Source organism: Dasypus novemcinctus, chromosome 6, assembly GCF_030445035.2.
Source record: "Dasypus novemcinctus isolate mDasNov1 chromosome 6, mDasNov1.1.hap2, whole genome shotgun sequence".
NCBI classification, from domain to species: Eukaryota; Metazoa; Chordata; class Mammalia; order Cingulata; family Dasypodidae; genus Dasypus; species Dasypus novemcinctus.
Window position 1 is genome coordinate 105,087,934 of NC_080678.1, and position 72,089 is coordinate 105,160,022.

General features: G+C 46.0%; 1 protein-coding gene and 1 pseudogene across 1 annotated transcript; one reads left to right on the forward strand and one right to left on the reverse strand.

Annotated features, from left to right (window-relative positions):
• Positions 1–21,640: 21,640 nt before the first annotated feature.
• LOC101417061 (protein S100-B) lies at positions 21,641–28,109 on the reverse strand. Its single transcript, XM_004483611.5, has 3 exons — positions 27,995–28,109; positions 25,245–25,383; positions 21,641–22,913 (listed from the first exon to the last, which is right to left on the reverse strand). The coding sequence occupies exons 2-3, from the start codon at positions 25,380–25,382 to the stop codon at positions 22,773–22,775; spliced, it is 279 nt and encodes a 92-aa protein (XP_004483668.2). The 5' UTR covers position 25,383; positions 27,995–28,109; the 3' UTR covers positions 21,641–22,772.
• A 26,535-nt stretch (positions 28,110–54,644) lies between these two features.
• LOC131278778 (protein arginine N-methyltransferase 2-like) overlaps positions 54,645–72,089 on the forward strand; it is a 77,940-nt pseudogene continuing 60,495 nt past the window's right edge.

Below are 72,089 nucleotides of genomic sequence, written 5' to 3' on the forward strand. Positions count from 1 at the left end.
GATATACCCCCATGTCCCCTTGAGCACGTTCAGAGCTCTGCCCCCAGCTCGGTCCACTTGGGGTCACCAGCCTCACAGCAGGTTTTGGAGCATCAGGACTTCAGAACAGCAAGTCGGGGTTCTGAAGTGAAGTCTCATGGGGGAACTAGAATTTTCTTTACTGTGTACTCAAGGGCAACTTCCATATTGTATTTCAGCTGCGTGGAAACTGGAATAATAGGAGTTCCTTCTGCCATTGTACCTTATGCGAATGGAAGGACCTGTTCATGTTATTCATTAGCCAACTTCATTTTACAAATCTATTTTATTTTGTAGAATCAAAATATGCATCAGTTTCATGATTTCTGTAGCAGAAATCTCATTCAGAAGACCAAGATCGAGGACGAGATTCGTTTCAGGCTACTCCCAGAAGAGCGGCACCCATTGCTGCAGAGGAACAAGTCCACCCGCGGGAGGTTCCCCTTGGCCCCTCAGTGTCTCCCGGAGGCTCGTCGGCACTGCCACTGCAGGGATCTGGCAACTTCTGGCTGAGAACAACTTGGATCATCGAGTTCATGAACCTCAGCATTAGCGTAGCCAAGCTTGACTGTAGTATTTCTTTCTAGTTATTTTTGTTTAAAGATTTATTTATTTACCCCCCACCCCCCGTTGTTTGGGCTCACTGTCTGCTCTCGGTGTCTGCTCATCTTCTCTTTAGGAGGCACTGGGAACCAAACCCAGGACCTCCCACGTGGAAGAGAGGCGCTCAGCCACTTCAGCCACCTCAGCTTCCTGGTTTGTTGTGTCTCTCATTGTCTTTCCTCTTTGTGTCACTTTTGTTGTGTCATCTTGCTGCATCAGCTCGCCTTCTCCAGAAGGCACCGGGAACCAAACCCAGGACCTCCCATGTGGTAGGCAGAAGCCCAATTGCTTGAGCCACATCCACTTCCCCTAATTCATTTTAATATATATTTTTTGTTAGAAGACTTGTTATGCATAATAAGCAGAATTCTCATACATCACTCCTCCACCAACACCTTACATTGTTGTGGAACATTTGTTACAGATCAGGAAAGAACATCATCAGGCTATTACCACTAACTATGGTCCATAGTGTACATTGGGTGTATTTTTCCTTACACCCCCTATTATTGACACTGTGTAGTAGTGTTGTAATTTGTTACAGTTCATGAGAGAACACTCATATTTGTACATTTAACGACAGTCCATTTTCCCCCATACGTGGGCCACTCAGTGACTCTCACCTTCATCACAGAGCTGTGCCTCAATAAATTTTTTAATGTTTTCTTAATCCAGAAGAAAAAATTCCATACCCCCTGTTATTGACCCTTAGTGTTGAGATAGTACCTTATTTGACATTGATGCAAGAATATTACAGTATTGCTGCTAACTATAGTCCATCGTAAGTTGCATTAATTATATTTTCCCATGCATCACCATGTTCTTACCACCTTGTATTAGTAACATACATTTGTTCTAGTTCACAGGAGAAATTCTTGTATTGTACTATTAACCACAATCCGCATCCACCTCCAGGGTTACTGTTGTTCAGTTCCTAGATTATTCTGTAGCTTTCTTTCAATTGACATTTTCATCCCTAGAGTACACCTTTCAGCCACAATCCCATTTTTAAATCAGCTGTGTTAGTTCTACTCACTAGGAAATTATGGCCCATCCAAAGGAAGAAGATGAAAATTCAGAAAACACCAATGAAGAAGATAAGAATGTGGACACACCAAACAAAGCCTTTTTAAAAAATGACCTTAAAAATGCTTAAGGAGATATAGGGAAGTACAGAGAAAGAACTACAGGATATCAGGAAAACAATGACTAATATGAGGGTTTAAATAAATTTTTTTAAACAACCCAAACAGAACTACTGGAGTTGAAGACCACAGTAATTGAAATGGAAAATGCCCAGGAGGGTTTCAGGAGCAGATTGGAGTTGACAGAAGAACAAATCAGTTACTTTGAAGACAAGACACTTGAAGTGAGACAGGCTGAGGAGCAAAAAGGAGAAAGAAATACTAAAGGTGAAAAGAGCCGAAGAAGCTAGGGACAGCGTCCAGTGCACTGATATCCACATTATGGGAGTCCCAGAAGGAGAAGCAGCAGAGAGGGGCAGAAGGAATATTCAGAGAAATAATGACAGAGAACTTCTCAAACTTAGCAAAAGGTGTGAATATGCACATCCAAGAAGCTCAACGAATACCAAGCAGGATGAACATGAAGAAAAATATACCCAGTCATGTATTGATTAGAAAAGACAAGGAGAGAATTTTGAAGGCTACAAGAAAAGAAATGTGTTACATGCAAGGGAATCCCAGTAAGACTGAATGCTGATTTCTCATCAGAAACCATGGGACCAAGACAGAGGGTACTTAAAGTGCTGAAGGAAAACAGCTGCCAGCCAAGAATTTTCTATCCAGCAAGACTGTCTTTCAAAAATGAGAGGACTAAGACATTCTCAGGTAAACAAAAGCAGAGGGAGTTCATCACCGCTAGACCTGCCCTACAAGCAGTGCTGAAGGGAGTTCTTCAGACAGAAAGGAAAGGACACTAGACAGTGGTTCAAAAACACAAAAAGACTCAAGACCAGTGGTAAACGTTATCATTTGAATAATTGTAAATGCCAGTATTATTATATTGTTTGGTATGTAACTCCACTTCTTCCCACAGGTGGTAAAATACAAATGCATAAGAAGGAATGATAAACTAGATTTTTGGAAATACAATGTACAAAGGTATAAGTGGGAACAAGTACAAAAAATGGTGGGGGCACAGAGGGGTATAGGAAAAGTGTATGTACATGTTATTGAAGTTAAGTTGGTTTCAAACCAAATATTATTGTTAAATAATTAGGATGTTAAAATTTAACCCTATGACAAGGAAAACAGACATAAAATAGATCCAGATAGGATCATTCAATATAGTACAACACAAGAAAGCAAAGAAATATAAAAGTAGGTTTTAATGGAAGTAAGGGATAAAAAGTTATAAGAGTTAGAAAGGTTAAATAACAAAAAGGCAGAAGAAAGACTTGTATTATCAGTAGTGACTTTAAATATAAAAGTCAAAAGGCAGGGATTGGCAGAATGTATAAAGGAAACATGACCCAACTATATGCTGTCTGCAAAGTCAAAGATCTGGCAGTGAAAGGATGAGAAAAAGTATACTATGCAAGTAGTAGCCAAAGGAAAACTGAGGTGGCTATAATAATATCAGATAAAATAGACTTAAACTCAAAAACAGTTACAAGGGACAAAGATGGTCCTTTCAAAATGATTAAGGGGACAACTCAACAGAAGATGTAAAAACTATAAATATATACCCACCTAACAGCAAAGCCCCAAAATATGAAGAAAATACAGATTTGAAGGGAGAAATTGATGGTTCTACATTAATTATGGAAAACTCTCACTAATGGAAAGATCATCTAGTCAGAAGATCAATAAGGAAGTATAAGACATGAATGATACAATAAATCAGTTAGACCTAAGGAAATGTGGTATATACTTACAATAGAATATTATTCAGTTGTACAAAGGAATGAAGTCCTGATGCATGTGACAACATGGATGGACTTTGGGGACATTACGTTGAATGAAAAGAGCTAAACACAAAAGGAAAAATATTGTATCATTTTAGTTATGAACAAATTTTAATAGACAAACTCACGGAGTTGAAGTCTAGAATATAGGTTACCAGGAGATAGACTGGGGTTAGGGAATTGGGAATTGATGCTTAATTTGTGCAGATTTTCTATATAGGCTGATGGTAAAAGTTTGGACATGGATGGTAGTGATGGTAGCATTTTATTGTACTTACAGTCAACAGCACTGAACCATATAGGTGAATGTGGCTAAAAGGGAAAACTTTAGGATGTATACGTTACTAGATCAAGATTTAAAGGGTAAAAACATAGGACTGCACAACATAGTGAACCCTATTTTAGACAAAGGACTATCGTTAATAGTACTATTCTTTCATGAATCTTCATGAATTGTAACAAATGTTATCCTAATAAATTGTTAATAATAGGATGGTATATGGAGGGAATATACCTAGTGTAAACTATGGACAATAGTTAATAGTACTATTTTTTTTTTTACTTAAAATTCTTTTATTTATTTATTTATTTATTTATTTTTTAATTACATTATGAATAATATGAGGTCCCATTCAACCCCACCGCCCCCGCCCCCCACTCCCCCCACAGCAACACTCTCTCCCATCATCATGACACATCCATTGCACCTGGTAAGTTCATCTCTGAGCATCACTGCACCCCATAGTCAATGGTCCACATCATAGCCCAGACTCTCTCACGTTCCATCCAGTGGGCCCTGGGGGGCTCTATAATGTCCCGTAATTGTCCGTGAAGCACTATCCAGGACAACTCCACGTCCCGAAAACGCCTCCACATCTCATCTCTTCCTCCCGTTCCCCACACCCAGCAGCCACCCTGGCTACCGTTCCCGCACCCATTCCACATTTTCTCTGTGGAATAGTACTATTTTAATAATCTTTCATCCATGTTCACAAATGTAACTACTGTTAAAAAATAGTATAATTATTTTTTAAAGTGCTATCATAAATTGTAACAAATGTTCCACACCAAACGCGAGGTGTTGGTGGTGAGGTGGGTGTGGAAATCATGTAGTTTTTTTGTTTTGTTTTTTTGTAATATGTTTTTTTTTATTGATTTTGTAAAAATATTACATTAAAAAAATATGAGGTACCATTCAACCCCACCACCCCCACCGCACCCCTCCCCCCCCAGCAACACTCACTCCCATCATCATGAACATCCATTGCATCTGGTAAGTACATCTCTGGGTATCTCTGCACTTCATGGTCATTGGTCCACATCATGGCCCACACTCTCCCTCATTCCATCCAGTGGGCCCTGGGAGGATTTACAATGTCTGGTGATTGCCCCTGAAGCACCATCCAGGGCAAGTCCAAGTCCCAAAGGCGCCTCCACATCTCATCTCTTCCTGCCATTCCCCATACCCATCAGCCACCATGTCCACTTTTCCCACTCCAATGCCACCTTTTCTCTGTGGACCTTGGATTGGTTGTGTCCGTTGCACCTCTATGTCAAGAGGAGGCTCAGATTCCACATGGTTACTGGATGCAATCCTCCTGCTTTCAGTTGTAGGCACTCTAGGCTCCATGGTGTGGTGATTGTCCTTTTTCAACTCCATCTTAGCTGAGTGAGGTGAGTCCAATAAATCAGATTGTAGGAGCTGGAGTCTGTTGAGGCTCAGGGCCTGGGTATCATATTGTCAGTAAAAAGATTCAATCCCCTAAATATATCTTAAACCCCAATACCAACTACAATTCCAGTAAAGTAGCATGATAGTCTTATGAAAAGAGATCCCCTCTGGGTCCAGTTTCATCACGCAGAAACACCAGCTCCAAAGAAGGGCCATCTGACATAGCAGTGAACCCTATCTGCCATGACCATAGAACCCGTGGGTCCCTTTAGCCCTCAGAGGAACCAATACCTGGGGATTGTATCTACTTTATCTGTCTCTTAGACTCTGCTCAGTTGTGCATAAGGGCAATCCTTCTGACAGCCTCCAGACTCTTTTTTTAGAGACTCATAGCCATATAAACTCATTTCTCCTTTCTATTTCCCCCTTACATTAGGTCAAACAGCATTTTAAAGTCATATTATTCTATGTAGACAGGGATATTCTACTGATCTGCATCAAACCTTTAATTCAAGGTCATTTTCCAGTTGCATTATCAGTTGTTAGTTGATAGTGATCCCTCGGTGCCAGGGAGGCTCATCCCCGGGTGTCATGTCCCACACTGGGGGGAAGGCATTGCATTTAGATGCTGAGTTAGGCTTCGAGACTGGCCACATTTGAGTAACATGAAGGCTGTCAGGAGGAAATTCCCAGGCACAGTGCTGCTCTAGGCCTTGTTCTTATTTCAGGCATATAGGCTCACAAGCATAGTCATTAGTATCAGGGGCTCACTGTTGGACCCTCATTCCTTCTTGGTCCTTGCCGCTGCACTTGGGGGATTGCCTCTGCTCCCCTAGGGAAATCATGTAGTTTTAAATTTAAATTTTAAGTTTAAAAAGTATTTTAAAAAAGAATCAACTAAACCAAAAGTTAGTCCTTTGAAAAGGTCAACAAAATTGACAAGTCTTTAACTAGACTGACCAAAAAAAAAAAAAAAAGAAGGACTCAAGGAAAATCAGAAATGAAGAGGCGACCATTACTACCAACTACACTGAACTAAAAAGGTCTATAAAGGGATACTATGAACAACACTATGCCAATAAATTAGGTTAACCTAGATGAAATATACAAATTATTAGAAACACACAAGCTACATTGATTCAAGAAGGAATAGATGATCTCAACAAACCAATTACTAGTAAAGAGATTGAATCAGTAATAAAAAATCTCCTAACAAGGGGGTGTATGGAAAAAATATATGAAGTGTATGCTGTGGACCATAGTTGTAATAGTCTGATGATGTTCTTTCATAATTCATAACAAATATACCACAACAATGTAGGGTGTTGGAGGGGTGATGTATGGGAATTCTGCACATATTGTGTATTAGTCAGCCAAAGGAGTGCTGATGCAACATACCAGAAATTGGTTGGTTTTTATAAAGGGTATTTATTTGGGGTAGGCACTTACAGATACCAGGCCATAAAGCATAAGTTACTTCTTCACCAAAGTCTTTTGCCACGTGTTGGAGCAAGATGGCTGCCAACATCTGAGAGGGTTCAGGCTTCCTGGGTTCCTCTCTTCTAGGGTCTTGCTTCTCTCTGGGTTCAGGGTTCCTCTCTTCCCAGGGCTTGCTTCTTCCTGGTCTCAGTGTTCCTCTCTTCCTGGGGCTGGCTTCTTTCCTCTGTGAGCTTACTTCCCAGGGCTTCAGCTTAAAACTTGAGCATCAAACTCCAACATCAAAACTCCAACATCAGAAAACCTACAACTCTGTCCTTTGCCATGCCTTTTTCTGTGAGTCAACACCCTAATGACGTGGCCCAATCAAAGCCCTAATCATAACTTAATCACGCCCAGGTACAGACTGATTACAAACATAATCCAATATCTATTTTTGGAATTCATAACCATATCAAACTGCTATATTATGCATGATTGTTCTGTAAGCTCACAACTTCTCTAATAAAAATTAATTTTAAAAATCTCCCAAAAAAGAAAAGCCCATGACCTGATGGCTTCACAGGGGAATTCTACCAAACATTCCAAGAGTTAACTCCAATTCTGCTCAAACTCTTCCAAAAAATTGAAGAGGAAATACTCCCTAATTTATTTTACAAGGCTAACGTCACCCTTATACCAGAGCCAGATAAAGATACCACAGGAAAAGAAAATTACAGACAATATATCTTATCAATAGAGATGCAAAAATCCTCAACAAAATACTAGCAAACAGAATCCAACAGCATATTAAAAGAGTTATATGCGATGATCAAATGGGACTTATGCCTAGTATTCAAGGGTAGCGCAGCATAAGAAAATAAATGAACGTAATACACCACCTAACAGAATAAAAGAAAAACCCATCATCTCAATTGATGCAGAAGAGGCATTTGACAAAATGCAGCACCCTTTTTTGATTAAAAAAAAAATCAGAATGCTAGGAATAGAAGGAAATTTCCTCAACATGATAAAAAGACATATATGAAAATGTCTCAGCTACACGCGCACTTGCCATGTCATATGCAAAGGCTCAGTTTTAAGTTGATGCTGCCAAACTGTTAGTTTTCCAGAAAGACTGTAAGGATTTCTCTCCCATCAGTTTGCTTAATTGTAGCCATTCTAGGCAGCGGGTGGCTTGAATTTGCCCTTCCCTGTGGAGAGGAGATGCCAAGCGCCTCGTCACCTGCTCCAAGAACCTCGAGTCTCTCAGGACCCCCAGACCACCTCTGCGAGCCCTCTGCCCATCACCTGCCCGTCCGTCTCCCCTTCTCTTTCTGCAGAGGTCCTTTTTATATTCTGGACACCTGCCTTGTGCCAGGGATGCAGGCAGCAGATACCCCCTTCCTCTCTGGGCCCTGCTCTTCACTCTCTTGAGTGGCGTCTTTTGATGAACAAACACTGTAGTGTTTGAAAGTGACCCCAGCAGCCGAATCGCCAGGGAACCTTGTCACGCTTCCAGAAAGCTCAGGGTTTCTGGGCATGCAGGGAAGTGGGCGCGGGCCCTGCAGCCAGGGGAGGCTCTGTGCAGCCCCTCCTGGCTCACAGCGTGGCTGGGCTCAGACGGGGCCATGCTGCGGGCTGAGCTGGAAGCTGTTCCCCAAGGCCGTGAAATGTCCGAGTCGAGGCACCGTCAGGTGCTTTCTCACCCAAGCCAGCCACTGGTGAGCCCAGCATCCTGCCAGGCGGTGAAGACGGCGGCCTCCGCCAGGCCCTGCCTCCCCCCCACAGCCTCCACCCCCCTGAGCTCGGCTGTGGGTGGCCAGGCCCAGGGCCTGTCTCCTGCTGGGCCTCCTCTCGGGCTCTTGAGGCTTCTCCGCCTTTCTGCAGCTTCAGGTGAATCCAGAGTCCCCGCTCTCCGGGGGCTGGGTCACAGTGGCAGAACCCCTTTTCCTGTGTGGGTTTCCGTTTGTATCAGACCCAGCGAGAGGACAGAGACTCAAGCTGAGTCACACCCACTGAGGGTCTCACACCTACGGGAATGGATTAGCTCAAAACATAACCTTCCTCTTCTTGGGATTCATAAAAATCTTCAAACCATCACAGAGGGCCTCGTTGACTTTATTCCTAATCTCACAGCTAAATTTGAAGCTGGCTGCTGGTTTCCCTCAAGTTACCAGGTTAAGATCAATGATTTTTATAAGGACTTAAAAAACCAACAACTGATTTTATCAAATGTCATTGTAACTCTTTCATGATATTAAACTGTAAACCTCTGATTCACTGTAAATATTCAGCATGCAATATTCAATATCCAACAGTTAAAGATTAAGTCACTTGGATTTGACTATAAATAACAGAACAAGTAACAGCTGCCTAAACGAAACAATATATATATAAAGACAAATACATAAAAGTGGAGGGAGCAGGCAAAAAGGAGGTTCCAATATTTTCTGGAACCATGGGTCCTATCAGGAAAAATGCAATTGAAACACTCAGGGTCAGAATGTTGGTGTTCTCCAGGACAGCCCAGTGCTGCCTGCCTGATGATAAAAACTGATGGACTCCAAGAATTCTGTACCACCAGATCACTGGACAGATTCCCATACATCCAGAGTAACTGGATAAAATCTAAATAAAGGCTCCTAACCAGGAGGTGCTGCTGAAGGCAAAAGAAAACAGATGAAGAGTGGAGGAAATCTATGTATCGTAAAAAATAATAATTTAAAAAATAAAAATAGAGTGGAGGAAGTTAAGGATACATGACCCACTGGCTCCAGATTTATGGGAAGATACTGGAGAGCTAGTGGTGGAGCGGGTGGCAGCCCCGCGTAGTTCTCACCTGTGGAAGGTGCGGCTGGGTAGTACCAGGGGTGCCTCCTGGAAGCAGCGCTGAGGCATCCTTTCGGACACTGTTCTCAAAGACAACATCCTTCAAGCATGGTTCACCTGGAAGAGTCCAAGAACCCTGACTGATATACTTCCTAAGTACTTATTTGAACACCACAGAAAATGATGCTATACACAAGCTCTATCTTAAAGTTAAATTACACCATCCTGGACTGGAAGTACATATTCCAAATTCCTAGGGGACAGAAAAAATTTCAACTTCATCTCTAATGTTTTTCTTTTATTATAAAATGATGACACAAAGATGAGAAAATGTTAATATTTGTCAATTCTGGATGGTGGGGTGCACCTAGAACACACTGGCATGAAGCAGGCACTCATTAAGTAGTTAATGAGGGGAGGATAGATGAGTGAAGACAAGTGTGAGGGGAAATAAGAGGCCCCCCACCCTCGATGATGAATGTTCCAGCTGTGTCCAGGTTTCTGCTCATGGTTTCCTGGGAACCTTGACCCCACTCCTGCTTGCCTTTCCAGAACCCAGGTTTCCTTATTCAAAGAGAGAGGGTCTATCTGGGTTCATCCTGTTTTAAAGCATCTCATTTCTTGGGTCAGTTGTGTTGACACAAGGGCAGTGTGTTGAAGCTGGCCATTTCCACCCTAGTATAACTGACCCTCCACATGCTGCCCTGCCCCAGTATAATGTCCCTTTGCTCACAGTGCCCATCTGGCATGTCCCAGGGGCAGATGGAATTTTCTCCATCACTTTTCTGCACATACTAGGTACCTAGATAATGCTTGCTGGATAGCCATGAGGAGGTGGACCCTGAGCCTAATGTCACACAAGGCCCACTATGTCCAGTCACTTTGTCTAGGCCAATCATATGGCAACCACAGAGCTTGTGCATTTTCTTTTCCTTCCAAATTGCATTTTAAATGACACCCAGTGACTGTTGAATAGCTCTTTGCTGTAAAATGCAGACACATTTTCATCTGCCTGGCAGTTTGTCTTGGACCAACTTTCTGTCCTGTGAAATTGAGGGAATAGATATAGTCCCTCTTGGAATTCACATTTTGTCCAAGCTGCAGAATACTTCCATCTAAAACACTGTCCACCTTCTGCCCACTAACCACTTGGGTGGTATCCCTTCTCCCCATGACCACCTGTCAAAACCCACCCATCCTCAAAGTTTGATCAAGTGCTGTGTGCTTTCTGAACTCTGGGCCAGAATTAAATTCCCTCCTAAAATTTTAGAGCCGGCTCTGCAGGTGACCTGGCCCAGCCTATGTTACTGAGACAGAATGAGCAGGGAGATGGGCGTCAGGTCAGAGAGGCAACTCATGCCGGGTGTGGTCACCTCATCCTTTCTCCCCCAACCGCCCCCCAGCCTCCTCCTAAGTTGTCCTGCTCCCCACCCCAGGTCAGCTCCATCTTGATATGGCCACGGGCCTGGAGGACCCCATCTGTGAAACTGATCAAGCCACAGCAACATGCAAGGCAGGGCGACCTCTTCTCCTGTGCACCTACCCCAGTGCCTGGGTCTGGCTAGTCGTCTGCAGAGCCTCTTGTTCAAAGTTTACAAAGAGTGTCCACTCATAGGGAGTCCTCCTGAGTGGCTCTCACATCAGCCCTCCTCTCTCCACTCCCTTCCCAGAGGTGTTCCTGCCTCTGCTTCTGCCCCTTCCATCCCCACCGCACCCTATTCCAGAGCTCTTCCAGAAGTTTCTGTCAGGGGTTGACCTCCCTACTAGAAACCCTTCTAGCACCACCCCTCTCCCAGGGCCTGACACCCAAGTTCCCCAGCTGCATGCTGGGCTGTCGCTCAGCAGCTCAGGCTTTCAGACGCCTCTTGCACCCCCTCCCCACCATTGGGGCTAAGTCTTGCAGCACTTTGGGACGTCAGCCTGGTCTTCCCTGGGTCACCTCCCAAGGAGCCTCACCTTGCAGAGGTGACTTCTGGCTTTTCTCCCTGGGATGTTCAATGTCAGACATACTTGGTGTCCTGGCCTGAGGCTGCCTGGTGAGATCAGTCCCACTCGGCTGTGACCACCATGCATGGAGAAGGGGCCGGAAGGACCAGTCTCTCAGGAGTAAGGGCACAGGTGCTTCCACCAGGTGGGCCTATCGTCTCACTGGAGGAGGCCAGGGCCCTCACATCCTTCCACCAGGGTCCCAGAGCTGACCCAGGTGGACACTAGGGGGTGGCGTGCAGCAAAATCTGCAGAAGGACTCAAACGAAGGGGGCCTGTGCTGGAATTTGAATTTTGGTCCCATTCAAACATGTGGGCAACATTTCCCTAAAGGACTTCTAACACAATCACCAGGCTGCCTTTTCTACAGGAAGGGCATTTGCAGTCAGAGACCTAGTTCAAGTGGGAGCCCCAGTCGTGTGGGAGGATCACTGAAGCTGGAGCCAACCAATGGCACAGACATGGCCCAGAAGACAGGCAAGTGAGGCAGGCTAGATGAGGAAGTGAAGAGACAGATCTGGGACCTAGCAGGAAACCAGGGTCGTGAAACGTGGCCATGGAGACCCCACAAGACGGCTGCTGGAAGAACCCTGCAAAACCCCCATTCAGAACAGGATTTCATCTGGGATCAAGGAAAAGTCCCAGATACTCTCAAGGGGACTTGTCATTGGGCCCTCCAGGGGGATTGACAGGTGGGATAACCAATCAAAACTGCAAACTACTGGGATTTCTCCCCCAACATTAGCAAAGGGGTGGAGTAATTAATGGTTTAAAGAGAAAGTTCAGAGACCAAATTGCCTGTTTTGCCCTTTCTTTCCCTGCCATGATTAGCACTCAAGTGGACCTGGGGACTTGTAATCTGTAAATCAGCCCTTTTTACCCTTTTTTTCCCCCTTTTCCTCTCTCTGCCTGGACCAACCCATAAGTATACCTGGACCCATAATCTGTTATTTTCTCCCATTTCTCTTCTCTTATTTTCTTAATAAACCACTGGCCTAACTAAACCAGCAAGTACTTAAAATTCTTTTTTTGTAACATAACCAAGAACCTAGAGAAAATCCAGCAACATACTTTGGTGAGCCAGCCAGGAGGAAGAGGTACTAGTGAGTCTAAACTATGAATTACAGCCTGTTCAGTGCCTTCTTTTGGTTATCTATTTTAGGCGGGTTCCCCTATGGGCCCCCACAGGATGTAAGTCCAGGCTGAGGGAGGGGGTCATGGGGTTGGACCTCTTGACCTGACCCTGGCCAGGAGGCAGGGGCACAGTGGCAGTGCCGTGGCAGAGGACTGAGGGCTTGCATCTCCCCACACATCTGAGCCTCACTGGCCCACCTTCCGACCCACCATACTGGCTCCCTGGTCTGATATGCAGTGGGAAGGTGGTGGCAGGCAGGGCCAAGGTGGGTGCCATGGGGTGGCCTGTGATCCCTTTCCCGGGGGGGGGGGGTCATGCACCAGGGGCTGTCCCTAACACCACAATTCCACACTTAATCTTCCCACTTCCTACTACTGAATTTCTCATTTTAGGTTTGTAAAATGCTTTGTAATGTCTTAGAACCTAAAAATACATTTGCTAGGGAAGTTTTGCTCCCAGTCTCAGGCTGCTTCAGGGCCCCAAGGCCTGTTAGCTGGAACAGTGGATCTCCAATCTTTTAAAGGCCTTTGATGGCTGGTTTAACTGGGAAACTCCCAGGCAGTAGAGGCATAAAGTAAGACTACTTCTTATGACCTCTCTAAGAAGAGGTGGAAAAAGAGGTTTCTTAGCCCCTTTTACAGGAGGAATCCCGTGCACATCCTGGTAGCCTCAGTTCAGAATCTAGTCTGGGCATCTCCCAAGGGCTCCATAATTCCCAGTGTGGTGGGAACCAGAGCAGCCAAATGTCCCTAAAGATTAGATCCTGGAATGCCAGGGGTGCTGGGAATTGGGGCAGTAACTCTGGATGTCCCCCAAGACTTAAGTGCTTGATCACTTTAGTTTGGAGAGCAGCCAAACATCCCCCAAGACTTAAATGGATCGAGTGCTTCAGTTTGGGTAGCTGTTTCTAATGTCTCCCACAAATTCAGCTTCAGTGATTTGGCCTGAATTTGGGATTCAGGCATCTCCCAAGACCTAGGTTGGCCATGGGGTGCCTGTGGACAGGGCTCTGGATTAAATTCTCAGGATGTTGAGACCAGAGAAGCAGCTCCAAATGATTTGGAGTCGTAAAAATTTTTAATCAGATTTAGACTCTGGGACACCAGGTCAGTCAGCTAAAAGGTGCTTCTTCATTCTTCCTAGAATAATAGGCATGGTCGCTAACCTACCAGCAGGCTCCCCATAGGGCTGTCTTCTCAGAGACTGGGAAAACTTGCTACTGCTGGTCTACTTGGCCACTGTATAGCCAAAAGCAGCCTCTGAATAGGACCCTGAATTCCAGTAAAACCTGTTGTATCAGTCAGCCAAAGGGGTACTGATGCAAAATACCAGAAATTGGTTGTTTTTTATATAGGGTATTTATTTGGGATAAAAGCTTACAGTTACCAAGCCATAAAGTATAATTTACTTCCCTCACCAAAGTCTTTGCCACGTGTTGGAGCAAGATGGCTGCTGAAGTCTGCCAGGGTTCAGGCTTCCTGGGTTCCTCTCTTCCTGGGGTTCATTTCTCTCCAGGCTCATCTCCTCTGTTTTCTGCACTAGACCAGCTGCAGACTCTCAGGCAACCAGTTCTGTCTTTCTCCCCAAGGCTTGATTTTCTCTGGGCTCAGCTGCACTGCACCTCTGTGTGTTTACTTCCCAGGCTCCAGCTCAAAACTCCAGCATCAAAACTCCAACTAACTTCTCTGCTCTGCTATATAGTTCTATCTGTGATCTTACCCCCCAAGGAAGTGGGGATTCAGTGTCCTACTGATGTGCCCCAATCAAAGCCCTAATCATAATTTAATCATGCGCAGATACAGACCAGTTTACAAACATGATCCAATATCTATTTTTGGAATTCATAAACCATATCAAAGTGCTACACCTGTTAAAAGAGAAGAGAGAGATCTGAGGGCCAGAAGCCACGTGACCATGTCTCCTTAAAGAAAATGAGAAAATGCACCTCAAACTTTCATTGATTCCCTTTTAGAATCAGCCTTCTCAGTTTTAAACTCAGTTGTGCCTAATAAGGGATGTGAATGGGGATCAAGAGCTAAGCCATTTACTAAACTCCTCATCTGTCATCAATTAAGATTAAAAAGTTCCTAGAAAATGCTGAGGGTATAAAATTCTGTTTTAATCTGTGCTTAACTTTGTGTTTAACTTTTAAATCTGTGTTTATCAGTCTGCTTGTGCCTAGAAAACAAAATTTTTGATTCACCAGTTACAAATTGGATAACGGTGAATGTTAACCTAAAAATGAATCTTTAAATGTCAATATTGTATTGCAATTGGATTTGATGTATAAATCACAGTGAAACTGGTCTAACTGCTAGAAAAGCAGAAAAACTTAGCAAAGCTGTTACTAATAAAATTCTTATGACTTAGTTAATAAAAGTACCCAATTTCCTTTAAAGTAAAAACTTATTAGAAACTGTAACTAAGAGTTAAGATCATTATATAAATGCCTTTTTTAAAAAGATTTATTTATTTACAACCCCTCCCATATCCATTTGCTGTGCATTCTTCCGTGTCTCCTTGTCTTCTCTATAGGTGGCACCAGAAACCAATCCTGCAACCTTCCAGAGTGGGAGAGAGGTGCTCAAACTCCTGTGCCACCTCAGCTCCCTGGTCTGCAGCATCTCTCATTTTTTTTTCCTCTGTGTCTCTTTTTGTTGCATCATCTTGATGGGGCAGCACTCCTGTGCAGGCCAGCTCACTGCATGGGCCAGCTTGCCTACACAAGGAGGCCCCAGGAATTGAACACTGGACCTCCCATATGGTAGACAGGAGCCCAATCACTTGAGCCATATCTGCTTCCCCTAGATGCCTTTATGTTACAAAGAAGGATAATACCTGAAATTTCTATAACTGGGTGGATGTAGCCTAGACTTCAGCTATTGTCATGGCAATCTTAAACTAAACTTACCTTTGATTATGGTTATTTTGTAACTAGTTTCACCTAGCCCTTAGACTTCAGCTTTTGTGATAATTATAAACTGAGTTTGCCTTTGTTTATGGTTACTCCAGGTCTAGCCTCACCCCTTGCCTTTGCTTATTGTTATTTCATGACAACTTCTGTCCCCTATGGCTCAGGAGAAAGCAAACCTAAGACATTCCTAGTGACCCTTCTTTCTCCAATGGCTCCAAGTGTGGACTAAATTGCTGCCTGAGAGAATTCTTGACCCTCAGAGTCGAATGTCCACTCTTCCAGTCTAGCAGCCACCAGAGTCCTGTTATCTCCAAGGACTGCGAAGTTGGGGAAGCCTCCCACATCTAGTGTTGGGATTCCTAAAAACAGCAAGTCATGAGAAAAACGAGGCTTCCCTGAGACTACAATGACCTCGGAGAGCATATACTGGAAGTAGTGTTCTTCATCTAAGGTCTACCAAAGTCAAAGTGGGAAATAAGCAAAGTTCCGAAGTAAAGGAAAAGTGTACCTTAAAACATTGGGATATTTTTGGTTATAAGCCAATAATTAAAGAACAAAACCTGTGCAAAACTGCATAGTTACAATGCAAATTAATTAGAAATAGCCTTCAAGAGATCTTTTAAGTGTTATTTTACAGTTAAACTTACTTTGTAAGAAAATGAAAATCATAACAATGAGTTGTGTGTTTCTATGTCAAATTCTATTCATGTCTGCCTAATTGATCAGTATATATCTTCATACACTGAGATAGTAATATTAAGTTAACAAATGAAAATTCTTAAAAAAGCTCTATTCAAAGTATAAAATCAAATATGCTGTTATACATGTGAATAAGTATTCCTGGAGCCCAAATTAGGCTGAGAAGGATGGGAGGGTCACATAGAAATCTAAATATAGAAACTATTTGGAAAGGAAAAAGTTTTTCCTAAACTCTAACTTGCCTGACCCACAGGGCCCTCTCTTTGCAAGAACTGTGGTGGAAGGATGAGGTGGGACAGATTAAAACTCTATCTTCTAGACTGGGGAATTAAGAATGAGTTTTCCTGTAATTCCCAATTTAAACCTTTTAATGCCTTAAAATAACTGTGGTTAATAATCCTATTACCAAATTTCAATAAGTAAAGTCTTTGAAAGCTATAGAAAGATCTTTAAAAGTAAACAATCATAATTATTCCAGAACCTAGCAATCAGTATGCTTTTAAGATTTTTCACAGTTTCAAGTTTATTTAGCTTAGGTGTTATCTCCCTAGGTTTATAAAATACCAAGTAAATAAATTAGCATTTATGTATTAATTTTTAAGGTGCTCAATGTCATTACGTTCATGTCTAATGAAATTTAAAAATGTAGATCTGCTCTCTTTTAAATGGATGAATTAAATTTCATTCATTGCTAATTGTAATTTAATAAGCTTATTTTAAGGTAAAGTAACTAGTCTATGTGGTTATGGTTAATTATAAGGAGTTTTCCTCTAAACTAAAGCATTGAAATGGCTAATTCCAGGAAGCCAGTACTTTTTTTTTTTTCAGAGCTATATGATGCTTATTTAACTTCATCAGGCTTACATCTAATATAAATGCCAAAGATTTCAGCTTCAATTACCATCTTAATTACTCCTATTTGGTTTATCCCACAATACAACATTGCCACCAACAAATTGGTTACTGAAAACAGTTTGATTTTTAAAGTAACTCTTTCAGTCCTGAGAATACATCCTTAATGGTTTATTATGCTTTAAAGTCACCTGGGATAGTTCCGCTGTATGATTAGCCACCAAGTGGATAGCATTTGGGCTCATTTGTTTCATTTTTACTTTCAACTAAGGATTGCTTTTTTAAAATTTTAAATTTTTTGTCTTTATTTTTTTAATGTTACATTAAAAAAATATGAGGTCCCCATATACCCCCACCCCTCTCACCCCCCAGGAAGCCATTACTAATTAGAAACCTAAATTGATATTAATGACAAAAGTAACTTCATAGGAGGAAACCTGTCAGAGGCCACCTCAATCTGCATATTCAACTGGTGGTAAGCAAAGATGATCTTGATTTCATTGGGAATCAGTTTTCATAAAATAATGAAGTAGTTTTCCTGTACTGTTAAAGTAAAATACCTGTTAATTGATGCCATCATGGTAAAGGTATAGAAGTAAAAAGCAAAGTACTAAAAAGTTAAGTTCATCTGGTATATTTAAACTGCATTGTAAGTGTTTAGAAAGTGTATGAAAATTAAGAGATAGACTTCAGTATTGTCAAATTCTCTTGTACATTCAAACCAGACTTTCAGTACACTGCATGGTTCCTCTCCATTTGAGTTATTGGCCAGGTTGGTCACTGACCCCTAAAACAATAAAGGTATCTACTACATCTCTGGTTGTGCTCCTGAAGTGGATGGATGCAGTTCTGGGCTCTTGCAACAGCCAACAATGGCTGGATAAGGCCAGATGTATAATGGACATTGCCTCCAGGCTGGCTTTGTTTCATAGTGCCAAAGACCAGTGCACCAGGCCAGTGGAGTACTGGAACCTACCTTCCTAGCTTCTCTCTAGGGTCAATGATGCTGCAGCATGCTGGCTGTGTGAAGGACATAACAAGTGGAGCAGTGAGCACCAGAATACTGCAAGGAGAACTTAAACACAATTGGCTTTATGGCCTGCTCCCATGGAGAGATAATGTGTATGGTATTGTAAACCTGGAGCTTAGATTTATTAAATGGCAACTCAAAGAGGAACTTGGTCCCTTGATTAGTATTAAGTACTGTACCTATATCATGATGATTATGATTCTTTCCTATTCTAGATCATATGCAGAGGGATATTGAACATGTTCAAGGTCCTGGTAAACTTCATTTCCTAAGTAGTTAATGAACATGCTTAGCCCAGGTCTCCCTCCTGGCCTTTATTCCAGAATCTGTCGCACTCGTACCCTGGGGAGGACTGGTAGACCCCCATGCCATCCTGCCAGGGCAAAGCACCTTCCACCAGAAGGGAAACAGCAAACGAGGTGGCTAAGACTCAGCTTAGCCCCCTGTCTGAGTCAGCTAAAGGAGTGCTGAAGCAAAACACAAGAAATCAGTTGATTTTTATAAAGGGTATTTATTTGGGGTAGAAGCTTACAATTACCAGTTCATAAAGTATAAGTTACTTCCCTCATTAAAGTCTGTTGCCATGTGTTGGGGCAAGATGTCTGCTGATGTCTGCCAGGATTCAGGTCTCCTGGTTCCTCTCTTCCCAGGCTCAGCTGCTGTGCTCACTCCACAAGGCCAGCTGCAGACTATCTGGCAAATGGCTCTGTCTCTCTCCTTGGGGCTTCTGCCATGTATGAAGAGTCACCTCTATTCCTTTGTGTTCTCCTGCGTGTTCACTTCCTGGGCTCCAGCTCAAAACTCCAGCATTAAAACTCCAACATCAAAACCTCCACCTCTGTCCTTTGTCATGCCTTTTATCTGTGAGTACCCACCCACCAAGGGGTGGGGACACAACACCCTACTGACCTAGCCCAATCAAAGCCCTAATAATATAATCATGCTCAAGTACAAGACCAGTTTACAAACATAATCCAATATCTATTTTTGGAATTCAATGAACCATATCAAACTGCTTCACCCCTCAAGATGGTCCATGGGCAACCTTTCCTCACCCAGGACCTAGAAAGCAGGTTCTAATCAAAACCTGTCAAGGAAACAAGCCTCCCTTCTCAATTAGAGCCAAAGCGGAAGGAACCTTACTCTGTAGTTCTGATCATTCCCACATTATTAAAGGAATTGCCAGCTGTGTGCACTTATCTCAAGTGAAGCCAGCTACCCAAGGGAAGTGCCAGCTCACCAGAAGCACCTCATGGGACGTTAAGAGTACCAGTAACTGGGAAGCGGACTTGGCCCAGTGGTGAGGGTGTCTGTCTACCACATGGAAGGTCCGCGGTTCAAACCCCGGGCCTCCTTGACCCGTGTGGAGCTCGCCCATGCGTAGTGCTGATGTGCGCAAGAAGTGCCCTGCCACGCAGGGGTGTCCCCCGCCTAGGGGAGCCCCATGCGCAAGGAGTGTGCATGTAAGGAGAGCTGCCCAGTGTGAAAGAAAATGCAGCCTGCCCAGGAATGGCGCCGCCCACACTTCCTGTGCCAGTGACGACAACAGAAGCGGACAAAGAAACAAGACGCAGACAATAGACACAGAGAACAGACAACTGGGGGAGGGGGGGAGTTAAATAAATAAATATTTAAAAAAAAAAAAAAGAGTACCAGTAACTGGACAGCCTGAAATACCTCAAGAGACAAAGCTAAGCAGTGTCTGTGCCAAGGCCATATGTTCCCTCTAACTCTAGCCCAAACACCTATTGCCAGGGGGAGTACAAGCCACGCACCCCTTACGAAATCTTGTCTGTTTTCATATCCTACAATTTCACTATATACAATAACTTAAAGGGCAATGCCTCTTCTCATCCCCCTCTTAGCTCTCAGGCATAACCACCACCATGGAAAACAGGATTGGCAATTTATATCAAACCCCACTGTCTATTACAGTCACTCTCTACAGCTAATTAACAGCATAAAACAAGCTAGGCAGGCTTAGAAGCTCTACAACAGCAGACTTGCTTATGCTGTGGTGCTGCAAAACCACAGGACACTTGGCATGCTAACAGCAGCACAGGAAGGAGCACGTCTGCTCCTTAAGGAGGAGTGCTGTCTCTATGTAAATCATTCTGGAATAGTCCTAGACAGCATTCGAAACCTGTAAGGTAAAACCCACCAACTGTGGGAGGATGCAGCCTTTGCAGGCACCTGGTCTTTTCTACTCTTGTGGTCCAGGAGCCTTTTAATGGGACCTAGATCCTCAAAATTCTGTTTGTATCTTGCAAAATCAACACCTTGTTAGCCACATGGGAATTTCATCCAGCTCCACCCACGGTGCCAGACTCGTCTTCCCCCAACCACGACAGAATAGCAGGAAGGGTTTGCACCTTGTCAGGCAGGCCCTACTGCCCCTCCCCAGCAGGATGCAGTTACAGGAGAAAGATGACCTCCTTCAGCACCCCTTAAGAGTAAAGGTGTAAACCCTGAGGGGGAGTTGAGGCAGGCTAGTTTAGGGAATGAAAAGACAAACCTGGGGCCTGGCAGGAAACCACGGCCGTGAAACGTGGCCATGGAGACCCCACAAGACGGCTGCTGGAAGAACCCCATGAGAACCCCCCATTCAGAGCGGGATTTCATCCGGGGTCAAGGAAAAGCCCTAGATATTAGCAAGGGGCCTTGTCATTGGGCCCCCGGGGGATTGGCAGGCGGGGTAACCAATCAAAACTGCAAGCAACGGAGGCTCCTCCCCTGGCATTAGCAAAGAGGCAGAATAATTAATGCTTGAAAGGGCAGTGCAGAGACTAAACGGCCTGTTTTGCCCTTTCTCTCCCTGCCCGAATTAGCTCTCAAGTGGACCTGGGGACTTGTAACCTGCAACAGGGACTTGTAGTCTATAAACCAGCCCTTTTCACCCCTTTTTAGCTCTGCCTGGGGCCCATAATCTGTTGTTTTCTCCCATTTCTCGTCTCTCATTTTCTTAACATAACCAAGAATCTATAGGAAATCAGCAACAGGGGGTGTCAGACCTCAGGGGCAGCCTTGCGGCCTCACACGAGCAAATACACACCTGGGGGATGCGCCCCCATCCAGTGTCAGATTCCGCATGTGGCCGTGGACTGAGCACGTGACTCAGTGGGGAGGGGGTCTAGGGGTGGGGGAGGGGGTTGGGTTAATAGGGAGGGCGTTTGGGGGAGCAGGAGGGGGGCTTGAGGAAGGGGGAGGGCGTTTGGGGGAGGGGGTCTGGGGAGCAGAGGAAGGGGTTTGGGGGAAGGAGGAGGGTGTTTGGGGGAGCAGGAGGAGGGGGTTGGGGAAGGGGGAGGGTGTTTGGGGGAGCAGGGGGAGGGGCTTGGGGAAGGGGGAGGGCGTTTGGGGTTTGGGGGCTTGGAGCTGGAGCTGCGCCACAGGGTCGGGGCTCCCCTGGTCCATGTAGGGGCCGTCTCTTGCTCCTTGCCTTGAGGAGGGCCTGGTAAGTTGCGGGGCCAGCGCCACGTCTCACTCCTGGGACTGTCACTCGTCTTCACGGTTGAGCAGGGCGATGGCTTTTATTTAGTGTTTAAGAGCTGCAGAGACTTGTTCAGTGCTATTTTTATTTAATGCAAATGCAAGCAATCAATGGAATTTTGAAGTTTATGCCTTTAGAAAATTAAACAATAACAGGAAAAGGGATGGGTGAAATTAATTAGAACCTTCCAGGAAGTGATTTTTATTATTTGTAACTTGATTTTTAAATTATTTGAAGCTTGGTTTAATTGAATTTATGACTACTAGGTGTAAAGTTAAGCTTTCCATGTACCTTGATTCCACAGCAGCGTGAGTAGACCCTGCCTCGGTGAGGTCAAGTCAGGAGGGACATTTGCCGACATCCGGCCGCCTCCAGACACAATCGAGCCAACAGCAACCGGCTGATGGACTTTGCAGTTCATTCACACACAGGAGACCAGGCCAGGGAGATGATGTTTCTTGCCACACAACTGCTTTCTCCAGATTGGCAGAGACTAAACCCCAGCTGTGAGCAGGGGCCGCACTGCTTCCAGTGCCCCTGCAGATCCGCCCAAGGGCTGGACTGCAGAGAATTCTGAATGAACAATTTCAATTCTCAGTTTTCAGTGTCAAGATACCTGTACTTGGTTTATGAAGCATATTTTCCACTTAGAACCATTTGAGTTAGATATTTACCCAGTAATCATAACTCACTAGGGAAAGAAACACACGTGAGCATACTGTTCACAGGTGGACGGGATGGTCAGACCTACTGTAGGTTTCAGTGGCACTAATGATGGACAAACGTAAGGAAGGGCAGCCTTTCAGGTGATGGTGGACAAGGCTTTGGGAAACCACAAATGCTGCAGAATTCTTTTTGGGGGTCATTTTTGTTCTTTCTGGGTTAGGATTCTATGCAGCTTTACAGGCTGTACAGAACATGCTGTATAAATGGACCTTGGCTTTCCCAAACGATTATTTCCAAAAGTTGTTGGGACCAGTCAGCTTAAGCATATGCCTAACAATACAGCAGAAATAATGATGTGAACCAGTAAAAACAGCCCTCACAAAGAGGTTTTCATTTTTTCATTCACAAAGCAAATCAAGTTTCCTAATCAGCTACAGTGTGCCCGGAAAGCTCAGCTCCTCCTAGCCTGCAAGCCCTTGCCCTCTGCTGTCTCCTCCATCTGTTATAGGAACCGTTTGACTGCTTTGTCTATTTCACTCATGTTCAAATAACTCATGGCAGGCACTGGTAACCACGGCAATGAAAGCCATAAATTCCTGGAAGTCACATTCGCCGTCTCCATCACTGTCCAGCGTTTCCATGACTTTATCCACAACCTCCTGCTCTTTGATTTCCTAAAAGAGATCAGAAAAATGTCTAGCTTCATTTAAATGGGATTTGGGCTATCAAAACGTGATTAAAAGTACACTGGCTCCAACAATGTTTCTCAGAATAACCTAAGATATAAAATGCAAAATACCAGGAAAGATTTCTTCTGTGACTTGCTAGCCAGGCAGAAGTCTCTGGGTTCTTTGCTCCTCTCTACCACCATACTTTAGGGCCAGTGGGACCTAGGCAACCAAGAAAGGAAAAGCTTCAAGGTATTGTAATTATGCTTAAAACAAACCACCTGAAGAAAGGAATACAGGCTAGATCAGCCTGAGCATGTTACATGCCAATGTCTTGAAAGAAAAACTAGAATTCTATGCCTAAGTTTTTCATGTATTTCTGTGAGAAGGTCCATATAATGAAGACTTCCAGTGGATCTTAACATTGGGAAGTTTTCTTTGTCCAAATTTGTTAACTCCTTGTGTTCTTTCTTGTGTTGCTTTCTAGTCCTCAAGACTTTCCCTGACAGTCCTGCCTGACGCCAAGCGAGTTATTAAATGATGTACAAAATCTCAAGGGCTGGGCTAGAAGTGAGATGTGGGAAGAATGTGGGCACTGGACACTGAAGAGGAGCATAATGCAAGTTGCTCAAAAGAGCAAACCTCCAGGACAAGAGAGTTGGGCCTGAAGAAGTCAAGTCTGAAGTGCAGTGGCTGCCTTGAATAAAAACACAGAAAACTGATTCCCGTGGGAGCTGGGTGGGGCCTGTGAGTATCTGCTAAAAAATGGATGGAGGATTGTGTTAATTTCAATTACATGATTGATTTGACTCCAAACTGAATTTTCTTTGAGAAAGCCGGGTCAAGAAATGTTCATGATACCTGATGCACTTACCATGAATTGTGGTTCCCATAGGCTACTCTTTCATATGTTTTTAAATCCCTAATAATAGAGGCTACCACCTATTGAGCACTTGAGAAACACTGTCTGATTTCATCCCCACAATAGTCCTATTTACCCAAGAAGAAACTGGGACTTTTTAGTTGTGACATCAGCAGACAGAAATGGTGGAACTAGATGACATGGTCGGCACTGGCGCAGCTGCCATGCTCTGAACTTGAGAACCTGAGAAGGCCAGTCCCAGAGCCAGGCTTGGGCCCAGCAGGCCTGCAGGCCCTGCCCCTCCACCCTGGCAGTGCCACTCAGGGATGGAGTATCTCGTGGGGGCGAGGACGGGCTGCCACAGCCCCCGAGCAACCCATAGACCTTGCCCCTGGCTCGTCTGCGCTGAGAGGTCGGGCTCCGGGAGCTGGGAGGGCGGCATGGCTGTGGAACAGGGCCCTGCCCTGGGATGCTGGGGGCTTCCCAGAATTAGGGCTTGTGCAGACCCCCGTGCACTGACCCCGTCCACTGTGTCTCCTGTGTGCACGGCTCTCTAGAGGGACCCATTGGCAGGAGTCACAGCTCAGGCCTGTGATACCGTCACTTCAGTCCGGCTCAAGTCACGAGTGAGGCAGCCTTGGCTTGGGCCCTCGGGGGCCGCCAGCTGCTGGTGGATGACTGTCCATGGCAAGGGTTCGAGGCTGGAGGGCAGCAGACACTGGGCGGGGGCTCATGGACCAGCGTGGAGGCAGTCTGGGTTGGGGTAAGTCCGTCAAATTGGGTGTCTGGACGTGCTCTCACTGCATGCCAGAGGGCGAAATGTCCGGGGAAAGGGCAGGGCTCCTTGGGAGCTTCCTAAGTCGGGGACAAAACTCCAAGTTCCCTTCTCCAGTGTCACCTCTTGCAAGGCCCCAGCGCCTGAGGGACACCCATGGACCGCCCTGGTGCCCTGGGACGGTGTCGCCATCATTCACTGACATGCGCAAAGGCAGAGGGCCCGGGCCCTGGTGGTGCCCGACGTAATGCTGGGAAACGTTTGCCAAGTGCGCCCAGTGTCTCGTCACCACGGCGCCTGTTGAACTTCAACTAAAACCAAAATATATCCTAGACCCATGGACAAAAGCTTATTTCTTAACTGATTTCTCATGTTCACTATGACTCATAAATTATTTTTCCATCCCATTCTGCCATTGTCACTGTAAAACCTTAGATTTTCAGAAAAAGGTCAGCATTATTTGAACCTGTATTTTTGCTTTTGAGAGCAATTTTCCCTTGACACACTTACTATATACAAGTCAGAGGACAACAAAGTGAAAACTGTGGTGTTCCTCTAGTCCAGCCTCCAAAGGAGTGCTCGTTTCCACAAGTTTTCAGAAGGAACCGGCATCACCTTCAGGGCAGCTCAGATGAGAACGTCTACGAGGCTTTATAAATAGAAGAATGGATAAATTGTCCATTTAAAAAACCGGACTCACCTCTAAAAAGTGGGAAAGCTCGTTGTTGATGAGCTCCTTGAGTTCAGACTTCTTCAGCTTGTGCTTGTCGCCCTCCTTCCCGGAATACTGATGGAAAACATCGATGAGGGCCACCACTGCCTTCTCCAGCTCAGACATCCTAGGGGGCCCAAAGGAAAGACGCCGTCCCTCACGCATTCTGCTTGTTCGTGCCCAGACCATCTCGCGTGTGGCCTGCACAGGCGAAGGCACAGGCGGCTGACCTCAGCTCCGCTTAGAGCTGGTGGGAGCGCCCGAGAGCGTCTGGGCCCTGTGGGGCTCCGCTCCCCTGTCCCAGCCCCTTCCTTCTCTGCCACAGGCCACATCAGTAAGTCCCTGCTCGCTGGCTGCAGGCTAGGCTGGGCCTTTGGGAAACGAGTGGAAACTCAGAGGAGAGCAGCAGGGAAGGTCGGGTGGAAGCCCTCCTGGCAGGCCCGGCCCTCTGGCCTCGCAGGGCCCCAGGGTGAAGGGACAGCACAGAGGAGCAGAGCGTCAGCTGCCAGCTGTTAGAATTAATAAGAAAACCGTAAGGTGACCAGTGACAGAATTAGGGCACAAAAATCAACAGCATTCCTATATTCCATAATTAATCGGAAAATATAAGAGAAGCCTATTCATAGAGCAATGCTCACGTGTGTTGTCTAAGAATAAATTTAGCAAGAAAAATTCAAGTCCTTCCATAAGATAAGGAACATAAAATATAGGAACTTGCTTTTCCTGAGTTAAAATATACATTTAAATCATCTTTAATAAAAATCTCAGTGGGGCATTTTTTGATGGGTGAGGAATATGATCAAAAACAACTGTAAAACTCATCTGGAAAGAAATCTGGTACCTGGTAGAATTGCCTCAAATTTTTTGCAAAAGAATAATAAGGGGTGCCTCAACCTACTAGAAATGAAAATGTCATATGTAGTAAGATTAAACTGCTGTGGTCCTCACACAGGAATAGATAGAATGCAGTAGGAGGCCGAGAGCAGCCCGAGGATTTAGTTTTCATCAAAGTGCCGTTTCAAGTGATTGGGGAAATGGTGGGTTATTCACAAATGTGACTTGGATAAGTGCGGGGATAAGTATTCTCCACAAATATCAAAGTTAGAAATGTCCCACTTTACTAACACTGTATGCTTCATTCTGTGCAGACTGTGCAGACGGAGGAAATATCTGTACAATCCTGGGAATGTGGCACATTTTACAAAGGACACTTGTTTCCCAAATCTGAAAAACTCAGGCAGAGAAATTCACCAACTTCTGAGCCTGCATTCTAGTTATGAAATCACACATGAACCTTTTCACTGTCATGATTACAACAAAATTAAATCTCATTTTTAGAAAAATCACTCCTGTGTTGAATATATCACTTCTAACCTAAAAATAAGTTACAATAAAATGCTTTAAGTCTTATTTACTTCTGATGCCTCAGAGGAAACAGCTAATTTGTCTTGGTTTGATCTTGCTATAAAAATTAGGACTCCAATCTAGGAATGCTGTTGATTTTGTGTCCTTGTTTCACCCCTACCTGCCTTTTGGCTTTCTCATTAATCCTAAGAGCTTGGGGCGCCCTGCCCCCTGCGCCCCAGTCTCCACCCTGGAGCCTGCAAGGCGGGGGCTGCTGGGGAGGAAGAAAATTGACCCACGGGCCACAGGCAGAGGTCGTTCCGTCATGGCCTGATCACCAACGCCACTCTATTGATGTCGCTCTGCTCTGTTTTGCTCTAAATCGCTAAAAATCAGATACATCACCTATACAAAAAACAATTCAGATGGATTAAAATATTTAACATTTCATACTTACCCATCCAATAGAAGACTTAGATTTTCAATTACTGATCTTTCAAAGAAACAAATTAAAAAAACAAAAAACAGAAAACATTTGCATTATCCTGATGTTTTTAAATTTCACTATGATTGGGAAGGGGATAAATTGTTCTTTTTAAATGCAGTTTCCTTCTTTAACACTGAAAATTGATTTTCCCTATTTACTTCCTGCTTAATTCTTCCCTTTGACTTAAGAAACAACTGGTTTAAAGAGTACCTTTAAAAGGAATGGAAATCCTGTATCCCAGGTTTCCTTCTCACTCCATTTTGTGAATGCTCTGCATTGACCTTGTCATATGAAAAATGAGAAGTTTTTGGCTTGACTCCTCGTGTGTTCCACAGAATATGAGGGTCCACTCTGCAGCAGGGCTCTGCGCCCTGCGGAAAGTCAAAGCCGCCTAGCCTGACTTCTTTGACGCAGTTCACAGTTGTAACGGGTTTCTCACCCGCCGTGTAACTTCTGAGTTCTGTCCAAGGGGGCGTAGGGACCCTGGCATGTCAAACAGGGAAACTGGAAACCAAGAAGCAATTCTGTACCAGGCCCGGGGCAGTGGTGACCAGGAGGAGGGAGAGAGCGTTTAAGGCACCGGGCTCCGCCCTTCCAGCCCCCTGGCCGAGCCCCTCTCCTGGGGCCTTAGAGACGCAGCAGAGCACTCGCCTGAGTCCTCACACCGGGGTCTCTGGTCTGTGGGCCTCAGACGCACAGGCGACAAGCGCTTCCAGCAGCCGGGCCGATGTGGCCAGTGCCCACCAGCGGGAAGCAAGCTCAGCCGCGACAGTGTTAGAGCGGAATGCCAGCGACACCCTGTGCTCTGCCGGGAGTCCTAAGGGGCCCTCCAGCCACCACCCCTCCCCAGCTCCCCCGTCCCTTCACCGCACCCGAGAAACGGGTGCTCCCCTCCGGCCTCGCTCACCTCCTGCTGCGGCCCCTGCAGGTTCTGAGGCAGGAGCCCCGGAGAAGGCAGCTCTTATTGCTCCTCCCGGGGAGGGGACTGCGGACACTGGCGCAGTCCCACTGCAGAGGCGGCAGCCAATGGGGGCCCGGGGCGGGGAGCTGGCTGGCGCAGCCGGGCTGCAGCCAGGCTCCCTGGAAGTGCTCCCTGGGAGCCAGGGCTGCACGCTGGGGCAGGAAGAGGGGCGTCAGCTTTCTGTGCGACGTTTTATTTATCACCTGGTGTTGATTGCTCCTCTCAAGCCAGGCGGGAGTGGAAAGAGAGAAGGATCAATTGATTCAAACAAAACAAACGCACAGGTCCGGGCAGGAGGCTTCCGAGCACTGGCTGGATGCAGGGGAGGAGGCGGCCAGGGCTGCTCCAGCGGAGAGGCCCACGGAGGCCTCCATCTGCCACCGTGCCCGCCTGCTTGTCTGGCCGCCGCTGGCCAGCGTGAGGCCCCGTGGACCTCAGGCCTCGGCAGGGGCTGGGCAGGGCTGCCTCAGAGGAGTTAACGAGCCCAGTGTCCACAGGAGGCCTGCTAAGAGTGGTGAAAAGGATACTCAATACCTTTTGGAAAGTCCTTGTTTTTATTTGGTGACACACATACCAATCACACCCCAAGTCCTCTCCTTTCACCCTGGGGTGGAAGGTCACAGCCTGCAGGAGTTGGACGGTGCCTTGGGAATGCCCTGACCAGGTGTGCCTCATAATCAGCCACCTCCTCGCATCTCACCACCTGTGTTCACCTGCGCTCTCCAAGCACTTGTGATCTGGCGAATCATCCCAAAGAGGCACAAAAGCGGTAACAAAAATTTGCAGATGAGTAAAGTATTTTGGGGTTGACATTTCAAAAGCTATTGTCAATCTGAGAACTTTGTAACCAGCGGGACTTGTGTTCGAATCCTGTCTCCTCTGTTTACTGGCTGAATCACCACCAGCAAGTCATGCATGTTTTCTAAGCTTCCTTTCCTGACCTGAAAAAGACCAAGGGAAGCAGCTTCCCGGGTCTCTGTGACCTGCTAAAGCTCTTACCTAGCCCTGTCTGGAGGTCACTTTCTCTTTCTGTTGTAATCTGGAATAGAGTAGTTTATTTTATTTTTTCCTCACTTGGTGCTCAGTAAATGTGCGGGGGTAAAAGAACAAGGACAAATGTGCCAGCTGCCAGCTCCTGCCTCTCGGCTCCCAGTCCACCTCCAGCACCTGCTCCGTGCAGCCTGCCAGCCTTTCGGGGCGTTGCAGGGGGGAGGTTTGCTTTGTCTCCCTTGCTCCTGCCCCGTGGTTTGTCAGCAGCGTGTGTGGGGCCATCTCTGCCCCAGCCGCACGCTGGCCACCTCGCCGCCTGGACTAGGCTCAGTGGCCATCTTCCCCGCCCCTCCTGACGCGGCACCGTGAGCTTCAGCACACCTTGACTGTGCAACGCAGACCGTTTCCCAAGCAACTGTGGAACAACTCTGGCCTCTTCCATCCAGTGTGCTGGAGCTACACCTTCCCCAGCAAGGTCTACCCCCAAATGGGGGAAAGGGGTCTCTCTTCCAAGTTTGCCCTTTCCTGAGTACCCTTAGCCCCAGGGTCCCTTTAGAATTCTCTTTGCACGTTTATAGTTATTCTCCTATCATAGTTTAATAATTCTTTTTATTAACCCTGCCCTGAGTAAATTACTATGTGGTTTCTATCTCCTGATTATACTGGGACTGACACAGAACTGTAAGTGGTCTCAGGAGATAGACCCAAATGATGGAATTTTGGGAATGGTCTGACCATGTCCTTGGACTCAAATGCAGTGCTGAGTTTCTCATCAGTGGAAAACTGGATGCCAATATTCCATGGTGTTCAGTAACATAATCAACCGAGCTATCCCTTGTGGTTGTGATGAAGTTATTAAAGGAAGCACATGCCACAGTGTCCCAGGAGGCTGCTCTCCATGACCGTTATGGAAGCAATGTTGATTATTTGGACTGAGGTAGGGACTGGTTGCTTTCCAGTGCTTACAGAGGGAAAACGACAAGCTCAAGTCATAGTCTAGGAAACAGAACGGTTCCATGCCAGCCCTAAACAGGACCGATATTGCTGAAAAACCAAACACAAAATCTAATTATATGAGTTGTTAAATTACAACAGTTGAATTCATAGTCTTGCCAAATTTCTCCTGTGAAAATTAGGGCATTGATGGGAAAGAATGGGATTTTGAAACTTGGAATGGGGACATCTGGTTCAACTCGGATGAAATTGAAAATCTTGAACTTCCCCAAGTCATTCTGAGACTCTTACCTTTGGAAGGAACTTTCCCGCTGCTGTCTGAGGACACTTGCCTTCCTCCACTTGAAATCCCCGTGACCATCTCATCTGGCAGATGTCCTGAAAGGGCTGCTCCTTCTCAAGGGCACCCCAACCAACAATGTTGCCACTCGACCCATAGCTAGGGTGAACCAGCATGCTCCAGGGGAGGAGGGAGGCACACACTACAACCTAGGAAGAAACAACTTACACACCAGAAGAATTGCAGGATTCTGCTAGCTCTATTAGCAGAAGCCTGGGGGACATGTGTGGGAATGGGTTGATTCTAAAAGTGTTATACTAAGGAGGAATCTATCACTAGCTGGAAATACTTCATTGATATGGGTGCACTTACTAGAGATTCCAGACTTAATTTGTTAGCCCGTGCAGCTGGAGTAGATTCTAACAGCTTACTTGATTGGCTGACTGAAATATGAATTCAGTGGTAGCCTATACTCAATGATGTGGAGGAAGCTTAGAGAGATACAAATGCTGGACTGGATTTGTCACATGTGACACTTTCAATCCCCTCCCACATGACTGAGTAAAATACCTCTACCCTTGAAAAACTCTTTGGTTTGTAGCCCAGGTATTACCCTAGGGGATACTGCCATTGGGACTGGCTTGCTGATTCTAACAAGAGCCACAATAAGGTGTGAAATCAACTCCATGGGCAGAGGGGGTACCAGGACCCAGAACGCCATGGCCCATGGAGATCTTTGTCCCTCGGAACAGCCATCTAGAGTATTCCTTAATCTCCACAATAGGAAAAACTCAGTCTGGGCAGCCAAAAACCTGTCTTGAATCACCACAGTGGTAAATCAAGATTTCTCTTAGTTTTCAGACCTGACTTGGGTCAGGCCCAGAACCTCTTGACGTCCCTTTGGGAAGTCTGCTGCACTACTGCCAGGAATACATGTCCACATGTCCCCAAAGTGCCCTTAGCCGTTACTATGTCCCTGTGTGTTGGGGAAAAGGAAATGCCTACATCTTTTGGGGATTAATAAGCACTAGTTCTGAATTGACACTAATTCCTGGGGAACCAACACAGAACTATGGCCTCTGGTCAAAGTAGGAACTTAAGGTGGCAAAGTGGTAAGTGGAGTTCCATCTCACAGTGGACACATTTGGTCTGCCTGTGGTTATTTCTCCAGTTTCTGGCTGTATAATTGAAAAAGACAAACTTGGTCACTGGCAGTAAGCCCTCACGTGGGCTCCAACCTATGGGGTGAGGGCCATTATGACAGGAAAAGCTAAGTGGAAGTCCCCTTCTCACTATGATGGTAAACTAGAAGACAGACTGCATCCTTGGGAGAATTTCAGAGGTTAACGCTACTATTGAAGAGTTGAAATAAGTAGGAGTGGTGATACCTATCACAGCTTAATTTACCAATTTGACCTGTGCAGAAGTTATGTCTGGATTATGGAGAGACACTCGACTGTCTTGAACATAATCAGATTGTGATTGACTCTAACTGTAATTGCTATACCAGATGAGGTATATTTACTGGAGAAAATAAACAGAGTCCTGGCACTTGGTATGCATCTATTGACCTGGCTAATGGCTTTTCCTCCATATCAGTTCCTGAGAGCCACCAGAAGCAGTTTACTCTTACAGGGCCAACAGTACAACTTCACAGCATTGTCTCAGGGACGTGTCATTTCTCCTGCTGTCTTCCGTGATGTGGCCTGCAGAAGTCTTGATCATTTTGACCTTCCACAAAACACCACACTGTGCTGATGATAATGTGCTGGTTGTATCTGGTAAGCAGGGAGTAGCAAGTACTTTTAGATTCTCTTAGTAAGACACAAGTAAGCTAGAGGGTAGGAGATAAGTCCTACAAGAATGCAGGGCCCACCCTCTCAGTGACGTTCCTGAGGGAGTTCCGTGGTCTGGGCTAGGTAGAGATCTCCCCTCCAGGGTGAAGGGCAAGTCGCTGCGTCTACACTGCCTGCCACAGAAAAGAAGCCCTTGGCAGGGTACTGTAGACACAGCACTACGTCTGCATGTGCTACTTCAGCCCATAAGGCTGGCGTTTCAGTGGGGACCTGAGCAAGTTTAGGCTGCAGTAAAAGGCCCTTGACCACTTGGTCCTTAGGACCTGCATAGCCAGTGATGCTGAAAGTCCGTGGCACGTAATGATGAGGTTCGGACCCTCTGACGGCACCAACAGGAGAATCACAGCATAGACCTCTAGGATTCTGAAGCAAGTCTACGACCCCTTTGGCAGCTAACTATTTTCCTTTTGAGAAACAGCTTCTAGCTTGCTCTTGGGCCTTAGCAGAGACTGAGTATCTAACCACGGGACATAAGATGGCCGTGAGCCTGAGTACTACCTGACCCATCTAGCCGTAAGCCTGAGTATTTGTAGCAACAATCTATTTTCAAATGGAAGTGTTACATGTGAGACGGAAACTTGGCCAAGTATAAAGGTACGATAAGTTTCATGAGTAGGTAGCTCAGACTTCTTTGACACCAAGACCTGTCAATTGTCTCTCCCCTCTCAGTCCACGTCTGTGGCCTCTTGGGAAGCTCCTTATGCCTCTGCGCCAACAGGCAAAAATGGTTAATCTCCTGGCTCAAGCACCTGATCCCAGAATCAAGGAAAGGTTGGGTCACTGCTATACAGTGGAGGCAAGGAAAACTATGTCTGTAACCAGGGGATTTTCTGAGGCAACTCTTAGTACTTCCATTGCCAATATAGTAAAAGTTAATGGAAAACTACAGGAACCGGAAGAAAAAAAAAAAAGGAAACTAAAGGCTCAGACCCTTCAGGAATGAAGGGTCTCTCCACCTAAGGAACCCAGAGCAATCGAGACAGAGGGCCAGGGAGCTATGGAATGGGTAGTTGAAGAAGAAATCCATAGTATCAGCTACAACTTCATGACCACTTACATCAAGAGGACTAGAGTAGCGTGGCACATTTTCTCTTTGCTTGTTATATACATGTGCTTATTTGTATGTACTAACCATTTTATTATCTCTCCTCATTTTTATTTTATATACCTGTTGTTGGAGGTTAACTTGTCAATTTAATATTTAGGTGACTGAATATTCTGTGGGCCTACAACTGAATTTGAACAATTAATATGGCCATCAACAGATACCATGACTGCTGGGATTGTACATCTTCTCAGTTGGGGAAAAGTGAGAACATCTTCACTTTTAATAAAAATAGTTGTATCTTTTTAGGTAGAAATAAAGAATTATTTTTTTATCATGAGGGAGTGCAAATGTGTAGAAGGTTGCTTGTGGAAGCTGAGGAGCTGAAGGGATGCATGGTGCCAGTTATCAATCTGTTGCCTCTAGGCCCGAATGCACTCTTCAGGACTTGCCCTAGGTTGATGGACTGGACTATTTAATTACTTTTCCTCTACAGTGAGCATGATGTTAAGCTTTACTAGTGGAGGGTATTAGAGGAGCAAGGCTTCCTCGTTCTGGGGTAGTGTGGTTGGCTTTCCTGCCCCTGCCTCAAAGTTCTCCCTCAGTACTTACCCAGGGGCATGCCCAGGGGTGCCCTGCCCTGGCCATATGCCCAGAGACCTTGCAGCCCGGCCCAGGAGACGCCCTGCTCTGTGCCTCTTGACGTGGACCCTGCACACTCCAGAACCAGCCTGCTGAGCGGCTCCAACCTCTTCTGCGCGTCCACCCAACCTGCCTCGGCAGGCGCTTCCCACCGCCTTTGTGTGGTAGCTGAGCAGTTCAGGGCTCACACTCACAAAGCCACCCCAACTCCACGTGCACCCCATCACCAGCCCTGATCCTCTGTGCTCCAGAGGTTGTGCTGAGAATTGTGAAGGATCTGGAATTCCACCCTGTGTTTAGGGTAAGCAGAGAGCTGGGTAAAGTGACAGCTTCCTGCCCAACGGAGGGGGTACCTCAGACCAAAGAGGCTCAGACACGCCCAGCTTGCAGAGCAGAAGAGCCTTCAGGAGAGGGTTTCCGTGGGAAAGACCTTCACCGGGCGGCGGAGCCGAGCCTGGCTGTGGCCTGAATCCTCATCCACGGCAGCGGGCAGAGCGTGGCGCTCCCAACGCTCACGCGCACTGGCCACAAAGCAAGAGGGGCCTTTGGGGGACGTGTCTACATGCGGACGGGGGCACGTGGCAGCGCACACACCGAGGACCGGGCGTCAGTGTCTCCCAGCAGGCGGAAGCTCCCTCTCAGTGGCCACGTAGAACGAGCCTTGACAATGTTGGTCCCTAAGGCTGAAGTTACCGTGAAGGTGGTCAGACCACGCTCAGATCAGATTATTCTGCGGGTTTCCTGGGAGAGGAGTCTGAGCTCACTTATAGCCACGAGCTCAGAAACAGCCATCAAGGCTGGCCGTGTCGCTGCTAAGAAATGAAATGCCGACTCAGAGGGGAGCGCACGGGAGGGGTGCTGGGGATCACGCAGAGCCACATGTGCCACCCCTGCCTGCACGCTGACAACTCAGCCATCACTGTGGCAGGAGCAGGCGGCAGCGGGAGGACGGAGTCCCCACGGCAGGGGGGGCCCTGCGTCCTGTCATGCTGCACTCCTCACCCGAGCCGGACGCCGCCCTGGGCCCCGAGGCGCTGGGCGGGCTGCCGGGAAGCGGAGCGCTGACTGGTGAGGCCGCTGCGCTTTGTCCTGGTCACCGAGGCTGCTCCCTGCAGAGGCACCTCCGAGAAACGTGGAAGTGGGGCGGCCCAGGACAGCGCGCAGGGCTCTTGCTCTAACCCTAACCCTAACCCCAACCCCGCGGGTGCCCGCAAGGCTTGTCCTGCCCGGTGGCCGGGGGCCAGCCTGGCCTCGGCACCAGCGCGGTCTCCGGAGGTGAGACCCAGGCCTCGGGCACGTCTTGGGTGTTCCTTTATATCATGGCAGGTGCTGTCGTAGTTTAACACTCCTTTATATTAAACTTTCCCCGTTTAAATTACTGGGTGGTTTCTGTCACTTGATTAGAGCCAGACTGATGCACTGACTAAAAAGAAATACAAATAGGTTTAGTAAATTTTTGCAACTCCTTGTTAGACTAAAATGACTTAAAAATAAAACTTTATGTAAAAGAGATAATATCTAGAAAGAGTAAACTTAGACAGACAAATGGAGAAAAACAGTAGCACTGATGCCTAGAATCAGTACTTAGGTTTTAAATATGTAAAATGTCCAAACTGACATAACGAGGCATCATCAATACAAATATTCCACGTATAAAAGTGAGCAATTAAGTGAAAGCTCAGGAGGGGACGTGCGGAGCTGGTCGTGGTATCGACCTTCAGGCGTCTCCTCCGAGGGGCAGCCGGGGCCTGGAAGGACAGCGTCCTGCACACTAACAGGCTGAGGGAGCCGCGTGGCCTCGCGCCGGCCCTGGCTGGCCGGCACCGCATTGTGGAGAACCCCCAGCATTTCAGTCTGCGGAACTGGGGAAACGGTGGAGGGCCGAAGGGACCCGCACCGCGCCAACGAGTCCTTGTGGCCTCCGTCCTCCCCGACGGGCCTGGGAGCCAGGCTCGGCCTCAGCCAGGGGGAAGGGGCTGTGCTGCCCGCATAGCGGCAGGCCGGCTGGTGGGCACAGGGGCCTCCTCGGAAACGCAGCACGCGTCCCCGTCCTGCCCCGAGACGCCCCTTCCCCTCCAGCCCACCCCTCGCCCGCCCAGCCCGCCTTGGCGCAGTCGACCAGGGAACGGCGTCTGCTCTGCTGCTTTTCCAGGAGCAAGGTCCAGGCACAGGCGCAGCTCCCCGCGCCCAGGGCAGCGTGTCCACCGCGCGCTGCTCACGAGGCTCGCCGGCCGCGGCTGATATTCCTGAGGAGAGAGGGGCCTCTGTGCGTGGGACGTGGGTGGCATTCACCGCAGGGTGGAGCAGGACAAAGCGCTTCTGTTGGAGAATGCAGTGAGAAGCAATTGTCCTTCCTATTTCAGAAATGCTGCCCCAGCCAGCAGGAAGCCGGCAGCAAGGACCCCTGCTCTGGAGCCTTGGAGCCGGGTTCAAATTCTGCCTCTGTGGAGAGACCTGCAGCGAGTGACATCCTTTCTCAGCATTGGAAAAAGAGGGGTTTTGGAGGAGTAAATGACATTTTAAACACAAACACGTACACATGGACAGAGTAAAGTGCCTGGTATAGGTGACACGCTCAATTAATGGTCATTATTATTATAAAATTACTACTCTTGCCTATCAAAAGAACCTGGACCTGTCAGGCGAACTCCTGGCACGTGAGGCAGATAAGGTGAAGCAAAGCACAGCTCATAACAGAGGTACAGATACTGCTTTCTGAGCCAGACCAGCAGGGCCCCAAAATGCAGAACAAACCCATGGGCTAGTTCGGATGCTCGAAACCCAGGAGCCCTGCCTGTGCTGGTTTTGCACCCCTCGGATCCCATGAATGCCGTTGGTTGTTAAGAGCCATCCCAGCGCCGGGAGCAGGCCAGGCCACCGGCAGCAGCCGCGGGGGTCCCAGCTGCACGCAGCCGCTCGCCGGAATCCATGGCAACCTTGGGGCCAGTTCCTAAAAATGAGGCTTTGTTTTTGTTTTTCTGTTCTCAACTTTTTCCTTTCTTCATGTTGAGAAGCAGATGGAGGTTGGAGCGTAGAAAGCTGGCAGCGCACACCCAAACAAAGCCGCTCTTCACGGTACCGGCTCTGGGAGGCTGCTGCAGGAAGTGCGTTTCCATGAGCCGTGAGCAGCCGGGGAAGGCATCAACACTAAAACTGTGCAGTTCGCCCCTTGTAGAACTCTACTGCCCACATGTTTATTCCCATTATGCTTCTCATACCTTTAGGTGACTCCTGGAAATTTGCCATAAAATCATGTCAAGTTTAGCTTATTTGCTGTTTCTTCAACGGGAGCATTTTTGTTTAACCCCTACGTAAGCACCACACGGTCTTGTGGCTTTGTCCCATCCTTTAGGACACAGGACTTGACACGATATTCAGCCTCAATAAGCCAAATGGAAAAACAACCCATCAATAGGTGACACTGTCAGACATATTTAACAGCAGGGTTCATGCACCTTGATTTTTAAAATGCTTCTTTGGAATTGAACCATCTCCAGCAAGAATGATCCAGGTGTTGGGAGTGGGCTAATTTATTTGGAGAATCAGATGAAGAATGTACCATACAAAAAAGAATACTTGAAAGATAAGAACGTGTAACCCTGGAAGCCTAATCCTTAATAGTTTTCCTACCACAGGGCAGTAACATCTTTTACTTTAAAAAAAAACAAGCTTTAAGTTAAAGACACTATATTTAAAATTTTAAGTATAACTGAAATATATTCACTGGTATATTCAGTATCTAATAAGCGATGCTATAAATAAAAATTTAAAGGATACTTAGATAAAATCACAGGAAGGATAGTAAAACTATGACACAGTTGAATAAGTTGGTATGATTCTTGTAATATGCATATCAACATTAAACTTAACAGTTAAAGTTGACACCTCTTATACGTCTGAATGTGTCTTAGGTACTAGTTTTCTATCACTAGCTCGGCAAATGTTTTCTTGAAGTATTGACACCTCTTTGCAGGTTCTTACAGCAAGCCTCCGGCTGTGGCCTCGGCGCTCCCACAGCACAGGGGCCCTCAGGGTCCCTGCAGAGGCTTTGGCAGACCACCGGCCCCTCCAAAGGCCCGGGGTCCTCTCCTTGCCTTCCCCACTCCCCAGCTGGGACCACGGGCACAGAGGCAAAGGAGCAGTTTCTAAAACAAAACGCAGCACCCAGGCATGGCCCGGGCACCTCCCCACTGAACCCCAAAGAACAAAACGAGGCAGCTGCTGACGCCGCTGCCTGTGACAGTGAAGGTCACCCCCGTACTCCTGTGCTCACTCCCCTCAGCCGCAGGGCGGGCTCGGGGTCCTCCTGACAGGAGCAGGGTGGGCTTGGGGCCTCTTGGCAGGTGTAGGGTGGGCTCAGGGCCCTCCTGGCAGGAGCAGGGTGGCTTGGGGCCTCCTGGCAGGAGCAGGGTGCATTCCTCCTGGCAGGAGCAGGGTGGGCTCGGGGTCCTCCTGGCAGGTGCAGGGTGGCTCGGGGCCTCCCCTGGCTGGAGCAGGGCGCGTTCCTCCTGGCAGGAGCAGGGTGGGCTCGGGGGCCTCCTGGCAGGAGCAGGGTGGCTCGGGGCCTCCTGGCAGGAGCAGGGTGCATTCCCATCCCACCCAGGAGCAGGGCCTCCTGGCTTCTCCCCGGGCACACCTTGCTCGGGGGAGAATTCTGCAGCATGGTGGTTTGGGGGCTGTGGGCCCGTGTTCAGGCAGCAGTTCTCAACTTGTGTGCTCTGGTCACCCATGTTGCTGGGGAGAGCCAAGTTTGGGATTCTGGAGAGGGTTCCTCAGAAGGCGACCCAAGATGCACCCCGTTTGGCTGGCAGACCCACCCCTGACTCAGGGAGCGGCCCCAGTGACAGGGCTGAGGCTCCGCCGGGGGTGCACATGCTTGAGGAAAGCCCAGCAAGGCCGGGGAGGGGGGTGCTGGCAGCAGGCATTCCCTGCGTGAGGGAAACTGAGGCTAGAGAAGGGAGGCCCTTCCTCAGGTGCCATCACTGATGAGGGTCAAAGGCACATTTGAACTGGGAACTGTCTCCACATCCAATTCTAACTGCTGTGAAACGCTGCCGCCAAGCCCTGCAGCACAAGGAAAGCTCCTGAGAGAGACTATAACTTTCTGGGAGTAAATTTTGCAAATTCAACAATTTATTTTGATTAAGTCTTTTGGGGAAGATATGAATGAAAGTGAAAGGCAGGTAGGCCTATATTTGATTCCCTAATCTTAATTTTTCTAAGAGCATTTCTAAAAACAAAATAAAGTTTTGAATATATATCTGAATCACTTAATTTTTGCCAGAGATTCCTTATAAATAAAAATCAATCATGAATACTCCATTTAAAAACTTTGTGTGTTTTTACTCACAACTGCCAAAGGTGAATGAAAGACTTTATTAAGAAGTGGCCAGAACTCCATCATCAGACTGACCCCCTCCTGCCAGCGTTCTGGACCACACGTGTCACACAGCAGAAGAGTCCAGTTGCTGTAGCTACAAACTATTCCAACCCTAGTGGCTTAAAGCAAAAAACGTTCTGTTAGATCCCAGTGGTTCTACAGGTCAGGATTTGGGCTGGCCTTGGTGGGGCTATTTTTGTCCCATGTGGTGGGACTGAGGCCACTGGTTTATTCGGGGGCACTGGGCTTGGTCTAGGGGGCCAAGGGGGCCTCACTCACACTCCTGGTGCCTTGGTGGTGAGTGGGGAGCACCTCCCTGTGGCCTCTCCAGCACGGTGGTCTTGACAGGTTAGTATAGTGAAAGGGGAAAACTGGCTGGCCGGGCAGAGCACACGGCCGGCAGGGAACACGGCCAGGAGACCACTCGGCCAGCAGACCAAATGGCCAGGAGACCACTCGGCCAGGAGACTGCCTGGAAACCTCCTGAGAGATCTTGCAAGACTCTGGCCATAAGAATCTCATTTGGAATGAAAATCTCATTTGGAACAAGAATACCATTTGGGGTCAAGGGAAGCCCCGGATACCCTCAAAAGGCCTCACCATTGGCCCCTGATAAACTGACAGGTGGGGCAACCAATCAAAACAGCAAACAGCAGGGGTCCCATCCCAGCGTTATGAAAGAGGAGGAGGAGAGACTTTAAAAACCCTGACCTGGGCCCATATGCGGAACTCATCCATGCCTCAGACAATGCACTTTTCTCATCTTCTTGTTTCTTAATAAACTCTTTACTCCCTTGCCTACCTTATGGCGTGTTCTTAAATTCTTTTATGCAACTTAAGCCAAGAACCTAGAAGCCCAGAATCCAGAGCCATCTGGTAACATTATGTGGTGAGCCAGCCAGGAGACAGAGCTAAGCGGCACTCCCTGACCCCTGCAGAGTCTGATGAGTTCTAATTAAATTTTGTCTGTGCCCTCTTTTGTTTTATTAGCGAGGCCCAGAGATTCTCACCCTGGGCCGAGAAGTTTGCTCCTTAGCCCCCAGGAAGCCCTGAAGTTCTCTGAATCTATTTCCTCCAGGGAGGGCACTGAGGCTGTTGGCCTGTAAGCCACAGAACAGTCTCTGATTTTGAACTTGCCTTTAATGTCAGGTTTAACCGTGCAACTTGGTTCCTGGGCCTGGTCATGAGATGAGTTTGCTCACTGTTATTTCCCAAGACCTCTGCGAAGTAGACAAAAGAAAGTCCTAGCCAGGCCCTTTCCTAGCAGGAAAGCCCAATTTGGAAGTCAAGGATGGGGACCGGACCCAGAGGTCTCCGTCTAAGGCTCTGGGGATGCCCAGTCCCTGGAATTAGGGACAAGAGTGTGTTCTGGTACCCCAGGACCCTGGCTCAGTGAGCAATCTGGTCAACCAGGTCTAGCTGTGGAATGCCACCCAGACTGATGGATTGTTTCATCCTCCCTTAGGATAAAGGGTGCCTTCTAATTAGGATAACCTGCCTAATGGTGGTCTGAAAAGAAAGAGGCTAATCTTTTTCTGCCATACCATGAGGCCATAGTATGGCCAAGAGTGGGCTCTGTATACAACCCTTAAACCTGTGTAAGAGAGAAGGGAAGGACAGAGAGATCTGAGGGCCAGGACCATGTGGCCATGTCTCCTTAAAGCGGTGAGGAGATGCTCTACCAAACTGGAATGTCAGGTCAATTTTAATAAGCTCCAGGCAATTACGCAGAGGCAGAACCTGGCAACCCAGCCACTCTGCATCTGATATCCACAGCTACAGAAACTTTCCCTGGGCCCCCAAACTTCCACTGACTCTCTTTTAGAAGGAGCTTTCTCAGTTTTCAATGATCGAGACCATGTCACCAAGACTGAGAAGGTGAGGAGTGACAGGCACATGGTCTGGGACAGGCTCACCTTTTAACTGCTACCATTAAAGGCACCGGTCACCCTAGGGTTAGCTGAATCTAGGCTCCCTGTCAGCAGGAACCTGGACCCAAGCTATCTCACCACCCAGACCACTGGGGCCTTGCCCAGGGGAGGACAGAAGGGGCCTGAAGCCACACGTGAACCATCAACCAGAGTAGCCCCAGGTGACCCTTGATGTCACAGGTGAGATCGTTAATTTCTTAAGTCAACATGGGAGCCAATTACTTGGTCCTGGCCTGTACTCTGGACCTCTCTAAACTTGGTTGTGCCTTATGAGGGGAGTGAAGGGGGAGTTAAGATCTAGGCCGTGTATTAAACCTCCCCGACCTCTGGGCCATGATTTAGATTACCCTGGCTCTCCTAGCTCCCTGCCTATTCCCTTGTAACACTCGAATACCTCCAGTGAAAAGGCCTAGCAGGGCTTTACCACTTGTTGAAAGTAACTAATGGAATGCAGCCCCCAGAACATCCCCAATTCATGTTTGGTCAGGGGAAGGGCTTCTTGGGACCCCTTAACTCCATACTTAGTGACTACCCAGGGATTTTCTTGGAGGAACAAAGCTGGAGGGTCCTGCATGAGATTTTTGCCGTGGACAGACACTGGAAGCTTTGTGTTTAGGTGATTCTAAAGGCAGGTCTTTCTGTAAGCGTAGTAAGTGTAGAATTCTCTATTATGTTCCCATCTGTGCTTAACTTTGCTATTAACTTTTAAATCTGTGTTTAACTTTGTCAGTCTGCTAGTGCCTTGGAAGTTGAAAATCAGATTTTGGGTTTGCCTGTTACAGATTGAATAGCAGTGAAAGGCAACCTAAACATGAGTCTTAAAAGACAACCAGTGGGAAGTGGATGTGACTCACCTGATAGAGCATCCACCTACCATATAGGAGGTCCAGGGTTCGAACCCAGGGCCTCCTGACCCGTGAAGTGAGCTGGCCCATGTGCAGTGTTGCTGTGCACAAGAGTGCCATGCCATGCAGAGATGCCCCTGTGTAGGGGAGCTCCACCCGCAGGGAGTGCACCCTGCAAGGAGAGCCGCCCAGTGGGAAAAAAGCCCAGCCCATCCAGGAGTGGCGAGGCACACACGGCGAGCTGACACAGCAAGATGACACACCAAAAAGAGACACAGATTTCCATTGCTGCCAAGAATGCAGGCAGACACAGAACACACAGTGAATGGACATGGAGACCAGACAACAGGGCAGGGGGCAAGGGCAGAGAAATTTTTAAAAAAGACACCTAGCAGATAGCAGAGTAAGGAGATCCTAGAGTTAGTTTGAGCTACAGGGCAGTTAGTAATCACCCAGAGCTATCTAAAGCACCTGTTTGGGGGCTCCAAGAGACCAGAAGAGCATCCTGCAATGTCCTTGAAAGAATGGAAGGAGGAGACTGCCCACCTGCAGAGAAGACTCATGAGTAGAGGCTCCATGCCCTGGAGGCTGGTGCCCATCCTCCACTGGAGGCACAAGCTGCCTTGGGAGCTGCTCCATGACTGGAATTGGAAACTCCACCTCCCCAGAATGAGGGAGGAAGAGACAACTGGGCACCAACTTCAGCTACTGACTAGTAAATTTGTTGGGCTAAAGTATAATCCTGAGAACAGCTAAAGTTTAAACCTTTCCAAGTCAGAAAGAGGCAGGTAGCTGCCATCTTAACTCTGCTCCCAGCATGAGGGGAAGCGGGGCTGACTGAAAATCACAGTGGGGACTGGCTTCTTCTCATCCAGATCAAATTGCAGCTCTAGCATAAGTCCCAGCCCCACCTCTGACAGGGAGGAAGCTGGGGGGACCTGCGCCAGCCTCTCTGGGAAAATACAGACCACACCATGGAGGCCAGTGATCATCCTACTCTGGTGGTGCAAGCAGCCCCAGGAGCTGTTCTGTGGCTCAAACTGAAAGCTCCATTTCCCAAAAATGGGAGGAAGAGAAGGTTGGCCACCGACTTCAGCTACTGATGAGTCAGTCCAGCTAGCTAAAGTATAACCCTAGGAACAGCTAAAGTTTGAGCCTGTCCAAGTCAGAAAGAGGCCAGTAGCCTCCATTTTGACTCTGCCCCCAGCATGAGGGGAAGCCAGGCTAACCGAAAACCACAGTGATGGTAGGGACCGGTTTCTTTCACCCAGATTGGCCTGCAGCCCCAGCCTAGGCTTCAGCCCCGCCTCTGGCAGGGAGGAGGCTGGCAGGTTCCACACCAGCCTATTCAGGTAACTGCAGGTACACTCAGCTGGTACAGACTGAATAGATCGCTGCTCACATCTGTAGCTCCATCCCTGCCAAGGGTGTGTAACTTCCTCACTTTCTCTGGGCAACTACAACTAGGCCTGTACAACTTGGATTATTACATACAGCTGTGGCTCTGTCCCTACCCCTGGCAAAGATGAAACTTGGGAGAAGCTTCGTCTGTTCCCTGGGGAAATGAGGGCAGCTTGAACCTCCACAACTTACAGCATCAATTACATCCTTGGCTCCTACTACACAACCAGCAAGGGAGAAAGGGAAAGAAAGCCCTAAATTAAAGAGAGGAACTGCACCCAGAATAAAGACATCTAGTAAGCCAGATGCCAAGACATCAACAAAAAATTACAATTGAGAACAAGAAACAAGAAGATATGGCCCAGTTAAAGGAACAAGATTAACTTCCAGATGACATTAAGGAGTTGAGACAACTAATCAAAGATGTTCAAACAAATCTCCTTAACAAATTCAATGAGATGCTAAAGAGACTAAGGTTATTAAGACATTGGATGAGCACAAAAAATAATTTGAAAGCATACACAGAAAAATATCAGATCATATGGGAATAAAATGTACAATAAATGAAATTAAAAATACACTGGAATCATAACAGCAGCTCTGAGGAGGCAGGAGAAAAGATGGGTGAGGTTGAAGAAATGGACTCCAAAAGCAAACATACAAAAGAACAGGTGAAGAAAAGCATGAAAAAAAATTGAATGAGGTCTCAGAGGACTAAACAACAGCAAGAGACATGCAAACATACATGTCATGGGTATCCCAAAAGGAGAAGAGAAGGGAAAAAGGGGCAGGAGGAATATATATTTTTTAACAAGTGATTATTTTATTTTTCAATTCCCAAAGCACTTTATTTTGTTTTTTAGAAAGAATATTTTTTAAGAAATAATGGTAGAAAATTTCCCAACACTATTGAAGGACATAGATATCCATGTCCAAGAAGCACAACATACTCCCATCTGAAAAAATCCAAATAGACCAACTGCAAGACACATACTCATCAGAATGTCAAATGCCAAAGACAAAGAATTCTGAGAACAGCAAGAGAAAAGCAATGCATAACATATAAGGGATAGCCAATAAGATTAAGTGCTGATTTCTCACCAGAAACCATGGAGGCAAGAAGACAGTGGTATGATATATTTAAGAGAAAACTTCCAGCCAAGAATCTTGTATCTGGCAAGATTGTCTTTCAAAATGAAGGTAAGTTTAGAATATTCACAGCTAAACAGAAACTGAGAGTTTACAACAGAGACCAGCCTTGCAGGAAATACTAAAGGGTGTGTTACAGTCTGAAAAGAAGATACAGTAGAGACAGGCTTGGGAGAGAGTCTAGAAATGAAGATTATATCAGTAAAAGTAACTAAAATTGTCAAAAGAGTGGTGAAAATAAAATATGACCGATAAAACCCAAAGGCAAAAATGGATGAAATAAGAACTTCCTTTGCATTAATAGCATTGAATGTTAATGGACTAAACTCCCCAATCAAAGACACAGACTGGCAGAATGGGTAAGAAAATTTGAGCCATCTATATGCTGTCTCCAAGAGACTCACCTTAGACCCAAGGGTACCAATAGACTGAAAGTGATAGACTGAAAAAAGATATTCCACACATGCAATAACTAAAAAAAAAAAAAAAAAAAAAAAAAAGCCAGAGTAGCTGTAGTTTTATCAGATGATATAGGCTTTAATAGGCAAGGACAAAGAAGAATTTGAAAATCTGAATAGAAAAGTAACAGAGCACAGGGGAATGAAATACATGATAGACAAGATAAAAAACACAAAGCTATAGCAGTTTGGTATTATTTATGAATTCCAAAAATAGATATTGGATTATATTTGTGGACTGCTCTGTTCTTCTGGGCATATCAGATTGTACTGGATTCAGAGGTTTCACTTTTGCTTGATTAAATTATGATAAAGGCTTTGATTGGGTTATGTCATTGGGCCCCACATGGCAGAGGAAGGAGTTGGAGTTTTTGGATACTGGAACCCCAGAAAGTAAATACAGGAGAAGAACAAAGAGGAATAGAGATGGCTCCATAGATATGGTAGAAGCCCTGGGAAGAGAGAGAGCCTGAGAGTTTACAGCTGACCTTGTGGAGAGAAGAGAGCAGCTGAGCCCAGACAGGAATGAGCCCTGGGAGAGAGATGAGACTTATCCCAGCCTACAGCCAATATTGGAAGAAGTGGGGACCACAGAGCCTTAAGAGGAAGAGGAAGGCTGAAACCTCACAGACATAGGCAGCCATCTTGCTCCAACATGTGGCAACAGACTTTGGTGAAGGAATTAATTTACACTTTACGGACTGGTAACTGTAAGCTTCTACCCCAAATAAATACCCTTTATAAAAGCCAACAGATTTGTGGTATTTTGCATCTGCACCCCTTTTGCTGACTAGTACATAGGCATACAAAAGCAGACTCAAAATGATTGAAGAAAGAATAAGTGATACATAAGGGAGAACAGCTGAAATAGAAGAGAGAACAGAAAGAGAAAAGAATCGAAAAAAAATTCAAACAGGGGCTCGGGGAGATGAATGATAACATGAAATGCAAGAACATATATGTCATGGCAGTTCCAGAAGGAGAACGGAAGGGAAAAGAGACCAAAAGAGTATTGGAGGAAATAAAGGCTTAAATTTTCCCAACTCTCATGAAAGAAATGAACTTACATACCCAAGAAGCGCAGCATACCCCAATCAGAATAAATGCAAAATAGACCTACTCCAAGACGCATACTACTCAGAACGTCAAATGTCAAAGAAAAAGAGAAAATTCTCAGAGCAGCAAGGGAGAAGCAAACAATCACATACAAGGGATGCCCAGCAAGATTTAGTGTAGATATCTCTTCAGAACCATGGAGGTGAGAAAACAGTGGTATGATAAAATTAGGATACTGAAAGAGAAAAACTGCCAGCCAAGAATCCTCTATCCAGCAAAATTGTCCTTCAAATATGAAGGTGAGTTTAAAATATTCACAAACAGAAACTAAGAGCATTTGTAATAAAGAAATCCACATTTCCAGGAGATATGAAAAGATGCCTTATAGCCTGAAAGAAAAAGACAGGAGAGAGAGAGGCTTGGAGAAGACTATAGCAAAAGAATAGCAGAAAGTACAGTAAAACCAAAAGAGTAAAATGACAGATAAAAATAAGATTTGATATATGAAAATCAAAGGATAAAATGGTGGAACTAAATAATGCATTTACAGTAATATCATTGAATGTGAATCATCTAAACTCCCCAATCAAAAGATAATAGGCTGACAGAATGGATAGAAAATATGAGATATCCATATGCTGTTTATAAGAAACTCACCTTAGACCCAGGGATACAAACCAGCTGAAAGTGAAAGGTTGGAAAAAGACATGCCACACAAATAGTAACCAAAAAAGAGCAGAGGTAGCTATACTAATATAGGACAAAATAGACTTTAAATGAAAAAGGTTACAAGAGATACAGAAGACCTTTATATATTAATAAGAGAGAGAATCCACCAGGAAGAAATAACAGTCATAAACATCTATGCACCCAATCAGGGTGCCCCAAAATACATGAGGTAAATTCTGGCAAAAACTGGAGAAACAGACATCTCTGCAATAATAGTTGGAAACTTCAACACACCACTCACACATTACATAGAATGACTAGACAGAAGATCAACAAGGAAACAGAGAACTCGAACAATAATAAATGGTTAGACCTAACAGACACATACAGAATGTTGCATCCAAACTCAGTGGGATATACATTCTTCTCAAGTGCCCATAGAGCTTTCTCCAGGATAGGCCATATGTTAGGTCACAAGGTAGATCTAATAAATATTAAAAGATTTAAATTATGCAAAGCACCTTCTCCGATAATAATGGAATGAAACTGGGAATCAATAATAGACAGGAAAAAGGTAAATTCTTAAATGTGTGGAGGCTAAACAACACACCTCGAAAAAAAATCAGTGGGTCAAAGAAGAAATTGCAAGTTAAGAGAGTAAATATATTGAGACAAATGGAAACAAGAATACAACATATCAAAACTTATGGGATACAGCAAAGGCAGTCCTGAGAGGGAAATTTATAGCTTTAAATGCCTATATTAAAATATTAAAAAAGAAGAAATAGCTAAAACCAAAGACCTAACTAACTAAACAGCTGGAGAAACTAGAAAAACAACAGCATACCATTCCCAAAGCCAGGAGAAAAAAATAATAATAAAGGTTAAGAACAGAAGTAAATGAAATTGAGAAAAAAAGTCAAGAAAGCCAACAAAACCAAAAGCTGGTTCTTTGAGAAGATAAATAAAATTGATAAACCCCTAGCTAGATTAAGAAAAAAAAAAAAGAGAGAGAAGATGAAAATAAATACAATCAGAAATGAAAGGAGGGAAGTTACAACTGACCCCACAGAAATAAAAAGGATCATAATAGGATACTATGAGAAACTGTATACCAACAAAGTAGTCTACCTAGACGAAATGGCCAAATTCCTAGAAATGCACAAACAACTGATACTAACACTACAAGAAATATAAGAACTTAACAAAGCAATCACATTTAAAGAGATTGAAGCATTCATCGAAAATCTCCCAACAAAGAAAAAGTCCAGGATCAGATAGCTTCACAGGTGATTCTACCAAGCATGTCCAGAAGCATTAACACCAATCCTGTTTAAACTCTTCCAAAAAGTTGAAAGGAGGGAAAAATTACCCAACATATTTTATGAAGCCAACATCACTCTAATACAAAGCCAGATAAAGACACTGCAAGAAAGGAAAATTACAGACCAATCTCTCTAGTGAACATACATGAAAAATTCTCAGCAAAATACTTGCAAATCAAATCAAACCACATATCAAAAGACTTAAACACTACAACCAAGTGGGATTTATTCCTAATATGCAAGGTGGTTCAATATAAGAAAATCAATTAACATAATATACCACACTAACAAATTGAAGGAAAAAACCCCATGGTCACCTTGATTGATGCAGAAAAGGCATTCCACAAAATCCAGTACCCTTTCTTGATAAAAACACTTTGAAAGATAGGAATAGAAGGAAAATTCCTCAATATCATAAAAGGTATATATGAAAAACCCACAGCCAACATTATAATCAATGGGGAAAGGATGAAAGTTTTCCCTCTAAGATTGGGAATAAGGCAAAGATGCCCACTGTCACCATCATTATTTAACACTGTTCTAGAAGTTCTAGCTAAAGCAATTAGACAAGAAAAAAAGAAAGAAAACTCATCCAAATAGGAAAAGAGGAAGTAAAACTCTATTTGCAGAATGCATGATCTGATATTTAGAAAATTCTGAAATGTCTGTGACAAAACTACTTGAGTTAAAAAAAAAAAAAACTAGTTCAGGAAAGTGGGAGGATACAAGATCAACACATAAAAATCAGTAATGTTTCTCTACTCTAGTATTGAACAATCTGAGGATGAAATCAGGGGAAAATTCCATTTATAATAGCAACAAAAGACTCAAATACCTACAAATCAATTTAACCGAATAAATACAGGACCTATATGCAGAAAATTACCAAAAAATGCTGAAAGAAATCACCGAAGACCTAAACAAATGGAAAGACATTCCGTGTTCATGGACTGGAAGACTAAATATCATGAAGGTGTCCACCCTGCCCAACTGATTATAGATTCAATGCAATACCAATAAAAATTCCAAAAGCCTACCTTACAGAAATAGAAAAGGCAATTAACAAATTCATTTGGAAGGGAAAGTACACCTGAATAGTCAAAATCATTCTAAAAATGAAGAGCAATGTGGGAGGAATTTCACTGCCTGAACTTGAAACACATTACAAAGCTACAATGATCAAAACAGCATGGCATTGGCATAAAGATTGACACATTGATGAATGGAATATAATTAAAAGTCTGGAAATAAATCCTCACTTCTATAGCCAACTGGTTTTTGATAAAAGAACCAAATTCATGTTATTGGGACAAAACAGTCTCTTCAACAAATGGTGCTGGGAGAACTGGATATACATAACCAAAAGAGTGAAAGAGAACCCCTATTTCACTCCCCCTACAAAAATCAACTCAAAATGGATCAAAGACGTAAATATAAAAGCCAGGACATAAATACTAGAAGAAAATGTAGGGAAACATCTTAAAGACCTCATGATAGGTCATGGTTTCTTGGATCTTATGCCCTAAGCATGTGCAACAGAAGAAAAAATAAATGGGACCGCCTCAAAATTAAACACTTCTGCACCACAAAGGACTTTGCCAAAAGGATGATAAGACAGCAGACTCAATGGGAGAAATATTTGGAAATCACATTACTGATAAGGGTTTAATAGCAATGATATATAAAAAGGTACTACAGCTCAACAATAAAAAGGACCCAATTAAAAAATGGGCAAAAGACAAATGTCCACTATGGATGTGGTAACAATCAGATGATATTATCTATAACAAATGTTCCACCACAGTGTGGTATGTTGATAGAGGGGTGTTGTTTGAGAATTCTGCACATGTGCATGATTGTTTTATAAGTTTACAACTTCTGTCATAAAAAATATACTTGAAAATATTAATAGGGTAGGTTGGGGAAAAAACACACCAAATGTAAGATAAGGACTATAATTAGTAGTAAGATTTTGATAATATTCTTTCATAATTTGTAACAAACATCTCACGACAACCCAAGGTGTTGGTGGAGAGTTGATGTATGGGACCCCTGTATGATGATATGCATATTTGCTTTGTAAGTTCACAACTTTTACTATACTTATTGTTTATGTGTATTCACATATAAATAAATGATATAAAGATAATAATAATAGGGTTGGTTGGGGGAAAATACTTTGGTTAGTAGTAATATTTTGACAAAGCTCTTTAATCATTAGTTAAAAAGTTTTAACAACAATGCAAGGTATTGAAGGTAGGGTGAGTTATGAGAGTCCTGTATGATGCTATATATGTTTGTTTTGTAAGTTCACAACTATTAACTATACACTTATTGTTCATTTATGTTTATGTATGAGTGATATACATCAATAAATTAAATAAATTTTAAAAATGGGCAAAAGACTTGAACAGACATTTGTCCAAAGAAGAAATACAAATGGTGAAAAAACACATGAAAAAATGTTCAACATCACTAATGATTAGGGAAATGCAAATCAAAGCTACAATGAGGCATCATTTCACACCTGTCAGAATGGCCACTATTAAAAAGAAGGAACTATAAGTGTTAGAGAGGCTATGAAGAGATAGGAACACTTATTCACTATTGGTGGGAATATAGAATGGCACACCCACTGTGGAGGACTGTTTGGCTGTTCCTAAGAAGTTGAATATAAATTTGCTATGTGACCCTGCAATACCACTACTGGGTGTATACTGCTAGTTACCCTCATGTGATATATGCACATGGGTTAAATTGTATATGTAAGACCATCTTTCTTTGAAACTGAAGAAATGTATGTTTATACTACAAGATGTTAATATCGGACAAAAAATTATGCTAGGTGAAAGAAACCAGACACAAAGTACTATATATATTGTATGATTCCATCTTATAAAATATAGATATAAATCGATTTATAAAGATGAAATTAGATTAAGGGTTATGTAGGGTTGGGGAAGGCCTGCTAAGGGGTGTGGAATTTTTCTTTTTGGAGTAATGAAATTTTTCTAAATTTTTTTGTGGTGATGTATGCACCGCATTGTGATTATACTAAAAGCCATTGATCATACACTTTGGATAGATTGTATTGTATGTGTATTAGTCAGCCAAAGGGGTGCTGATGCAAAATACCAGAAATCTACTGCCTGTTATAAAGGGTATTTATTTGGGGTAGGAGCTTACAGATACCAGGCCATAAAGCATACGTTACTTCCCTCACCAAAGTCCATTTTCACGTGTTGGAGCAAGATGGCTGCCGATGTCTGCAAGGGTTCAGGCTTCCTGGGTTCCTCCCTTCCTGGGTCTTGCTTCTTCCTGGGCTCAGGGTTCCTCTCTTCCCAGGGCTTGTTTCTTTTTCCTCTATGTGCTTACTTCTCTGGGCTCCAGCTTAAGACTTCAACATCAAACTCCAACATCAAAAATCCTCAACTTCGTCCTTTACCATGTGTTTTATCTGTGAGTCCCCACCCACCAAGGGACTTAAGGCCCTAATGACGTGGCTCAAAGCCCTAATCATAACTTAATCATGCCCAGGCACAGATCAGATTACAAACATAATCCAATATCTATTTTGAAATTCATAACCTTATCAAACTGCTACAGTATGTAAATATATCTCAATCAAACTACTTAATAAACAAATAAATAAATTGTGCAAGAATAGCCAGAAATAGCAGCTCTGTAGAGCAGGGGAAGAATAGAGAGATTGAGAAGTGAAGAATTTTCCTGTGTGTCTGTTTTTAGTTTATTATTACTGAAATAATGAAAATGTTTTAATAATGATTCAAGTGACGAATGAACAACTATGTGATTATACCAAATACCATTGATTGTACACTTTGGATGAATTGTATGCTTTGTTAATATGTATCAATAAAATTGACTTGTTTAAAAAAATTATAGTTGGGTTTAATTACACCATCTTGCTACTTGTTTTCCATTTGTCCTATCCATTCTGTTTCTTGAGTTTTCCTTTACTGCCTTTTGTATTAATCCAAGAGGTTTTATTATTTCAGTCTATTTTGTTTGTAGTTTTTTGCCACTGCATTTTTATTGTTACCTTGGAGATTTCAGTATGCTCCCTTGGCCTATTTGCTTCTCCCTGATGCAAGTACAACACTTTTACTGTGTCCTAATAAGGGTACAGCACCTTACAATAGTTTAACTCATTTACTCCCCTCTTGCCCTTTGCACTGCTGTTGTCAAGGCAAGACCTCTACATGCTGTACAGCCCACAAGTCATTATTATTGCTGCTTTAAGCAAAAACTTTAAAACCATTTATCCATTTGCTTATGCATTCTAGTACTCTTTCCTTCCTGCAATTTTGTCCTTCCATTGGAGATTATTTTACTTCAGGTGAAAGGACTTTTCAGCTATTCTTAAGTGCCATTTGCTGGTGTCAGATTCTCTGACTTATCTGAAAATGAATTTACTTTGCCTTCATTTGTGGTGGATACTTTTATTCAGTTTAGATTTATAGAAGGGTAGTTTTTTTTAATGCTTCAAAGGTATAATTTAATTATCTTCTGGTTTACATAACTGCTGCCAAACCAGACAGTGGTCTTGCTGCTTTTGAAAAGTGATGTATCCCAATGATAAAAAAAAAAAAAAGTTAAAAAAAGATAAAAAAACAAAAGAAAAAGGTAAAAAAAAAAGTAAAAAAATGAGGAAAAACAAAAGTAAACAACAAAAAAGATAAAAAATAAAAACAAAATAAGTTAAAAAATAAAAGTAATGTATCCTTTACTTTTGACTGCTTTTACAATATTCTCATTGACTTTTTAATTTTAAGCAGGCAAAGATGAATTTATTCGTACCTTCCCTTCCAGGGAAGAGAGGGTAGAACTCAACTTCATTGAAACAAAGGGCAGCAAGCGTTTTGTTTGTTTGTTTTAATTAGAGAAGTTGTAGGTTTACAGAAAAATCATGTATAAAACAGAGTTCCCATATTAACATCTTGCGTTAGCAGTGGATTTGTTACAATTACCAAAAGAACATTTTAGTTTTACTATGATGTGACTATGTGTGGTTTTCTTTGTATAAATTCTTAGATTTTACTGAGCTTAGAAAAATTCTCATCTATTTTCTCTTCAGCTATTCCTTGTACTCCAATCACTCTTTCTCTTTTCACATCTCCAATAACTCATACATTAAGCTTTCTGATTATTTCTTACATAATCTCTTACACTATTCATTTTACTGTTCCTTTTATCTCAGTGCTACAGGTCAGATACGAGCCTACCTCGTTTTATTGCATTTTTTTGTGCTTTACAGATATTGCATTTATTACAAATTGAAGGTTTGTAGCAACCCTTAGTCAAGCAAGTCTATCAGTGCCATTTTTCCAATAGTGTCTCCTTATCTCATGTCTCATTTTAATTATGTCTATATATACAGATATATATGTAGACATAAATGCTATTGCACTTAAAATACTACAGTACAGTATAAACGTAATTTTCACATGCACTGGGAAATCAAAAAATTTGTGACTCACTGAGATATTCACTTTATTGTAGTGGTCTGGAACAGAACCCACAGCATCTCCGAGGTGTGCCTGTAAATAAATTCTTCACGTTTGGGGTTCATTGCTCCTCCTGCCAGGTCTAGCCTGCTGTTAAAGTCATCCAATGTGTTTGTCCTTTTAGACATTGTATTACTTTTCAGTCGTAGATTGTTCACTTGATTAAAAAATATATATCCCAACATTCTATGTAAATTTTCCATTTTATCCTTTTTGTCCAACTTTTCCTTAAAGATTCTAACTTGTCAGTTTTCCTAATTTTAAGGTCCTTGTCGCTAACTTCTGTTGTTCCTCTCTATTGTGGCTCACATTTTCTGCCTCTTACAGGTGTAGCAATGTTTCAAATGGTATCTTCTCCAGTGAGGCCGCCCCCTTGGGGCACTGAGGGGCTCCTGGGGACTCAGCCCACGGGGGACTCAGCCCACGTGCGGCCAGAGCCTGGTCAGTCTTCCAAGACTCAAGGGCAGACGACTTCTGCCTCGTGGACGTCTCGGCCTAGCTCCTTGGCTTCCCACCCGACCCCCTGGACACCTGGCAGAGCCTGAGGGTGGACCCGCTGCGAGTCCTCTCTGGAGTGGGCCGGGGTCCCTCTGCCTTGCGCTCTGCCCAGGTTGTGGCCTCGCCCTCGGAGGCGCTTCTCCTTCCCGACCCACGTGCCAGCCCCCGCCTCCTCGTCCCGCAGCAGAGATCCCTGCTCAGCCCCGCGGAAGCGTCTCCGCCGCGGTCGAGGCAGCTCTTTTTGTTGCCCTTTGGGGACCTCAGGACGCCCCCTTCCACACCATAACGGGCGCGGACGTGGCCTTCTTTATTTTAATCTCAAACTTCCCCTTGGCTGAACACACGTAGCCACTTTACTTCCGATGGCCAGGCGGAGAGAAAGGCGCGCGGGCGGCCTAAAGGACAGCAAGAGGCTCCCCGATGCCCCCGCCCCATTTATACTCCCCGCGATCCCCACCACGCCCGTTCGGGACCCCACGAGCGCGCCCGAGACCGCGGAGGTGGGCGGGGCCGAGGGCCGAGGGGGCGGGACTCGAGGAGTGCGCCAGCGCCGCGACGTCTCCGCGACGGACTGCATGTACTGCGCCTGCGCAGGCGGAGGGCGGGGCCGCGGCTCGGGTCTACCCCGTACTCCTTCCTACCCGGCGGTGTGACTCAGAGGAGCAACCCGGCGAGGTAGGTCTCCCTGTCGGGCGAACGGGGCGGCGGGGCCCGCGAGAGGCCGACATGCCAGGGCAGGGTTTTCGCCCTGAGGTCCTCGCGTGCCTCAGGGAGCGGGCCGGGCGCCAGGAGGCGGAAGACCGACGCTCTACCCCGCCGCGGCCCCGGTGTCCAGGCCTCTCTTCCGGCCACGCCCCATTCGAGCTGCGCCCCAATCTTCCAGGCCACGCCCACTCCCTGCAGCCACGCCTTCCCTCCTCGGGCCACGCCCACTCCCCGCAGCCACGCCCTCCCTGTCGCCCGCCTACTTTTTCCTCCCCCCTTGCCCTACTCCTCTGGCCACTCGCCCCCCACCCTCCCTCCCCCTTCACCCCCCCTCCCCGTTTCCGCCGCGCCCTTCTCCCCCTCCCCCTCCTTGGGGCTCGGCACCCCGCACCCCGGGCCGGGTGGAGGCGGGCTCTGCGGAGGCGCTGCTCCTCGTGCGTCCCGCGCGCCGCGCCTGCCTCGGGGCTCCGAAACTTCCCCTGGTTTGCTTCGTCTGTGAGTCGATTCAGTGACCGACCTTCCGGGATCAAGTCTCTTCCGATGTTCTCTTCTTGCCGGCCCCCTCCGTATTTACCCGCCTAGAGTTCCCTCTCCCCGCCCCCCCCCCCCGACCCCTAAGACCGAGCTCGCATTTTATCATTTCTCTGGTTTCCTTGGTTGTTTTTCCCTCTAGACTCTTAGAATTCAAAGGAATAAATAACCTTGTGGCCTCTCTGGAATTTTCTTGTCATGTTGTTTAACTTTTTGTAAGTTTATCTTATGACCCCAGGTAGGTTATGAGCAGTCTGTGTTCAGTGAGAATCTTGGTACAGAAACAAGCAGTTCCAGAAATTTCAGTGGCTGAAAACAATAGAGATATGTTTCTGTGCCAGTTGGGATGGGCTGATTATCCTGCAGAGAACAAGCCTAAATCGCTGAGATGTGGCCTCAAAAAACAGAGGTTTCTTTCACTCTAATCGGGTTAAGCTGCAGGAACAAACAGCCTGCACCTTGACACCTTGAGCTCAGTTTCCCTTGGGCTCCATGTCTGGGCTGGCAAGCGCTCTGCGTGGGGTCCATCTCCATGGAAACCACCCACTGACTTTGTAAAGTTTCCCCTGTGTCTCTTGTGCTTCTGTCCACATTTCATTGGACAGGGCAAGTCCCCAGACCTTGCCGACCTTGGAACATGCCCAGAAGGTGAGGAGAGCAGAGTATTTGTACCTTGTGGGTCCCAGCCCAGAAAAACTTCTTAATTACCTTGATCAAATTTGATGATGGGCAGTTCCACTGGTAACTTTTAAGCCTTTTTTGCAGTGTTCAAAGGAAATCTTTGGTAGAATCCCTGTATACGAAGCAGGTAAAGTCTTGGCCTTGTCACTGCTTCACAACCACTGGCTCTTGGAACAGAGACTGAGAAAACCAGCCTCCAAGCCAGAGGGGCCTGGCCTTCAGGAGGGGCTGGGCCTCCTGCTTGACCCTGCTCGGGTTTGAGTTTGCTCATTGCCTGGTGGGGTCCCAGCCCTGCTTCTCATGCCTGCCTCACCATACGGTTACCTCGTCTTTGCTAATCCTCGGCCACGTTGGAAGAAAATCACAATGGCTCAGCCTGAACCACGTTCAGTTTATGGTCACCACGTTTCAACAGAATTGAGGAAAAGAAATAAAACAAGGACCTTAAAGATTCATTTAAAAAATACCACTGAAAGGTGTTTATATGAATGATAGAATGTTGTCCCAATGAAAAATGCAGTGTGTATAAGTTAATACGGACGTTTAATTGCAAATGTCACAAAAATAAGTATTAGGTCTTAATTTGGAAGCAAAGCACCCATTTTAAACACAATTGCTGTGCAATTGAAAAAACCCCACATTCATCTCAAGACCAAGTTCTGATTACATTATCACTGGAAAAATAAGACTTGAGAATAGGAAGGAAAGCCTCTGGAAAATGACCAATGGTTACCCATTAGTAGAAAGATTTATTGCTCTAGATTGGGAAATTAAATTTGAATTAAAACTTTTAGAGTTCCAAGAAAAGAATTGACATCTATTGTTTTAAATCAACACGGAGATCTTATAGAAACTAACAGTTTTCAGCAAGAGGATAAGATTAACAGTCTTGTGAAGAAGATACACATTATTTGCAGTTCATAATTTTTAGTTTTAATTGTTTCTGTAAAGAGTTGTGATTATAAATTTCATTTTTACATCATTCTTCACACACTTGTATTTTGTTTCTTTTGGTAGAGGGCCTTTATCATGGACTTAGAGTTAAATGAATTTAATTATTAAGCAGGGTAACAAGCTCTTTCTCTTTTTATAGTAGAGGGGAGAATGGAGCTCTAAAGGCGGCAGCTATGAGGAGAGCCTTACAAAACTATGGCAAATCCAGGCGATGGCACCACAAAGGACCCACAGGTAAATTCAGTTCTCGTGGCTCGAGTGTGTGAATAAAGTGAACATCGCTACTGAGCAAGGGTGTGCCAGACATTGGAAGGTGGTTCACAGAATGGTGAGGCAGAGGAATTGCAGTGTTGGTTAGGGTTGCACATGAAATTCAGAGTTGGAGTTGTAGACAATGTCCTGGAAGTCTTTAGGATACCCCAAAACATCAAAGTCATCTGGGGTTCCATTTATGGGGCCTGCGCTGGTAAAGCAGTTTCTTATCCATTTAACAAAGTCCTTGTCATACAATACATCATACAATTCATCCAAAGTGTACAATCAGTGGTATTTGGTATAATCACATAGTTGTGCATTCGTCACTTGAATCATTATTAAAGTGTTTTCATTATTTCAATAATAATAATAAAAAAGCAGACAAAATTCCTCACCTCTAAACCTCTCTGCTCCCCCTGCTATACATAACTGCTATTTCTGGCTATTCTTACACAACTATTTATTTGTTTATTAAGCAGTTTGATTGAGATATAGTCATATACCATATAATCTATCCAAAGTATATAATCAATGGCTTTTTTAGTGGATAAAAAGTACTTTATTGTAAAATTGTAAAATAAATAGAAAAATAGACTGAAAGAAGTTACAAATTTTAAACGTGAGTGCAAGGCTGGGTTAGATTTAACATAATTATAAAAATAGATGGCATAGCAATAAATACTTGTAAATAAAAATTCTAATATAGTAGAAATTAATTATAACATAACTAATTTTTATACTGTAGTTTTAACTATTGGACATAATCTCTAAGAATGAATAAATTATTAGTTTATTTTTTAGTTATTTAATTTCCATTTAGGCCATAATTCTTTCTAGATAATCAAATTCCTTTTAGGAATTCTTAGCATCTTATTAGAATGAATATTACGGAAGATAACAATTTTCCAACTCATAATTTTATGAGGTAGAAGAGCTAAAAATCTTGTTTAGTAGTAATAATGCTAAATCATTATTGATCCAGATTATTTTAAAGAGTATGAATAAAAAAGGGTAAAGAAAATGTAGTATCCAAAAGTATATCTCTTTTGCAGCCCTCATCAATTAAAAGCAAGTGTGTGTTTTGTATGAAAAAAAATGCAGAATACTGTCACAGGAACAATTTGCCAGTTGCACTGAGTAATTATTGTCCATATACTGTAATGTTATTTTACATTTATCTGGTCTACTGCAGCTCTTTTTTGGTTACTATTTGCATGGAATGCCTTTTTCTAACCTTTCACTTTTTTGTTTTAAAGATTTATTTTTTATTTATTTCTCTCCCCTTCCCCTGCCCTCCCGTTGTCTGTTCTCTGTGTCCACTTGCTGCATGCTCTTCTGTGTCCACTTGCATTTTTGTCAGTGGCCTCGGGGTGTCATCTTGCTGCATCAGCTTTCTGTGTGTGTGGTGCCACTCCTGGGCAGGCTGTGCTCTCACTGCAGGGTGCACTCCTTGCATGTGGGGCTTCCCTATGTGGGGGACACCCCTTGCCTGGCATGGCACTCCTTGCATGCATCAGCACTGCTCATGGGCCAGCTCACCACATGGGTCAGGAGGCCCTGGGTTTGAACCTTGGACCTCCCACATGGTAGGCAGATGCTCCATCAGTTGAGCCAAATCCACTTCCCATCCAGCCTTTCACTTTTAATCTGATTGTGTCCTTATGTCTGAGGTAGATCTCTTGTAGACAACATGTAGATGACTGTAGCAAAAATAGGTATTGGATTATGTTTGTAAACTGGTCTATTCCTTTGGGTGGATTAGATTGTATTAGAGTCAGAGGTTCCACTTTCACTTGATTAGATTAAGATTCGGGTTTTGATTTGGCCACGTCAGTAGGATGTTGAGTCCCTGCCCCCTGGTGGGCAAGGACTCAGAGAAAATGACACAGCAGAGGAGAGAGTTTGGGTTTTGATGCTGGAGCCCTGGGAAATAAATACGTAGGAGAAGAACACAGAGGAATAAAGACAACTCCATAGACAAAGTGGAGGCCCCAGGAAGAGAATGAGCCTGATAGCCTACAGCTGCAGCTGAACCTAGGTGAGAAACAAGCCCCAGGAGAGAGACAAGACTTATCCCAGCCTACAACTGATATTGGAAGAAGCTGAGTCTTCAGAGGTAGAAGAAGGCTGAACCATCACAAACATCGCCTGCCATCTTGCTCAACATGTGGCACATGACTGGGTGAGAAAGTACCTCTTATGGTAGTTTGAGATGGACTCTAGGGCCTGGTAACTGTAAGCTTCTACCCCAAATAAATACCCTTTATAAAACCAGCAGGTTTCTGGTACTTTGCATCAGCACCCCTTTGACTGACTAATACAATGGCTCATATATTTTTATCCATTCTATCAGTCTTTTGATTGGGGAGTTCAATCCATTAACATTCAGTGTTATTACTGTAAAGGCATTACTTATTTCATCCATTTTGTCCTTTGGCTCTATGTTGTCATTTCATTGTATTGTCTGTCTGCTTATCCTTTAGTTTACCCTTCCTAATCTTCATTTCTAAACTCCTCTTCAAATCTCTCACCCTTATTTTTTCCTTTCAGGCTGCAGCACCCCCTTTAGTATGTCTTGCAAATCTGGTCTTTTGGTTACATATTCTCTCATTTTTTATCTGTGAAGACTTTGCACTCACCTTTATTTTTGAAGGACAGCTTTGCCAGGTACAGAATTCTTGGCTGGCAGTTTTTCTCTTTTAGTACCTTAAATACATCATGCCACTTTTTTCATACCTCTGGTTTCTGATGAGAAGTCTGCACTTAATCTTATCAAATTTCCCTTGTACATGATGCTTTGCTTTTCTCTTGCTGCTTTCAGACTCCTCTTTATCTCTGATGTTTGTCGTTCTGAATAGTAGGTGTCTGGGGGTAGATCTGTTTGGATTTATTTGGTTTGGGGTGCGTTGTCCTTCTTGGATATTGATATTTATGTCCTTCCTAAGGGTTGGGAAGTTTTCAGTTATTATTTCCTCAAATATTCTTTCTTCCCCTTTTCCATTTTCTTCTCCTTCTGGGACACCAGTAATGTGAGTTTCACATTGTCATTCAATTCCCTGAATCTCTGTTCCATTTTTTTTCCCATTCCCCTGTCTTTTCCAGTTTAGATGTTCTGTCTTCAAAACCACTAATTCTGTTTTCAGGCAATTTCAAATCTGCTCTTCTGTGTCTCTAATGTATTTTTAATCTCATCCATTGTGTCTTTCCCATAAGGTCTGCTACTTTTCCTTGCAGGCTTTCGAATTGTTCTTTATGCTCTCCCACTGTCTTCTTAATATCCTTTTTTCAAAATTTTTTAAGATTTATTTTTTATTTATTTCTCTCCCCTTCCCTGCCCCCCCCCAGTTGTCTGCTCTCTGTGTCCATTCGCTTTGTGTTCTTCTGTATCCGCTTTGTATTCTTGTCAGTGACACCTAGAATCTGTCTTGTTTTTGTTGTGTCATCTTGCTACGCCACCTCTCCGTGTGTGCGGCACCATTCCTGGGCAGGCTGCACTTTTTTTGCGCTAGGCGACTCTCCTTATGGGGTACAGTCCTTGTGCGTGGGGCTCCCCTACGTGGGGGACACCTTTGCATGGCACGGCACTCCTTGTGTGCATCAGAACTGTGTGTGGCCCAGCTCATCACATGGGTCAGGAGGCCCTGGGTTTGAACCTTGAACTTTCCATGTGGTAGGTGGATGCCCTATCTGTTGGGCCAAATCGGCTTCCCTTAATATCTTTTATTTCTTTAGTCATACTTACTTTAAATTTTGTCAAGTGATTTAGGAGCGTTGAGTGATGCGGCTGGGGCGGCTAGGTCTGTGTGCAAGTCCGGTTTATTGCGGAAGGGGACACAGCTTTATAGGGTTAGGGACTGCGTGGAGGGATTTGATAGGTGCGGGCGGGTACTGCTTCCTGATAGGTGATTGTAAGCGGTTGCTAGGCAGAGGGCTGGCTGAGAGGTTTGGAATAGGGGAGGGGAAAGGGGGAGTGAGAGCTGGCCGGATGTTGGGCTAGGCGGGAGATAGAAAGGGGGAGGGCGGTGCCGGCCAGCCGCTAGCAGCAAAGGCCTAGTCAGGCGTAGTCACCTTATCTAGGCCCAGTGGGCAGAGGCGGTATCACCTCTTGCCGCACCGTTTGCTTCTGTGGCAAGCCGGGCGCCCTTCCTCCCACAGAGTGATTATCACTAATTGTATTAAATCCTGTATCTCTTCAGGATATTTGGTTTGTTCTTTTGGCTGGGCCATCTCTTCCTGTATAACAAGCCTAGTATGGCTTGTTATTTTTTTTGCTGAAGTCTAGACATCTGAATATGTTGGTAAATTTACTCTAATGGTTAATTTCTCCCTCTTGCCTATTTTTTTTTTCACAGTTCTTCTTTGATATTTGGTTCAACTTATTCTCAGTCTTTAAAATTTTCCAGCTAAAGTTTTCAAAATCAGGCCAGGAACTCACTAGTGGGGTGCAGATTTTCTCCCAGGGGTTGGATACAGAGAGCACAGTTGTTGTCAATGCAATTTCCAGACTGGCCAGCAGATGGCACTAGTCAGCACACCTTTCCACAGAGGTGTATGTCTTGGCTTTCCTGTGTTCCTGTGTTGACTCTCCAGATTGGAGATTCAGAGCAGTCTCTGCTGGCTGAATTCACTGAATTCACCCTGATCTCACTCTCCCCTTTCCCTTGAAACAGCTGACAGGGAGGAAGATGTCTGCTCCCCTTTCAATCAGCTGCAGTGAGGTCAGTGTTTTACCCCAGCTTAATATTTGGGGGTGGGGGAGAGGAGCTCTTCCTGGCCACCCCAGGGCTTTGTAGCTCAGGTTTGTCATTTCGGCTTCTTCGTCTCTCTGTCCCTCACCCTCCTGGGAGTGGTGTAGTACTGTTGTGGTCTGCTGATCCCCAAAGCAGGTCCCTCGGACAGCTTTTGGTTTTTTCTCCATTGTTTTCGTGAGAACATTTGACTCTGCCTGTTAGTTCATCACCATCTTCTCACAGTCCTTTAATGTATCTTTAAAGCTATAGATTTTCTTCTAATCACTGCTTAAGCTGCACTTTATCCTTTTTGATATATTTTATTTTCATTACTTTTTAGCAAAACATAATTTCCATTGTAAAATCTAATTTACATTATGGAAATAGCACAATGATAACTAGAAAATGTCTGGGCTATTTAGAAGTGTGGTTCTTAATTTCCAAATATTTGGAAATTTTTATTTATCTTTTGTTACTCATTTTTTAAATTGTGTTTTGATCTGAGAACAGACTCTGTATAGTTGCAGTCCTTTGAAATTTACTGAGTCTGCTTTATGGCCTAGTTTTATGGGCAATTTTGGTAAACATTCCATGTGGATTTAAAAGAATATGTATTTTGCAATAGTTGGGTGTAGTGTTTCATAACTGTTATTAAGGTCATATAGATTATTATTATTGTTTAAATCTTCTTCACCTTTTCTTTTCTTTCTAATATTTTTAGTTCCACATGGCAAACTATAGCAGGTCCTTTTTTTTTTTTTTTAGATTTATTTATTTATTTATTTAATGTCCCCCCTGCCCCGGTTGTCTGTTCTCTGTGTCTATTTGCTGCGTCTTGTTTCTTTGTCCGCTTCTGTTGTCGTCAGCGGCGTCAGCGGCATGGGAAGTGTGGGCGGCGCCATTCCTGGGCAGGCTGCACTTTCTTTCGCGCTGGGCGGTTCTCCTTACGGGGCGCACTCCTTGCGCGTGGGGCTCCCCTGCGCGGGGGACACCCCTGCGTGGCGCGGCACTCCTTGCGCGCATCAGCACTGCGCATGGGCCAGCTCCACACGGGTCAAGGAGGCCTGGGGTTTGAACCGCGGACCTCCCATGTGGTAGACGGACGCCCTAACCACTGGGCCAAGTCCATTTCCCTCTTCACCTTTTCTGATTTTTTTTTTTTGTCCAATTGCTCCATCGATTACTGAGAAAGATATGTTAAACCTCTACTATGATTGTGGATTTCTCCAGTTCTCCTTTTGGTTCTGTAATTTTTTATTGCATATATACATATATATGAGTTTAATGCTGCTGTTTTTAAAAATTTATTTTAAAACATTTAATTCTTAAAAACAAATACTCCCTTACCTTTATCCCCATGAGCTCGTAACTTCTAATCTGTTTTCTTTCTCTGCAATTTTGCTGTTTCTAGTCATTTCCTTTAATTGATACCTTATAGTATTTGTCTTTATATAACTTGTTGATTTCACTGGGCTTAATGTTTTCAGTGTTCTTCCATGTTGCTATATATCTTATAACTTCATTCTTTCTTCTGACTGAATAATATTCCATTGTGTATATGTACTATATTTTGTTTATTCATTTATTTGTTGATAGACACAGGTTGTTTCACATTTTGGTTATTGTGAATACTGCTATGATAAACATTAGTGTACAAATATTTGTTTGAGACTTTATTTTCACTCCTTTGGGTATATACCTAGAAGTGGAATTACCAGGTCATATGGTAATGTTGTATTTAACTTTTTGAGGACTTGATATATTGCTTTCTACAATTGCTGCACCATTTTTCATTCCACTAACAATGCTCTAGAGTTTCAGTTTCTCTATATCCTCTTCAACACTTGTTATTTTCAGATTGTAATATCATGGATGTGAGATGGTATCTTATTGTGGTTTAGATTTGCATTTTCTCAATGGCTAATAGTGGTGAACATCTTTTCATATGTTTATTGCCTATTTGTATATCTTCTTTGGAGAAATGTCTGTTCAAGTCCTTTGCCCATTGTAGGGTGGCACCGTGTGGGAGCGCGGCGACAGCAAGGGTCAGCTCGTCTCCAGGCGCCGGTGCGAGTCGGACCCGGGTGGCGGGAACGGGCGTTAAGGCCCTCCGCTTGGGGTTCGGGCGTACTGCCCGCCCCTCTGCCCAGCTGCACCCGCTTCCCCCTTGGTGGCCTAACCCCGCCTCTCCCCCGAGGGCCACCGCTGCGCCATGACAGCCCCGCCTCGCTGCCGCCGAGAACCCTGGCTACCCCGTCTTCTGCCCGCAACCAGTGATGCACCCTGCACGAACCTATCAGCCGTCTGCCGCCCCCCGGCCACGCCCCCTGCCCCTCCCCCGTCTTCGCCCTATATTAACCACTGTACTTCCTGAATAAATCAGACTTGCGCACAGATCCTGGTCTCCTCGGTAGTCTTCTTCCTACCGCGCGTCCTCCGCACCTTGCCGGCCCCGGAGCACCTTCTCGGAAGGCCCCTCCGTGTGTTGCAGCCCTCTGCCCGAGCCCACACCGCCCCTGCAGCGGCCCTCCGGGCGAGCCCACACTGCGACATTTGGTGTCCAACGTGGGGGCAACAACTTCCCGGCCGGACCCCCACCCGCCTCGCCCGCAAGGTAAGGACCCCCGTCTTCGCTAGGCCCCGCCGTCGGCGCCATGGGCGGCCGTCTTTCCTCCCGCCAGACGCCTCAGGTTAGGGCCCTTGCCGGCCTTTTAGACACCAATCATATGAATGTCTCAGTAAAGCAGTTCCAAACGTACTGGGACCTTTTGCTGCCTTTCAACCCCTGGCTCTCCACTTGCCAGCTGTGGGACCCGGACACATACACTAACCTCATTGACCACGTCACGGCGGCTATGGAGTATGAGAACAAGCGTTTTCCCCCCAGCCTTCTCCCCACGCTCATCGCCATTCGCTCGTGCCTCCAGGGCACCCCCGTCAATCGGGACGCTTTCCACTGCACCTGCGGTAAGAGCAAGGGAGAGGGGTCTCAGTCAGACAGTGATTCTGACACCGAGTCCTTGTCCAGCCGCCTCAACAATGCCCTGGACTCTTGCCCGCCCAAACCGGACGCGCCTACCTCGCCCCAAGATGGCGAACTTCCGCCTTCTTCTTGGGAGGATAAAGGGAAGTCCCTCCCCCTATACCCGCCCCCTCCAGCCATGGCGCCATCTTGGACCCCGCCAGAAGAGGAGCGGCCACCATCTTACAAGCCGCCTACCCCCTGGGGCAGTCCGCCATCTTGTGAGGCGCCGCCATCTTGGGACGAGCCATGTTCTCGCCCCACCCCCTGGGCACCCCCCGCCGCGGATCCCTCATCCGCCAGAGGGCCCATGGGTACTTGGCCCCCGTGGGCAGAGGCCCCCGCGCATCAGACGCCGCTCTTATACCCGCTGAATGCCGCCCCCTCGCGGCACTGTCCGCAGGATTGGTACCCCTTTACAGCCGACGAAATAAAAAACCTCCGCAAGGCTGTTAAAGAGGACGGCCTCGGTAGCCCGTACACCCAACATTTGCTTGAGGAGCTTAGCACTCAGCTCGCGGTTCCGTATGACTGGGTTTCCCTCGCTCGGGCCATTCTAACCCCCGGCCAATTCATCGACTGGCGTGCTCACTTTACATCAGAGGCAGAAAAGCAAGTGGCACACAACGCCCGTGTCGAGGCTCGCCATCCCCCGGACGCTTACACAGGCACGGGCCAATTCGCCAATCCAGCCCAATATCACAACGCCCCCCCCCGAGTTCTGGCTCCAACTTCGCGAGCTGGCTTTCCGCGCTTTCCGCAGCTGCTCCGCCACCAGACCTGAGCCACTTGCCAAGCTAGTCCAATGAAAAGACGAAGACTTCGCCGACTTCGTATCCCGGGTTCAGGAGGCCTGCAAGCGCAAGGTCCCTGGCGAGCATGTGCAACAAGCCCTTGCCCGGGAACTCATTCTGGAAGGGGCCACCAATGCCTGCCGACAAGCCATCCTACCAATGAAGGAAAGGGGAGTACACGACTGGATCCTGGCCTGCTCCCACATAGACCTGCAGGCCACCGTGCTGGCTCAGGCCATAGCCACAGCCATGTCCCTCTCCTCCGACTGCTTCAAATGCGGAGAAACCAGACATTTTGCCCGCGAATGCCCTCATGCCGCCCAACCACGACCATCCACGAACACGCCTCAAGACACCGGAGGAGCCAGACCACGCGCGCCTCCCACCCCATGTCCCCGCTGCGGCAAAGGATACCATTGGGCCCGTGACTGCCCGCACCACCAACAGCCAACGACAGCCTTTAAACGCGAGAGGGGGCAGGCCTCAGCCCCGCCAGCAAGAGGCCGCTCACCCACGCCACCACCCCCTGCCGTAATGTGGACCGTTCCACTGGGACCCAAGAAACCAATAATGGAGTTAGAGGTTGAAGGCCAATGGTTCGAGGGAATCCTTGACACCAGGGCAGAAATATCCTGCTTCCCAGAAACAGCCGCACACAACTGGGGTGTGCTCCCCGGCCCCCGCGTCATTGGAGCCACCGGAACAGCTCCCTCATTTCAAACCAGCCGAGATCTTATTTGGAAGGACAAGGAAGGCCGCCAAGGCACCTTCCGCCCCCTTGTCCTGCCCGGCATCGACAATATCCTCTGGGGCCGGGATGTCCTCTCGAACTGCGGAGCCATTCTATCCACGGCTCCCCTCCAATGATATACGCCACTGCTCGCATTACACCTCCAGCACCCACTCCTCTTGAATGGGATACCGAGGAGCCCATTTGGGTGGAGAAGTGGCCCATCTCATCCCAGAAACTGTTAGTTCTCCGAGCTCTTGTCTATGACCAGCTCGACGCAGGACACATTGAGCCATCCACCAGTCCGTACAACTCACCCGTCTTTGTCATTCAGAAGTCAGGCAAGTACTGGCTCCTCCACGACCTGCGTGAGATCAACAAGCACATCCGCCCAATGGGCTCCCCCCAAACGGGGTGCCCCCACCCCACGGCTGTACCTAGACACTGGTGCGCTGCCACCATCGACATCAAGGACTGTTTCTTCTCCATTCCACTGCACCCAAAAGACCGTCCAAAATTCGCCTTCACGCTCCCGTGCACCAATCACCAAGAAGTAGCTGAGCGTTACCAATGGTGAGTCCTCCCGCAAGGAATGCGAAACAGCCCGGCCATCTGCCAGCTTTATGTCAATAAGGCAATTCAGCCATTAAAGAACTTTGCATACATTGTTCATTACATGGACGACCTTCTCGTGGCGCATGAAACCCCCGGAGGCCTCCAAGCCATCGTCACGGCATTACTGCGCCATCTCAACGACCTTGGCCTACAAGTCCAACAAGATAAGGTACGCATGGAGCTCCCCTTCACCTTTCTAGGCTTCAACATCCACAACACCATCACGCCTGCGGCCCCCCAACTGGCCATTCCGCAGAAGCTATCTCTGACAGAGCTACAGAAAATCTGTGGGCACATCAATTGGCTCCGTTTGGCTCTCCCGATCACCACCGCTCAACTACAACCCCTCTTCGCCCTCCTGCAAACCGACCAAGACCCTCCGCAGGCCGTAACAAAGAAAATCGCTATTACCTCGGCTGCGCAGGAGGCCATCTGAGCTGTCAATGATGCCCTGCGAGAATGCCAACTGCAGCGTCACGACCCCAACCGAGCCATCTTGGCGCTGATCCTGCCTACCACGGGTACGCCCACCGGGCTCCTCTGGCAGAAGGGGCCCCTTCTCTGGCTCCATACCGCCAAAAGCAAGCTCAGAAAAATCAGCCCGCAAGTCACCCTCTGGATCTCCTTGGCCATTGACCTCGTCCGGCAATGCACCCACACATATGGTACTCCCCCTGACACCATTGTGTGGCCGCTTGATGCCAAGAAAACCACTGTGCTGCTTCTGTCCAGTCCAGACATGCAAGTCCTTGCGGAACTCTTCCATGGCGAATTTGACAACCACTACCCCAGCCGTCGGCTGCTTCAGGGCATCTCCCAGTTATCCTTCATCCCTCCGCCGCACCACCCCTTCCCGTCTCGCCGCCCCTACCCACATGCCACCACCGCCTTCACTGACGCCTCCAAGCACAAGTTCGCAGCTGTCATCTACTCGCCTGGTACGTCAGAGCCTCAAATACTCATCCACATCAACGTGAACTCTGTCCAGGTAGGAGAGCTCCAAGCCGTCGTCCTAGCTCTCCGCGTCTGTCCCGACAGACCCCTCAACATCTTCACTGACAGCCTGTACACCTTGCAAGTCTGCCAAGTCTTGGCTTTCGCCACGTTTTTTCCTGCCAAAAGGCCTATCGACCAAGCACTCCTAACTCTCCAGAGTCTCTTGGAAAACCACACGGCGCCCTGGTACATCGCCCATGTGAGGAGCCATTCTGGCCTTCCTGGACCTATCGCCGCCGGCAATAACCTTGCCGATCAAGCCGTCCAAGCCCTCCCAGCCTCAGTAGAGCGCTCGGGAGGTCGACCGCCCGCCCCTCCACCTGGCGACCTCCTCATCCAAGCCAAGCTACTCCACTCTCGATTTCACTTCTCTGCCAGGAGCCTTCACAAGTTGTTCCCGGAACTTTCCATCCAGGCCTGCAAGCACATGGTCAGATGCTGCCAAACCTGTGCACCCCTTCTGCCCCTTGGGCCGCTACAGCCGCAAGGAGTTAATCCGCGCGGGCTACGCCCCAATGCCCGATGGCAAATGGACGTCACCCACGTGCCCCAGTTCGGCAGGCTCAAGTATCTCCATGTGGCCATCGACACCTTCTCCCACCTGTGCTATGCCGTTCCCCTCCCAGGAGAAACAGCCAAGCACTGCATTCAGGCCCTCAGACAAGCCATCCTCTTCATGGGAGTCCCATGGGACCTGAAAACCGACAATGGACCAGCATATCGCAGCGCTTCCTTCGCCGCGTTCCTGAGGCTATACAACATCACTCATCACTTTGGAATTCTGTTCAACCCCCAAGGTCAAGGCATGGTTGAACGCACTCATCTCTTCCTCAAGCATCTTATTCAAAAGGAAAGGAGCAACCATCCCCGCCACACACCTGGAGAAATTGTCACCTCTGCCTTAATCCACCACAGCCTCCTCTGCTTTGATGAGGATGGCCTTTCCCCAGTACATGCTCATTGGGGCCCATCCTACCGGCCCACACAGGCCCCCCTTGTTCAGTGGAAAGACCCCAAGACTAACATCTGGTCAGGGCCTGCCCCCCTCCTTGCCCAGGGAAGGGGTTTTGCTTGTGTCTTTCCAGATGACGCCGCCCAGCCCATCTGGATCCCAGGACGCCTCATCCGGCCCGCCACCACTGAACCGCCCGACCCGGAGAGAGAAACGTCGCCAGCGACACCTCGCCCCTCGGATGGCCATGATGACCCTGAATGCTGAGCCCGACCCTCTCTGCCAACAAGTTCTGCGGCTACTCCACCTAGCCCAAGCTGAAAGGGCCTGGCGGCCGCCGCCACCCACCTTCACCCCCCCCCCAAGACAGGCTTCTTGAACGCGCTGCCTGGCGAGGCCCCCCCCAACAAAATGAGCGCTGGCCCTTCCTCTTCCACTTTCTTCGGTGCTTAATAAAAGAAAAGGGGGAAATGTAGGGTGGCACCGTGTGGGAGCGCGGCGACAGCAAGGGTCGGCTCGTCTCCAGGCGCCGGTGCGAGTCGGACCCGGGTGGCGGGAACGGGCGTTAAGGCCCTCCGCTTGGGGTTCGGGTGTACTGCCCGCCCCTCTGCCCAGCTGCACCCGCTTCCCCCTTGGTGGCCTAACCCCGCCTCTCCCCCGAGGGCCACCGCCGCGCCATGACAGCCCCGCCTCGCTGCCGCCGAGAACCCTGGCTACCCCGTCTTCTGCCCGCAACCAGTGATGCACCCCTGCACGAACCTATCAGCCGTCTGCCGCCCCCCGGCCACGCCCCCTGCCCCTCCCCCGTCTTCGCCCTATATTAACCGCTGTACTTCCTGAATAAATCAGACTTGCGCACAGATCCTGGTCTCCTCGGTAGTCTTCTTCCTACCGCGCGTCCTCTGCACCTTGCCGGCCCCGGAGCACCTTCTCGGAAGGCCCCTCCGTGTGTTGCAGCCCTCCGCCCGAGCCCACACCGCCCTGCAGCGGCCCTCTGGGCGAGCCCACACTGCAACAGCCCATCTTTAAATTGGGTTTTCTTTTTGATGTTGCATTTTGAAAGTTCTTTGTATGTTCTGGGTATTATGCCCAACAATTTTCTCTCATTCTGTTGGTTGTCTTTTCAGTTTCTTGATAATTTCCTTTGATGTACAAAAGTTTTTAATTGTGATGAAATCAAATTTACCTATTCTTTCTCTTGTTGCATGTGCTTTGGTGTCATATCAAAGAATCCATTTCTAAATCCCAGGTCCTGAAGATTTCCCCCTATGTTATCTTCTAAGAATTTTAGAATTTTAGCTCTTATATTTAGGTTTTTGACCCATTTTGAGTTGATATCTGTACATAGTGTGAGGTTGGAGGTCTGACTTTATTCCTTTGCATGTGGATATCCAGTTTTCCCAGCACCATTTGTTGAAGAGACTGTTTTTCCCCACTGCATGTACTTAGTACCCTTGTCAAATATCATTTGGTCATAAGAGTGATATTATCAACATGGTGACATAAGACATCTGCTGAAAAAGTTTTCCCTCAGAAACAGTAAAAGGACAAATCCCATTTGCTTGGAACTGTGGAGGATGATAGAGACTGGAGGAGGACCCCAGTAATGTTAAATTGAAGAAAAAGAAAAAACACCAAAAATGGTAGGAGATCTATGACATGAACCTGCTAGTTCAGAACCCTTCCTTTCACTCCGTCCCATGCAGCTTAATAGAGAGGCAGCATGGCCAGGGTACCTCCTGCCTGTGATGTAGACCATGGAGCCACTCCCAGTGATGAGTTAGAACCCTGTGCGTATGGTCCACAGAGACCCAGGGAGGAACAGGAGTGACTGACAGCACATACACAGAAAGGCCCCCAGGAAAGAAAAGAGAATGCAGTGGAATTGTTGATGGGGGTACACACTCTGGTATGTTGGGTCACCTAAATGAAAAAAATGGACCTTCTTCAATTAATCCAATTTGGCTCCCTAGGGTGAGATACTCTAATGGGGAAGTAACAGGAAGCAGAGAATCTGAAAGAAGGGAAAATGGAATTGCTATAAGGCCGGATAGGTCCCGGAACTGGAAAGTATAATAAAAATGGGGCACTGAGTAAGGGAGAGAAATTAAACTAATCTAAGGAGCTGAGGAGAAAATCCTGCACAAAAACAAACAGAACAGATCAGGATTCCCAGAGAAGGAACAGAATAAAGGAAGCTTTCTCCTGTAGGTGAAACAGTTGCACATAAACAGGCAGTCCTAAAAGTTGTACTTCATATCAAGGGCAAGATTCAGGTGCAGAAGACTTGAGAAAATTGCAACACTTCAACATGGGCCACTCTACAGGTCCAGTATAAGTTGGACCATGCGTCAAAGAAGAGCCTTAATGCATTGCTAAACAGTAGGCAAGAGGGAGAAACGGGCCTTCAGAGTTAACACATAATCAGATGCCCAAACATCAGCAAAATTTACAAGTCATACTAAAAAACAGGAAGATCTGACTCAGTGAAGGGAACAAATGAAAACTTCAGAGGTGACACAGACTTTGGAACAACTAATCAGTGATGTTCAAACAAACCTTCTAAATTAATTCAAGGACATGAAGGAAAACATGGCCAGAAAGAAACTAATGGTGGATAAGAGCTAAAGGATATTAAGACAATGTGTGAGCAAAAGGAAGAATTAGAAAGTTTGCAAAGAAACATAGAAATTACAGGGATGAAAGAACAATAATGGAGATTAAAAATACACTAGAGGCATACAACAGCAGTGTATTAGTCAGCTAAAGGGGTGCTGATGCAAAATACCAGAAATTTGTTGGTTTTTATAAAGAGTATTTATTTGGGGTAGGAGCCTACAGATACCAGGCCATAAAGCTTTAGTTATTTCCCTCACCAAAGTATTTTCACATGTTGGAGCAAGATGGCTGCTGACTGCTGTGAGGGTTCAGCCTTTCTGGGTTCCTCCCTTCCAGGGTCTTGCTTTTCTCTGGGTTCAGGGTTCCTCTCTTCCTAGGCCTGGCTTCTCCTTCCTCTGTGGGCTTACTGGGGCTGCAGCTTGAGGCTTCAGCATCACGCTCTACTATCAA

Coding starts and splice junctions, on each gene's coding strand:
- LOC101417061 (XM_004483611.5), bottom strand. CDS start 25,382: ATGTCTGAGCTGGAGAAGGCAGTGGTGGCCCTCATCGATGTTTTCCAT. Junction 22,914..25,244: donor AGCTTTCCCACTTTTTAGAG/GTGAGTCCGGTT, acceptor GATCTCTTTTAG/GAAATCAAAGAGCAGGAGGT.